A 72,089-nucleotide genomic window follows, 5' to 3' on the forward strand; every position below is an offset into this window, starting at 1 on the left:
TCAAAGCACTAGCAAAGAACCAAACATGCTATGAGTTAAAGCACATATGATTAGAGAGAGGAGGAGATTTCACATCAAATGAATTTGTAGATTTTTTTCATGAACATAGAATAAGGAGACAATATACTACTGCATACACTCCCAACAAAATGGAGTTGTTGAAAGGAAGAACTGGTAAGTACAACAAATGGCTAGAGCTATGATGTAGGAAGGAAACATACCACATACCTATTGAGTTGAATCTATTCACGCAACAATTCACATACTAAACAAAGCATATCTCAGGCCTAATTATGCCAAGACGCCCTATAAGTTATGGCGTGGAGAAACAACATCAATAAACACTTCAAAGTGTTCAACATTAAGTGTTATATTAAAAATAATGACGAGAAATTGGGAAAGTTTGATGTTAGGGTATATGAAGGAATCTTATTAGGGTACTCTAAAGAAGCAAAGGGTACAAGTGTTATAATAAAATACTACACATGGTAGTTGACTACATTGTGAAAGTTGATGAGGATCTACCTATCAAAATAAAGTAGATAGGATTCATCAATCGTTCTAATAAACCAATTATTGAAGAAGAGGAAGAACATGTTGAAGATGTAGAGGAAGCATACACTTAAGATGAAATCGAGTCTCAAGTACAACATTCAAAGAAAATGTTTAGATATTTTGAGGAAGAAATAAGGTTATTAGAGGAATGGATGAAAAAGGATACATGTAGTGAGGACTACATACAATTTGCAAGCTTAGTTGATTTTGAGGAGAAACTCAAAGTGCAATAAAATAGTGGCATAAATGAAGAGGAAATGCAACAAAGTATTGTTGAGATGAAATATGAAATCAAAATGGAGAATTTTGAAGAAGACAACAATGAATCTGTTGTAGAGCAGCAGTGGAGAAGGCATATAAATTTCTTAAGCATTTGTTGGAAGATGTATGTCGAAGCAGAGTGGGATAAGATTTATGATAATCGTATGAAAGAGAAGATCCAACCACAAATGGATGAGTTGGATATCGAAATAAATGAGCTATGGGAACTTATGAAGATGAATCCCAAAAGAAGATATAGTGAAGGAAGCAAACAATCAACAATAACATCCAATTGAATCTAAAATATTTTGAAGTCAAAATGCATGGAAATCTGCAGAACAAGATGTGGGATCCATGAGGATTGTTACTTCAAAGGCTTATGTCTAGGAGGTCATAAATTTTTCTACTTTGGGAATCGGGAGCATTCTCACTCCCAAAACTATCAAATCCTTTTGGAGACAAAGATTCAAAGGGGGTTTGACATGGAGAAGGAATTATAATTCCTTATTATAAATAATTTTAGTTTCTTTAATTATCATAAAAAGCACAAGAGATTTAAGGGTGATTTATGGAGTGATTCTAAGGATAGATTGAGTGATTTTAGGAGTTAGGAAAATACGATTTATGGACTGATTTACGGAGTGATTGAGTGGGATAAGGTTTATGATAATCGTATGAATGAGAAGATCCAACCACAAATGGATGAGTTGGATATCGAAATAAATGAGCTATGGGAACTTATGAAGACGAATCCCAAAAGAAGATATAGTGAAGGAAGCAAACAATCAACAATAACATCCAATTGAATCTAAAATATTTTGAAGTCAAAATGCATGGAAATCTGCAAAACAAGATGTGGGATCCATGAGGATTGTTACTTCAAAGGCTTATGTCTAGGAGGTCATAAATTTTTCTACTTTGGGAATCGGGAGCATTCTCACTCCCAAAACTATCAAATCCTTTTGGAGACAAAGATTCAAAGGGGGTTTGACATGGAGAAGGAATTATAATTCCTTATTATAAATAATTTTAGTTTCTTTAATTATCATAAAAAGCACAAGAGATTTAAGGGTGATTTATGGAGTGATTCTAAGGATAGATTGAGTGATTTTAGGAGTTAGGAAAATACGATTTATGGACTGATTTATGGAGTGATTTTAAAATCTAGAAAAATCTATGATGTTTCTAAATTATATCTATTGTAAGCCTATGGACAATAAAAAATAGAGTAAGTGTGAGGAAAAGAGGATGGCCAAATGAATGTGAAATCAAACTATAGAGAGGAACACATATTTATGAGTAGAAATTTATGTACACATTTGTGAAATGAAATAGAATTTCATGTAATTATGTTCATGAATTACCTTTGTTTGAATATATAAGGATTCTAGTCTTTGTGTAAAATTTAGAATTAATAGAAATTTAGAGTCTATGTGCAATATGATGTTAAACTCGAAGAGTTTCAATATATGTGTGGAGTCTGAAACTAATGATAGATTTGTTGATTAATCTATCATTTTTAAAAGAAATCCAATACAAGGATTAAGACAATTTGAATGAAGTGAACCTGGTGAAGTATTTTGTACATATTGTAGTAGAATCCTGTGAAGAGGATTCAACGCATACATCTAATCACGAATTTCATTTGCAGAAGATTATCAAAGGATGCATATAGAATGACGTAGATGACAATTAACTCTCTCTCTACCTTAAGGGGGAGAGATTTTTGCGCCTTACAAACTAGTGTTTATTTTGAGAAGGTGGAATTTGTAAGTTTATCCTTCGAAGAAACTTCAACAACATTTTATTTGAAACTGGAGAATGAAAATGATTTTGATCTTGCCTTGAATGTGCTAGAAGGCGAGGTTTGAATTTTTGATGTGAGCATTGTAAGTGCCAAGCTAGATGCATGTGTGAAGGCATGTCAGAGTATATTTGCATGAGATGGGAAAAACATTTCGAGTGCATTGGAGTATAACATATCTGTTAATGGTGGAATTGAACTTGAGTAATGAGCATTGGTGATGGTGAGAAATTCCAGCACGATTTTGTGGCAAGCGTGGCCAAAAACTATGTGATTTGGAGTAGTTTGCAAATGCACGAAAAGTAGGATTTTCCTGCATTACCAAAAATTTTTGGGGGAAATTTCTTAGCTAAAGTGAAAATTTGCATTTTTCTCCAACTTTAATGTTTTTATTAAACTATATAATGCTTGTGAGTTACTCATGTTGACTTGACTTTATTAGGATGGAGAAGAAGAGGGAGTCACTCATATTAACTTGATTTTATTAAAATGAGTATATTGAAATTATATAAGAAGAGGGAAAAAAGTGTATTGATTTGACAAAAATAAAATAGAGGGGCCAAAAAATTTCAATAAAGAGAAAATTGGGTTTTTTAAGAACTTTAATATTTTTATTAGACTTAATACTCCAAAGGAATTTATATTGAATTGATTTTATTGAAATAGATATATTCATTTTATATAATGGAGGAAAACAAATAATTAAAAATATTTTATTTTTGTTATACGAATTAATAGTAAAGATTTCATTTTCACCAAAATATTGTTATTATATTTTAAATATTAAGTTTAATTAAGTTATATTTAAGTTTAAATATTACTCATTTAGTGATTATAGAATTTTATTTATTTCACATTAAAAAAAATATAAAAATGTGCCAAATATTTTATATGTATAATAATTTTTTTCAGCCTCTTGTTTTAGTTAATTTTAACGAAAATTTGGTAGATATACTTAGAAACTCAAGTTTAAGTTGTTCAAAGTGTTTTGAGTGCCTCAGGGGTTTTTCATGATATCTTATTGTATTCAAAAATGCATTTTAAACAACAAAAAACCACAAATTTGGTTGAAATTGTATTGTCGGGAAAAAGACCCTTTTGTCTATAAATTAGACTATATATATACATACATACATACATACATACATACATACATACATACATACATACATACATACATACATACATACATACATACATACATACATACATACATACATACATACATACATACATACATACATATATATATATATATATATATATATAGAAAAGGAAGAAATAAATTATTTTAACATTCATGAGGCTAAAGATAGCCCATGGGACAAATTGCTTCTTCATCAAGTGGTCTGAGCTCATCCCATTAGATATTATATGGCTTCACCTGTGGCTTGAGAACCGACTACCTAGGGGCATCTACGCCATCAAAATCTCCCAAGGATCAAGCCTGGCTTGGGCCACACCAACCCTTAACATGATTAGAACACCAACCGTTAACATGACTGGATTTTTGCCCACAGAGTTTCTGTAATGTACCCCGGTAACCTCGCAGGTAAAAGTAATTATCCGAACCTCAACTCCTCAATTCATCAATAACCATTAGATATAACATTCATTAATACATCATGTAAATTGCAGTAAAAGACAATAAGTTTCATAACCATTTTCATAACCATTAACCACCAATGTGGTAGTGTAATAACATAAACTGTCTCATGAACCTTCTGTCGATTCCAGGATTTTCCTTCACCATACAAATTAATCACATACTTTGGACATAATGATTAGCACATCAACTAAAGAATAATCATCATCAAACTGACACAAAAGGCAATCACACCATTGAACACAGATATACCCTGGAAACCCCGTAGGGTGAAAACCAGCAAACGTTTAATCTTATTATTAAACGCTCGTGAGGGTTTTCACCCCTCACTCAATGGCTTATAAGGGATTTCATCCCTTAACCATTGTTATAAAATCATTACAACGATTTATCATTAAGTCGTCACATAACTAGCTAAAAGCTAATACAGTTTCCATGTAATCTTTTACTTACAAACCGCCACATACAACATTCCTTGTGGCATGAGTATTCTGGCCATGCACGATCCTACAACTCGAACTCATCTGAATGGACCATTGATCACTTTCCTGCCACAATGTTAACTTCACTTTTCTTTGGCTCCATTTGTCATCTTTTCCTGTCAATGTAGTTGTCAACAAGCTTGGCAACAAGATTAGATACCATAATAATGAATCAATAATCAACCTCTAACAGAGATCTTTTAACATCTGTTCATATGCATGAGCAAGCATGACATACTATGTAACTAGTGCATATACTCAAGCAAATATTGTTGGACCTCCACACTGTTTATTTACATTAATGCATAATTCTCTTTAAGAATTCTAACCATTAGTTTTACAAGTCCATGTTGTCATTATCAATATTGACATCATGATTCCATTTATAAATAATCATATTATTTAGCATTTTCCCTTCGCTCAAGCACATATTCTTAGAGGACAAAACATTAAGGCATACCCTTGAAGGGACTAACTACAACATCAGTTATAATCTGCTTACATGAAAATTTACATAAACTTTTACCAAAGAGCTAGTCCTTTAGCCATTACTTTTGTTGCTTGCAAACATGTAAAGCAAACTAACACAACTTGTTGTCTCTCCCTGCATGCATATGTATACCCTTTCTAATGAAAACTAACACAAATCTCGTGTGCTTACACATCTCGTTCAACAAGAAACTAAGATAATAGTTACGTTAGCATAAGGTAATCACATATCATTTTCCTAAAGGAATATGACTCAATAGTTCTGTCCATACAAGAACATACCTCTATAACACGATGGCTAATCCTTAGTGCATCCCTTAACTTATCATAATCACCCTTCTTTGATGTGTGCAACACATATCCCCTTTCTTAGTATTCTACCATATAATTTAAGATTAACATGCATTGTGACTAACTAGATAACACTCAATGCACCTAAGTGAGCTGCAGCCACGGTATAACAGATTTCTATGTAAACTTGAGCATTTGATAATATGAATCAAATAGGCTCGCTTCATATATTAATTACCTAGCATTGAACTCAGCTCTCGCTACAAAACAGTAAAACGTGTCTACATGGAAGAATTTGCAGTTTCCATTAGTCAACAACGCACATATATATTTTCCTACTAGAAAAAGAGCAAGATACTTATCTTTTTCAGTTGTACCATTGACTGAAAAACAAACACATTATTCCTTTGGTCGGAGAGAAGCAACTGGGAGCTAGGTTACCACATCTTGACGTTCTGACTTCGTTGGAGCAGTAAACTGCCTGGCTATCAATCCCACGTCGATGGCTTTAACAACGATTCATGTCAATATACGACTCTCTACTGCGGCACTAACGAGCAATCATGGGTTCTTGAGTTTTGACATCTACAATGTCTCCACGGGTTTCCACACAACACGGTGTTCCAACAAACAAGGTTCTGTGGCAAATCTTCCTACAACAACATTGCTTCTTCATGTAGCTGCCTTAACATGTCAACATAGACCAGAACGTCATATTTAGGCGTTAACAAGATGGTTGAAGGAATTTAGTTGAGTCCAAGTTGAAAATCCATCAAAATTCGCTTGAGCAACATATTATCGAAACAGATCATCGAAACACATCAAAGAAATTAACTCTCAAGTCATTTGCAGAATAAACACCGCAAATCAACAAGGAAAATAGTGAACACACAGATGAACAGAGATGCCATTACAATGGATTTATCAATATCTAAACACACATGCAAACGCTCTGGCTGTATAAGATCTGTAATGGTTGTATGATCTTTGCGCATTCTAATTATGAGATCTGTAGCGGCTGTTTTCGATTAATGTCAAATAAACACCGCCGCACAGAATGGAGCTGTATGAGCTCTGCACATTCTAATATAATGGCTCTGAAGGCTTTTGCGGTTTTCGGAATCTTTCCCGTGTTAAGGGCAAGCTCCTCAGCTTGTGTGGTTTCCTGATTTTGTGCTTATCGTTTCCTTCATTCTCGTTCAGTTCCACAACAGCCAAGAATCAGTTAATAACTGATTCGTAATCTTGAATTACTTTTACGCAAGGTTACGGTTATTTATGATAGGGATATTACATACTCCCCCCCTTAACAGGAACACCGTCCTCGGTGTTCATCTTTCATTGAGAACTTGAGATTTTACTCATTGTATAATCATCTAAACCACACAAAATGTGATCCTTCCTCTTTAAAATCAAAGTTTTCATTCCAAGAAATGACAACAAAATAGTAATGATATAGTCATAAGAAATATCATTAGTTATAAGCATCAATAGTCAGAAGCATTCGTAATTGCAAAAATATGCAACTTCTAATCGCCACCACTTGGCCCTTATTCATTCATAATAAACAATTCTCTGTGTCAACTTACCATTACTTACCATCTATTCTTGAAAATCATGAATACTTTCATGTAAGCATTTTAATAGTGGTTGGACAACTCTTCAACCCTCCATGGTAAGCAATCTTGTAATGTTTGACAAATAAATTCAATCGCATTAGTCATAATATTGTGAGTCAAATGAAATACTTTTAACGAGCAATCAGTTGTGCAATGTTAGATGATTTTTAAATCACAGTACTTTTACAAGCACTTAAGAGCTCATCACTGCTCCACATGCACACTGAAGTAACTCTCACTAAAGACATCCACTGAGTACTTCTAAAAGTACCAAAAGAGCACCTAGCTCTCTAATCATCAAAACAGTCAATCACTGCATCAAGCAAAAACTGTCTTAGCTCCCACTAAGATGTTCACAAAATTAATAATACAATAAAGGAATTAAAATTTCCAATTACTCCTTATTGAGCACTAAGCTCATTTCGTGTTAAATGTGCATAACACATTTCACACAACTATATATAGAATTTATTTTCAACATATCATATAGCGGATTCGTTCATTTCTTTAGCTATGAGCACCCTAATAGGCTAAAGAATTCCCAACCCATGGGAACTGGTTTCCACAACCAAATCGAGTCATTTTCACATCTAGACAGTTTCTTTGATAGAGACCTTACCAGGTCTAACATGGGATTCCACTGGCCAACCAGCTCAAGAATTCCAATGTCCACATAAAATCTTTTCCCTCATTGAGATAATTTATCTCTAGGGAGAGGAAATCCGGGCAGACAAGTACCATCAACCCCTCTGGGCAAGTAACTGCCATCAACCCAAGGCATATCCGGGCAGACAAGTACCATCAACCCCTCCGGGCAGGTAACTGCCATCAACCCAAGGCATATCCAGGCAGACAAGTACCGTCAACCCCTCCGGGCAGGTAACTGCCATCAACCCAAGGCATATCCGGGCAGACAAGTACCGTCAACCCCTCCGGGTAGGTAATTGCCATCAACCCAACTATCTGCAACTGTCTGGCATGTTAAATTCCTCTTTATTACTCTTTCTCAAATTAATTTACGTAATGAACCATTTGAACATTATCATTAACAAAGTAAACATGCATGTACACCATGCATTTACACTTATCCCTCATCATGGGTCCACAACATCTAGATTGATGGGAAACATATCTATCATACATGTTGTATGCATGCAAATTTTCCAAATAACATAATTCATGCATATCATATAACATCATTCTTTCTCATTTATGATTGCAATTCACACTGCAGCAATTTACGTGATGAGTTTTCTTGTTGCCATTAAGCTACCACTACTTAATCCCATCAGCAACGTTAGTTATAAATATGCATCAGTTAACACGTATTCAATTTCCAATCATTTTCATGCATACAATATTGTCATGTATAAAAGCATATGCAAATATTCATTAATGTATAAATGTCAACAACAGTTGAGTTAATAATCTAAACATTTCCAATTTTGCCATAGTCTGTTGTCCTAATTCAAATCGTCATTAATGGAGTATTATCTTACATTTACTATGGCTAGCTTTGGTCATGCATCGTTAATATAATTAAACATAATCTCTCTAACATACAAAGAACATAACTCTTTATCACAATGACTAATCTTTGTGCATACCATTGCTTATCATATAAGCCCTTCACTAGAATACTACCATCATTTCATACAACAAACTACATACCTCTTTCTTAAAGGAAGTCATTTTAACCTCATTCTTCTATCTTCCTATATGAGGGTTTCTCAAGATTCCCTTTCAAGGAATTATTAAAGATATGCATCTTTACGTATAAAAATCACGATACAAAAACAAGGTTTACTTACCCTTTATACATCAAAATCAACACAACTCATCTAACCAAGACAATCTCTTCAAGAGATTATTAATTTCAAGAAAGTTAACATGATCACTTCCTCTAAGTTCACGGAGACTCATATTTCCAAAATCACAATAGCTACCCTTATATGCACGCAACATGTGTTTTTCTTAACACAATTATTTTTACTACAATGCACATAGACTTTTCATGGAACAAGTAAGGATTTTGTTCCAAGAAAATGACAAGAGACAAACATTTTTCACACATGTAGTCTCTCTAGGAGGAACTACCTATTTTCCTTACTAAGAAAACATATAAAATAACCAATCTTTTACTGCAAGCATTATCATATTTTCCCTACCAAGAAAAATGTATAAACAATCAATCTTTACTGTAGAAATCAACCCCATGATATTTCCAACGGTTTGGTAAAATGCAACTGATTATTCTCTATAAAAAATAGAGTTACTTATCTTTTCCTTGGTTCAACATGCATAACTAACAAATTAAACCACCCTTACCGGAAGCAATTGCTCTACTTATGCAATTAGAAGCATGATCTCCTAAGTGTCACACATGCAACAGAGTTACCACTTGATGCTAGATGCAACAACTATCATAACCCTACTATGTGACCATTTCAGAATAATGAGTTCAAGGAGACATTACGAAAATCATTAACATCAACACACTATAGTTATCATTTTCCAACTCCTTAAGCTTGGTCAAGGGAATACTCACATGCACATCGAGCGCTATCTAGTCATCCCCAGACTTAGCGTCTTCTGCAAGATTCTGACACTCAAGCTTGCGCTATCTGGTCATCACCAGACTTAGCGATTTCTTTTCCCATCTTCGTCTGTCCCTACAGCACGGTCTTCTTCCTTCTCCTTGCTTCCTTTTCCTTTGGAAGCATCTATAGTTGGGGAAGGTAGTTAGAGTTTAGTGACAAATGTATTAACACAGATAGTCTATTTATGAATAATTATCACATGTAATTCTACCGTGAATGGGTCCTAGAAATGTTACTCACTGAACATGCCTCTACAATTAACTTCACACTGGAATGCAACATGCATAAGAAATCCATCATTCCCATAGTAGAGATAAATTCAACCATCATTAAATCAAGGCTCCAATGGTTTTTATCTCCCAACAAGTAATGATTAACATAAACACATACCATGCTATTGGATTTCAATTAAGTAGAGGGTAACATCATTAAATCTATTAAGACATAAGCATATACTATTCATCATGCATTCTCATGGTGAATAAAATTAAGAACTCTTCTCATAAACAACTGGAACTATAACACAAAGAGAGTAAGAATCTTCATACACACATTCCATGCATGTCACACCAATCGACCTTCACTTGTTTACGAATTGTAACAATCTTAGTCCAATTCAATTAATGCATATAAGTTCTATGGGTTAGTCATACAACACTAACCAATCTCAACTACCAATCATCTTAATGAAACCATGGCAAAACTTAATCAAAAATTAGTTATGACAATCAAGTCTCGCTGCTTGACTCATTGCATGTTTTCAATATCTAAGGGGTTCTTCTAATGTCCTTTTTAAACAATTTTTCATCCTATTCAAGGATGTTCCCCATAATTTATATTCATGCATTGACTCATTAAGTTTCGTTCATTGTAACTTCAATTTTGTTTAATAAATGAATCATTGTTATTGCCATATTTGCAAAGCAAAAGTTGGTAGTTGATTGTCACTTTCCTCAATGAGTGTTCAATATTGTTCTTAAGTGTAATGAGTGTTCAATATTGTTCGTAAGTGCGACAAAAGTTTCATTGTCTTTTATCCTCATCAGGAATCTAACGTTATGAACGTAGTTATGCAACAACTTATTACTTACTACTCAAAGCAGTTATAAACATGAATCACACCTATCATGCCAAAAGTAGTGTACTACATAAATGAATATGTGAATGATTAAACTCATACCTGAGTTAATGCCTACTGATGGCGTACCTCAATATCCTTTCCGCTTACCAATTCCCAAAGGCGCCAGTACTGCAACCTTTAGCTCTGATACCACTTGTAATGTACCCCGGTAACCTCGCAGGTAAAAGTAAGGAGTTAGAATTTTTTATACAAACAACCCATAAGTAATTATCCGAACCTCAACTCCTCAATTCATCAATAACCATTAGATATAACATTCATTAATACATCAAGTAAATTGCAGTAAAAGACAATAAGTTGCATAACCATTTTCGTAACCATTAACCACCAATGTGGTAGTGTAATAACATAAACTGTCTCATGAACCTTCTGTCGATTCCAGGATTTTCCTTCACCATACAAATTAATCACATACTTTGGACATAATGATTAGCACATCAACTAAAGAATAATCATCATCAAACTGACACAAAAGGCAATCACACCATTGAACACACAGATATACCCTGGAAACCTCGCAGGGTGAAAACCAACAAACGTTTAATCTTATTATTAAACGCTCGTGAGGGTTTTCACCCCTCACTCAATGGATTATAAGGGATTTCATCCCTTAACCATTGTTATAAAATCATTACAACGATTTATCATTAGGTCGTCACATAACTAGCTAAAAGCTAATACAGTTTTCCATGTAATCTTTTACTTACAAACCGCCACATACAACATTCCTTGTGGCATGAGTATTCTGGCCATGCACGATCCTACAACTCGAACTCATCTGAATGGACCATTGATCACTTTCCTGCCACAATGTTAACTTCACTTTTCTTTGGCTCCATTTGTCATCTTTTCCTGTCAATGTAGTTGTCAACAAGCTTGGAAACAAGATTAGATACCATAATAATGAATCAATAATCAACCTCTAACAGAGATCTTTTAACATCTGTTCATATGCATGAGCAAGCATGACATACTATGTAACTAGTGCATATACTCGAGCAAATATTGTTGGACCTCCACAATGTTTATTTACATTAATGCATAATTCTCTTTAAGAATTCTAACCATTAGTTTTACAAGTCCATGTTGTCATTATCAATATTGACATCATGATTCCATTTATAAATAATCATATTATTTAGCATTTTCCCTTCGCTCAAGCACATATTCTTAGAGGACAAAACATTAAGGCATACCCTTGAAGGGACTAACTACAACATCAGTTATAATCTGCTTACATGAAAATTTACATAAACTTTTACCCAAGAGCTAGTCCTTTAGCCATTACTTTTGTTGCTTGCAAACATGTAAAGCAAACTAACACAACTTGTTGTCTCTCCTTGCATGCATATGTATACCCTTTCTAATGAAAACTAACACAAATCTCGTGTGCTTACACATCTCGTTCAACAAGAAACTAAGATAATAGTTACGTTAGCATAAGGTAATCACGTATCATTTTCCTAAAGGAATATGACTCAATAGTTCTGTCCATACAAGAACATACCTCTATAACACGATGGCTAATACTTAATGCATCCCTTAACTTATCATAATCACCCTTCTTTAATGTGTGCAACACATATCCCCTTTCTTAGTATTCTACCATATAATTTAAGATCAACATGCATTGTGACTAACTAGATAACACTCAATGCACCTAAGTGAGCTGCAGCCATGGTATAACATATTTCTATGTAAACTTGAGCATTTGATAATATGAATCAAATAGGCTCGCTTCATATATTAATTACCTAGCATTGAACTCAGATCTCGCTACAAAACAGTAAAACATGTCTACATGGAAGAATTTGCAGTTTCCATTAGTCAACAACGCACATATATATTTTCCTACTAGAAAAAGAGCAAGATACTTATCTTTTTCAGTTGTACCATCGACTGAAAAACAAACACATTATTCCTTTGGTCGGAGAGAAGCAACTGGGAGCTAGGTTACCACATCTTGACGTTCTGACTTCGTTGGAGCAGTAAACTGCCTGGCTATCAATCCCACGTCGGTGGCTTTAACAACGATTCATGTCAATATACGACTCTCTACTGCGGCACTAACGAGCAATCATGGGTTCTTGAGTTTTGACATCTACAATGTCTCCACGGGTTTCCACACAACACAGTGTTCCAACAAACAAGGTTCCGTGGCAAATCTTCCTGCAACAACATTGCTTCTTCATGTAGCTGCCTTAACATGTCAACATAGACCAGAACGTCATATTTAGGCGTTAACAAGATGGTTGAAGGAATTGAGTTGAGTCCGAGTTGAAAATCCATCAAAATTCGCTTGAGCAACATATTATCGAAACAGATCATCGAAACACATCAAAGAAATTAACTCTCAAGTCATTTGCGGAATAAACACCGCAAATCAACAAGGAACATAGTGAACACACAGATGCACAGAGATGCCATTACAATGGATTTATCAATATCTAAACACACATGCAAACGCTCTGGCTGTATAAGATCTGTAATGGCTGTACGATCTCTGCGCATTCTAATTATGAGATCTGTAGCGGCTGTTTTCGATTAATGTCAAATAAACACCGCCGCACAGAATGGAGCTGTATGAGCTATGCACATTCTAATATAATGGCTCTGAAGGCTTTTGCGGTTTTCGGAATCTTTCCCGTGTTAAGGGCAAGCTCCTCAGCTTGTGTGGTTTCCTGATTTTGTGCTTATCGTTTCCTTCATTCTCGTTCAGTTCCACAACAACCAAGAATCAGTTAATAAGTGTTTCGTAATCTTGAATTACTTTTACGCAAGGTTACGGTTATTTATGATAGGGATATTACAGTTTCGAATTACCCCATCACTGTTTATTCTACTCTACACCTTGTGGACAAATTTTCATCAAAATTAATGCAAAACATATGAACAAGAAAAAATAAGTGTGAAAAAAAAAATCTTAGTAATGTAAATATGGATTAAAAAAACCTAAATTCTAATATAAAGATAAATATTAAATATTTAAATTATATTAAAAATTAAAAATTATATATTTTTAAATTAAAAATTATATAATTTATATTAAATATTTAAATTATATAAAAAATTAAAAATTATTATTTTTAAATTAAAAATTATATAGTTTTAAATTAATTTTATTTATTTATTTAATAATTAACAATAAAGAAAATTCAATATATTAAAATTTAAACGAATAAAATTTAATGATAAAATTTTACATTGAATTTGTTAATGGGAAATCTAAACATGTAGGAAAAGTAATCCAAAATATTACGGCAAGAAAATCTAAATCTTAAAATACTATAAATCGTCCCAAAAGGTACAAAGAGAGGCCGATAGGATTATTAAATTATAATTGTTGAATTTCACTAAAAGAAATGTTGGTTCAAGTCTACAAAGAGCAAAGAGATTTGATGTTTGGAGTTCTATGCTTTTTGGTCACTTCTTTAAATACAAAATAGTTACGACTCTAGAAAGTAAATTTGCTTGCAAATCCAATACATCAAGATTATGTAACCGATAAAGCGCATCTGGTATACTTCCTAAAAATTTATTATTGCTAGCATTGAAAACAGATAAAAGCCCTACCTTGGCAATCTCAGATGGAAGCTTACCTTAAAATCTATTACAGTCAATTTGTAGGTTAGATAAATTTCTAGCATTGCCAATATCTTTAGAAATGCTTCCTTCAAAGTTGTTAGAACCGAGATGTAGCAGCAAAACTCTTGGCAATCCCCATTCCAAAATAAGAAATATCAATTTTTTACCTCAATCATTTCTATTCCAAAATATTTCAGAAATCAAAATAAACCCTGCAAATAAAAATGCAAACAAATTAACCTACCTAGAAGTATGTTCTCTTTTGCATTGCATTTATGCTAAAAGGAAATGAAATGCGAAAAAGCAAGGTGATATTGCATATGAAAATAAATGGATAAAAAACAGGGTGATATTGTATATGAGAATAAAAGGATTTGGACTTTTCTGTATATGGTGTTTCAGTTTCAATGCCAAAAATCTGCTAGAGCGGTTAAGAGGAAAGCGCTTAATGTTTGTTGGATACTCAATAAGTCAAAACCAATGGGAATCCATGGTCTGCATGCTTCAAGCAGTGTTTCCTAGCAATAAGAAAACTGTTAGTCAACAAGCTTCAATATTCAAGGCCCCGGTACGCTGATAAATGCATGCTTCAAGCAGTGTTTCCTAGCAATAAGAAAACTGTTAGTCAACAAGCTTCAATATTCAAGGCCCCGGTAAGCTGATAAATGTAGTTTCCATGGATAGTTGTGCATTTGATTATATGGTGAGTAATGAAGTCTTCCAATCTTCTTTCTCTTAATAGGATTATGATGCTTCTGTGGAGTTTTTCTGGGCTCCACTTCTGGAAACAAGTTTAAGAGTTTGACACAAGGTACACCATAGTTATTATGATTAAGTTGGATGCAAAGTTGAGTAGAGTTGATATGTAAATATAGGAAATAAATATATAGTATATGGCAATGCCCACCACACTCATCATCAATGATTCAGTGCAGACAATGCCATGATTTTGAAACAGGGAAGGTAGAATAATTTGATACATTCTCTTGGATTCATAAGATTTCTTGTAAACCTTCTGTGTGCCATTTCAGTAGCATCCAAGAATAGCATAATATGCAATTTTAAATATAGCTTCTAATCTTGCAGCCTGCTATTATTTTATTTATATATGTTGCAATGTTTGTTTTTCTTGCTATGTCATCTCATTTTGAACTAAAGGAACATGTGCTTACGACATTTTCAGGCTATACAACTCACAGGAGGCTTACAATTAAGGCCCGAGTCATAAGAGATGGAAATCTAAGCACTTCATCAAGTTGGAGGAAACCACATGTTTGAGAGATCCAGAGTCTGCAATGAATTCACAGGATCGAGCAAAAGTATGCTAAATTTAAATGTAAGTACTTGTTGGTTGTCAGAATATATTTTCTCACTACAAGAGGGGTAGTTGACAGCAAAAATTGTCAATTTTGATACAGATTGGATTGCCATGCAGTACCATATTCTTCTACAGTTCGTTACAGTAAGGTTGGAAAATTGTAAAAGGAAGGTGACTTAGCAAAGGTTTTGATGATGTCAACATCATAAGAAGGCCAACATTTCGCTTTGATGTCTTGGAATAGCCAACCATCAAACATGACCTGTAACAGATTTCGAGTCGAGTTGTTTGATCTGCCTTCATTAGATGCCAGATAGTGGTAGGGCCATTGAATTATGAATATTTTTCCCATATGCACCAAACATAATTTACAGGCTAATATAAGAAAAGAATGCACAAGTGCCAGTGTAGGATGTAAAAAAGCTTATCGCATAATTTTTCCAGATTGTCCAAACTAACCACTAGCACCTTTCTTATTGATGTTTACCATTTTATAGAGTATCATTCAAAAACATTATTGGCCATCACAAACTTCCAACATACAATTTTATGATAGAGTATGAATGTTTACATAGGAACCATTTGTATCAGCCTAGAGGTCTTACTTCGCTGCCATGGCCATTTGTTGTCGCTTCAGAAAATATAGCACTTTCATCAGGGTCATAGCAGCAACTTCATTATTCATGTTATGATGATCTCTTTCCAAGACATCCTTTTCTTGCTCAAAATCTCTGTGTAATCAGTCAGAAAAGAAAGTATCTAGAGCTCTTTAAAGGAAGCAGTTTTCCCAGATGATTATCAGAGAAAAAAATTGTTTGTATTTCAGGTCCATATCAACCAAACTACAGATCAAATCTTTACCTGCATCCATTTTTTTCGCTGATCCGCTGATTCCTAACCTACCAACAAACAAGGTAATAAGACTATTTATTTTGTATAAATAGCTGAATTCAAAATTTTCTTTTAACTTTTTTTACTTTCATTAAAATATAAAACAACAACAAATAGCTATTGTTAAAACTCTGATGAGAGAAAAACTTTAGGTATACCCCCGGATGCCTTACATGTAAAATAGTACCAGTGATAGGGCTTTTAAGGGGCAGAGAAACAAATAATGGAGTGATGGCTCCTATAGAATCTGCAAGGTTGATGGTTGTTTCACCAAGGAAACCAAATCGAGAAGAGCCCTGACAAGTTGCAGAAATTATATTTAAGCAAAAGAAAAACAAATCAGAATTGCTTTAATGTTTTTGTGTTCAAGTCAATATAATGGTAAATATTCAATTATTTAAAAAGAATTAAAATGTATGTAAAAGATGAGAAATAGGCAGTACTGTTGATACAACAAGGTTGTACATTTTTTCATGATAATTCCCAGTTTTTGCATCTTGCTCGAGTCTTGTAGTTACAAAAATTGCATCAGACCATTGACAAGTTCCGTTATTGATGGAAACTCTTCCTGTATTGCTTACGAATTTACCTGTCTCTAATTATATCAGGGATATACTCAAACTTGTCATATCTCGGTTGTGGTACCTGAAATGAGAAGGACAATATATGTTCATTGTAGTTTTCAACTATGAAGAGACTGTAGAAGGATGATCAACACAATGCTAGTTCAAAGTTAATAGAAGTTAACATAGATGCATCCATTCCTCTAGGTATCCTGAATAATCAAGATAATGTAGCAAAACGATCTTGATGACTTGGGTCATGCTCCAAATTGCCTTATTACAAGAAGACAGACGTTAATTAGTTCACCTGTGCTCTAAGAATAGGGTAAACTCAGATTGTACATGATTGTGCTCTAAGGATAGGGTAAACCCTAATTTTACAAGATTGGCACCATTGCAATCAAAGGTCAGCTATTCTGCTATATTTTCATCTAACATGGTTTTCTGAGGCATGTTCCTGACTTTGTAAATTACTGTTAGTTCTTTTAAATGAATCTATGAAACCAACACGTACAACCCGTTGCAAGCCAGCTATTTAGTGCTAGATAATTCCAGTTGCCTACACTTGTGTAGAGCAACTCCACCATTTCAACCAAGTGAAATTCCTGTTGTAATTGAAGGGATTTGCAATTTGTTTCGGCCTTTTTATTTGCTCTAACAAATCCAAATGTCATAGTAATATGACTTGCAATCACATAAGAGCGTGAGATTCCTCTGAAATGTGTCATGAGATTATATCTAAGAATTTTTAACTGTTAACCCAATCTAGGTGCAAGACAATATGATACAACTACATCTACATTTGCACATAAGCCTTTCCACGATGATCCCCACACTCATCCAGAAATGCTACCACTGTTTTGTAGTGCGCAAGCATAAAGTCACGTTTGTGTTGAGCAATGAGCAGCATGGGGCTATATGCCACTCAACTCACTTGAGGGTGGGAAGGCCAGCTTTCTCTTCGGATAATAGTACAAACATTTTTCAATTGACATGAACATTATCCAATGGATACCCCATCTAAATTGAACTCATTTTCTGAAATCCCCATCCCGTCCTGTTGCTGCACAATTACATAGCCCGAAAGATATATTTGTTAGAAAGAAAGTGAATAGGACAGAACATAGACCTAGAATGTTTAAGTGATAAAACCATCAATCACCAGCAGAAGCATCAGCAACATACTCTTCTTGTTTTTAGCATGTACCACATTCATTCACAACAAGGTCATTAAAAATATTCTTACAACACAATTCATTCTGATAAGTGAACAAATGTATGCATGTTATAATTGTAGCCGCACAAATTAGGAGGTGCGCATACAAAAATGTATGCCGGTGCATAATTTTGTGTCCAATAAACTTCAATTTATTGTTTTCACAAAAGAAAACAGCTTGACCCAATGCATTCATAGCATACGTTTGCTTCCCATAAACTTGATGTTTAATGATAATTATTCATAGCATACCTTTGCTTCCCAGAAATAAAGGTCTGTATGACACAAGGCAGTATAATGCACTTTGATTCTCACTTCCATTTCCTGTGGAGGAGCCACTTCCACTTCTTCAATCTTCAGAAGCTCCCCTGCACCCCATGCAACAACAGCTGTAACAAAAGTACAAATCAAAATATATCAGATTTCAAGAAGCATAAATTGCACACATACAGTTTGCATAAATCCAGCTTAACCCTGAAAATAAATTTTTCCATGAAATGATATACATGAAATAAAAAGAATGTGGCAATGACTCCTTGCACTGAACTGAACTGAACTGAAGTAGTTACCTTTGCATTTGATAACCTGGCCTGCAGTACAGCTCGCCATTTTCCTTTCTGCCCAAACAAACAAACTTACTTTTGCCTTTCGCGTTGGTGTTGCAGGAGGCAGAGATGGATCCTTAATTTATATTCTACTTCCTTTGAAATTGCCTTGAGTGAATGATGTTGAATTGCTTGGTGATGTAGAATCGTTTTTGATATCTTGACACAGGGTTTGATATCTTGAAAATCTTCTCCTCAGAGTTTGGGATTGCCTATAAATGCCTCTCTGAATTTACTCAAGCTACTGGGGACTGTTCCAGACAGTTGATTGTTTGATAGATTTAGGAAACTAAACATAAGGTTGGCTAAAGATGCAGGGACTTTCCCCTTGAGTTGACTGCTGGATAGATCAAGGTATCTGAGGTTTTGGAGATCACCCATTTGCATAGGTATTTCACCAGAAATATCATTTCCTTTCAAGTTAAGCTCTGTAAGCTGTTTCAGAGACCCAATACTCGATGAAATGTTACTAGAAAGTAAATTTACTTGCAAAATAGTTAATATTCATCTAGATTATATCCCGTCCTATCTTCATATTCCAAAATAGTTACGACTGCAGTACCTTCAATAAGCTTAATCGAAAGGCAGCTCTGAACGCCAAAAGAAAAACCAGAATTCACTTATAATTTCTTTCATACAGGGAATTTACGCATCATATAATGGCGTGAAGCCACAACTATGCATACTGAAGAAGAAGAGAGACTCTTAGAAATTTGAATTAATGCAAGAAACGTACATAATTTTGAGGAAAACAAGAGCGAAAGCGCAACAGATTGAGGGCAACAAAGTTGCAAGCTGACGGTGCCAAGTTTCGATCATAGGTCAATAACCTCTACTCATTACAAATTTTCCCAGAAGCATGTGAGAAGAACCCCACCTCTTCTAATTATCCAACTCCAAATACAATGACGAACGAGCACCTTTCCAGCATATAGACTCAATACGATCATGAATATTTCTGTAATGGAACCTACAATTTTCTCGCCGGCAGCTGTGGCAGATCTAACTGAAATGCCACTCAATACGATCATGGCAGCACCAGCTGTTGAAATTGCCACTGCATCCGGAGAATGGGGTCATAGCGGCAATCTAACCCACTGCCAGAAGGGAGAGAAGCTCACTGTTTTGGTTCTCCTTTCCGCAAAAACCTCGTCCTCCTGTTATGAAAAATCGGTGGCCATAGTTGTTTTCAAATTGGCGCCATCTAATGCGGGTTACGCGGACCACAATAATTTAATTTTCCCGTAAGAAACCATGCCAGAGTTCAACAGGAAATCGAAACAGGAAACGGAAATCCGGAAGTTCTCGGCACTGAGAATAAACAGAAGCCCGCCGAATATGGATGCCAGGTGTCAACCTGAGATTGAAAAGGACGACGAAAGTCTGTTTCAATAGGAAGGCCTATCGGCCTAAAAATGAAATGAAATGTTGTAATATTTACGTATATAGTTTTAGTTTAATTTAAATATATTATTAATTTTTTTAGGTGTTAAATTTATATATAGTTAAAAACCATTTTAAACAACAATAAAATTTAATTAAAAAATATTTTTTCTTTGAAAATTTTGAAAATGTATAATAATTAAACCACACTAAATAAAATATTATTATTTAAAAAGATAATTATAATAATTTAAAATTATATATTTTTTAATTAAATATAATTTAAAGTTTAAAATAAATAAATAAATAAATAAAAAATTTAAAAACACAATTATGATAGTTTGAAATTATGACTTTTAAACTAAATAATATATGAGATAAAAAATAAAATGAATGATATTTTTTATTTTTTAAATTTATATATAATATTTTGAAATAAAATAAAAAATATAAATAATTTATTTGAAGTATAAATAAATTAAAAAATAAAACAAATATTTAAAAACACAATTATGATAGTTTGAAATTATGACTTTTAAACTAAATAATATATGAGATAAAAAAATAAAATGAACAATATTTTTTATTTTTTAAATTTGTATATAATATTTTGAAATAAAATAAAAAATATAAATAATTTATATTAAGTATAAATATAATAGTCTGAAATGATAAATTTTATTTAAATAACATATGATATGAGGAAACAAACGATTCATAATATTTTTTTTAAATATATAATTAATAAAATGTAGATTGCGTTAAAAGCGATATCCTTTTGCTTTGGACGTATCTAATGACATAAACGAATTATAGCCTTACATAACATTTTATTTTTATTTTAAAATTCATCTAAATCATTTACCAAATAAATAAATATACTATAATTTATTGTTCTATAATAAAAACGAATTTGCAAACTTTGATATAATAAAAAAATTATATTTCAGATCACAAGAAATTTTCTCATAAATTAATTTGATCATCATATATTTAGGCCGATAGGCCTTCCTTTGAGTCAGACTTTCGTCGTTCTTTTCCTTGTGAGATTGACACCTGGCATCCTTCAGACGAGAATGTACATCTGACATCTGTGGACATTTTTTTAGGGCCACTATTGTGCTCTCTACTGACATCTGTGGACAGTTTTTTAGGGCCACTACTGTGCTCTCTACTGACATCTGTGCACATTTCGTGATATTCGTCACGGTTTTCCTCCTTCAGTTACTCGTCACGGCCTTCATCCTTCAGTTACGGGCGGAACATGGCCTTCATTGCTGTTATGGGCGGAGGGTTGTTATCGGCGGAGACCTCGAGAACCATCGTCTTCATTGTTACAAGTAAACGAGTCTATGTTGTTACAGGTAAACGCTTTGCTCATATCTCCTTCACTATCAGAAAATATGTTAATCTATTTTGTATAGATTTATGGTGAGTAATATGTTGCAGACTTGCTGCATAAATATAAACTCTCAAAAAACATCACCAGAAGGGGTGCACGTCAATGTTGTGTAGAAACTCAATTGAACAAACATTAAAAAGTATGACTAGGATTGTTTAGTGGTAATCTACCTAACTGTTCACCACATTTTTATTACAGGTTTTCACTTATTCCAAGGTTTCGAGTCTTGGCCACAATATATTGCAAATTTGCAATTATTTCTTTATCAGGCACCGAAATTGTTCATCAATAGCAGCTTCATGCAGGTCCTTTTTCATAAAAAATGTTAACAGGTATAAACACAAGCGCAGGGTTTAGAGATGGGAAACATGGATCCAAGACTCTGATGAAATTGCAGAATATTTAGACAAGCACTATGCCGAAAACACCCTAAAAACCCCTATGGAATTCAGGGAGGTTGCGTGTAAAATCTTTCCAATATTTACAAATTGGCTCCAAAGCAAGGATCTCGGCAGCTCCTGTAGAGATGAATTTGTGGGAGAGCTCGTAGGGTTTGATCACCAACGTTCTGCAATCTCGTTTTCTTCCGGAATGAGCATTGGAATTTTTTGGCTTCTTTTTTGTGTCAGAGCCCCTTGCAATTCCTTTTCTTTAGTGCTCTTATTCCTTTTCCAATTTTCTTTCCTATTTGTCTTCTTTCTTCTTTCCTATTACGCATTTCTTGTTTAATATTGAAAAAATGATTATAAATTGTTTTTTATCTCAGGTTTGCCTGTGTCTCCTCTGTAATTTCCTGCTCGGATTTTTCCAGGGACAATATGGCCACGTGTTGAGCAGGATTAACTAATGGATTTTTGTGGTTTCTTGCTAGAATTTTCATAAATTGCAGAGGAAAATAAGTGTATTGTGCCATCAAAGAAAGGTGAACCACAGAAATGACATTCAAGACAGGAGGCTTGAGAGTAAGTAAATATTTTCACGGCCCTGAAGTTAAATCGTTCACAGGAATTCTCATTTAGAAGATCAATTTAAGGGCCGCGAGATCATTCCCTCTATTTACTATTGTATATTTTCAGTTGTATGGAGGTTTAAACACTTGCTCATATAAATCTCAGACTCCACTGTACCAATTTAAACCTTTTTCTTTAGTCAGATTTCTCTGGATTACCTCAATTAAACCCCGAAGGTCAAGTAGAAAACATATGTCAAATAACTTTGGTGGAAACTCTGCTACAGAGTAGATGTAATCAATCACCAATTCTCTGCTACCATTTTTAATGTTTTATAAGCCCAAAATAATATATTTTATTCTGAATATGATAAAAATAAATGTGAATCAGGAATTCCAAGCATAATGATGATAATGGGTTTTTTTTCCAAGGAAAAACCTGTAAGGTAACCCAAGGGATGCATGGCATATCCAGTAAACTTCTTGGTGTAGATTAGTGCATCTAGCTCGGAGATTTGAACTTGGTACCTACTGACAGGAAACTAGAATAATGACGACGCATCACACTGCAAATTATAATAAACAGGAGAGTATCTCCTATATATTATAATCTCACAATCAACCCACGTACCATTTACTTCCACAAATGATCCTTTACATTGGCTAAAGGGTCGTAACAGTTGATCAATGTTTACTCATTCAAGACTTTAACAAATGATAACATTGAACTACCATTATACATTGTGCATTCTAATTAGTGTATACATTTCAAGGTGTTGCTTTAGACTCCCTTGATTGATCCCTTAAACATTTCTTTTCCAAAATTTGAAGCAGGATGTTTAGGGCAACAAAATGGAGGGTTGAAAGGAACAAGACCAAAGATGAGTTCAAACTCCAGTTTCAAGTCACTCAAGTATGTGTCCTGACCAAGTTGCTTATCTATTTGCAAAACATTGTAAACAAAACCATTCAAGGACAAGTTCTCACCAACTGTTATGATTAGGTGAATTTCAATTGTAGCTTCTGAGATGGATAATTGCATATAAATTGTGTTACAAAATGGAGGTTCACTCGCCTTACCAATCTATTAAACGTAGCATCAAGTCTCAACATTTATCACGTATGGATTTTTTTTCCATTAGTGTCTGAAAGGATAAACTCATGCATTGCATTTTTGATAGTGCTACAAATTATGCAAAAACCTTTGCAGTAAGGTTAGGAATTCTCATTTTGAGTAACTGTGCAAATAATATATAGTTTTTCCTTACCTATTATATATCACATCCAGACCAGAGAACAATTTACAAAGTCAGGAACATGCCTGAGAAAACCATGTTAGATGAAAATATAGCATAACAGCTGACCTTTGATTGCAATGGTGCCAATCTTGTAAAATTAGGGTTTACCCTATCCTTAGAGCACAATCCTGTATAATCTGAGTTTACCCTATTCTTAGAGCACAGGTGAACTAATTAACGTCTGTCTTCTTGTAATAAGGCAATTTGGAGCATGACCCAAGTCATCAAGATCGTTTTGCTACATTATCTTGATTATTCAGGATACCTAGAGGAATGGATGCATCTATGTTAACTTCTATTAACTTTGAACTAGCATTGTGTTGATCAGCCTTCTACAGTTTCTTCATAGTTGAAAACTACAATGGACATATATTGTCCTGCTCATTTCAGGTACCACAACCGGGATATGACAAGTTGAGTATATCCCTGATATCATTAGAGACAGGTAAAATCGTAAGCAATACAGGAAGAGCTTCCATCAATAACGGAACTTGTCAATGGTCTGATGCAATTTTTGTAACTACAAGACTCGAGCAAGATGCAAAAACTGGGAATTATCATGAAAAAATGTACAACCTTGTTGTATCAACGGTACTGCCTATTTCTCATCTTTTACATACATTTTAATCCTTTTTAAATAATTGAATATTTACCATTATATTGACTTGAACACAAAAACATTAAAGCAATTCTGATTTGTTTTTCTTTTGTTTAAATATAATTTCTGCAACTTGCCAGGGCTCTTCTCAATTTGGTTTCCTTGGTGAAACAACCATCAACCTCGCAGATTCTGTAGGAGCCATCACTCCATTATCTGTTTCTATGCCCCTTAAAAGCCCTATCACTGGTACTATTTTACATGTAAGGCATCCGGAGGTATACCTAGAGTTTTTCTCTCATCAGAGTTTTAACAATAGCTATTTGTTGTTGTTTTATATTTTAATGAAAGTAAAAGAAGTTAAAAGAAAATTTTGAATTCAGCTATCTATACAAAATAAATAGTCTTGTTACCTTGTTTGTTGGCAGGTTAGGATTCAACTCTAGATACTTTCTTTTCTAACTGATTACACAGAGATTTTGAGTGAGAAAAGGATGTCTTGGAAAGAGAGCATCATAACATGAATAATGAAGTTGCTGCTATGACCCTGATGAAAGTGCTATATTTTTTGAAGTGACAACAAATGGCCATGGCAGCGAAGTAAGACCTCTAGGCTGATACAAATGGTTCCTATGTAAACATTCATACTCTATCATAAAATTGTATGTTGGAAGTTTGTGATGGCCAATAATGCTTTTGAATGATACTCTATAAAGTGGTAAACATCAATAAGAAGGGTGTTAATGGTTAGTTTGGACAATCTGGAAAAATTATGCGATAAGCTTTTTTACATCCTACACTGGCACTTGTGCATTCTTTTCTTATATCAGCCTGTAAATTATGTTTGGTGCATATGGGCAAAATATTCATAATTCAATGGCCCTGCCCATCCTAAAGTACACAGCCAATGTTTCTCATTGCAGTTCGCATTTTTTAGATTTGTGAGAGTGATTTGGAGCAAAATAGATTAAAGAAATATGAATTCTCTATGTTTCTAGTCCAAGTGTCTATTTTTCTTAATTTTTAGGTTTCTCATAAATTGTTTCCCCATATTAAGATCCAAACTTGTCAAAAAATTTGGTGCATCCATCTCTGTTTGCATTCAACTTAGGACCAAAATAAATCAATAGGATTGAGATGATTTTACTGTCTGTTTCTGCCATTTAGGTTCTTGAGCCATGGTTCAAAAGGCTCGAGCCATGTATCTTAATGTGTTCTGAAGTAATGGGCGGGCAAGATTGAGGCGAGCTCCCAGGCGTTGGCCTGGACGAGAAAGGTCCTTCCTTTAGCTATGTTCTTGGTAACGCCATAACCATCCTGCAGGCAACGGTCGAGCTCTCGCAAGGCGTTCACGTGGCCAAGAAATGCTGACCTGGTGCACAGGGCTTCCCCGGCTTTGAAATCCTCGTCTTTCTTTGTGCCTCCATTTCCGTTGAATTGAATGATGGCTAAGGAGTATAGGGCTATGGCGTGTGATGAAATGTGATGAAATGGCGGCCTTGGCCATCAATGACACTTCGCCGCCTCGGCTTTCAAGACAGTAGAATCGGATCTGCACATGAAGGGGAGTAAATTAAGGCGGCTCTCTGGAATCGTAAACGTTTAAATAAAGTAATATCATGGGCTACTACGCGGACTCTTATTAAAGAATCGGTGCACTTACCATGCCCAGAGTGCAGTAGGCTTCGATGTTTCCTGCTTCGGCGCATCGTTTCATAAAAGTGTGCGCACCGCTTAACCAGCTGGAAGCTTTGACGGCCTAGAGTATTGAATCTCTTACATCTACGTAAAGAAAACAAAATCTGTAAATATCAAATTTAGTTTACTTTCGAGAATCAAAATGAAATCGGCAGATCTAAAAAAATTATGAACGATATCCATTGTTCTTTAAAGATTTAAGACACTATATTGAAATATGTATCTGAAATTTTTTCTCAAAATCGGCGGAAAATAATGAAGATAAACTATAGTTCACCAAATTTAATATTGCTCTGGAGCTGAAAATATTCTTAAATAATAATGATCCAGCTACAGTGGGCAAACCCTTGAGAACGCTCCCTGATTGAAGACTCTCAGAAAAAGAAGAAGAAAGCTACGAAATATCAGAGTTGACTGATAAGACATTTTTTTTTCTCAGATCAAATTTGTTCAACCTATCAAAAGAGGATGCTTCTTCCAAAAGAAAAGGAGGAAAAAGAGGATTATCTTCTAAAACTACAAAAAGTTATTTACACCAGGAAAATTAGTAGAGTTCAAGCAATCCACTGGCAAGGAATTTCCTTCCAAAGGAAAACATAATTATTTACGGTAGAAAACCCGAGAGTTTAATCAATCTACCAACCAAAAAAAAGAAAATTTCCATTCTAAAGCGAATGAGGGTTATTTACAGTGGCTTTAACAACGGGTCTGTTTCCTTTTCCAGATTGTGAAAAATTTATGTCATTTGCATTTGAGTGGCAAATACAGGCATTGATTTATTTCCTCGCCCACCGATTTTGTGGCTTAAGTCTTGCTTGAATTTGACTAAAAATCTCCCAGGATCTGTATTAAGTTTCCCTAAACGAAATTTCCGGAGATTAAAGCTTTGCAAAAGAAACAGATTACCCGCTATTCTCGGCACTAGGATATCATTTTAAAGCGATCCTGTTATTTTCTTGACCAAGAAGAACTCAAAGGAAAAACTAACTCTATAATGAATTCAAACTGATTCTTCTGTAAGTCCGACGTGATATTCGTCACGGTTTTCCTCCTTCAGTTACTCGTCATGGCCTTCATCCTTCAGTTACGGGCGGAACATGGCCTTCATTGCTGTTATGGGCGGAGGGTTGTTATCGGCGGAGAGCTCGAGAACCATCGTCTTCGTTGTTACAAGTAAACGAGTCTATGTTGTTACAGGTAAACGCTTTGCTCATATCTGCTTCACTATCAGAAGATATGTTAATCTATTTTGTATAGATTTATGGTGAGTAATATGTTGCAGACTTGCTGCATAAATATAAACTCTCAAAAAAACATCACCAGAAGGGGTGCACGTCAATGTTGTGTAGAAACTCAATTGAACAAACATTAAAAAGTATGACTAGGATTGTTTAGTGGTAATCTGCCTAACTGTTCACCACATTTTTATTACAGGTTTTCACTTATTCTAAGGTTTCGAGTCTTGTCCACAATATATTGCAAATTTGCAATTATTTCTTTTCAGGCACCAAAATTGTTCATCAATAGCAGCTTCATGCAGGTCCTTTTTCATAAAAAATGTTAACAGGTATAAACACAAGCGCAGGATTTAGAGATGGGAAACATGGATCCAAGACTCTGATGAAATTGCAGAATATTTAGACAAGCACTATGCCGAAAACACCCTAAAAACCCCTATGGAATTCAGGGAGGTTGGGTGTAAAATCTTTCCAATATTTACAAATTGGCTCCAAAGCAAGGATCTCGGCAGCTCCTGTAGAGATGAATTTGTGGGAGAGCTCGTAGGGTTTGATCACCAGCGTTCTGCAATCTCGTTTTCTTCCGGAATGAGCATTGGAATTTTTTGGCTTCTTTTTTGTGTCGGAGCCCCTTGCAATTCCTTTTCTTTAGTGCTCTTATTCCTTTTCCAATTTTCTTTCCTATTTGTCTTCTTCTTTCTTCTTTCCTATTACGCATTTCTTGTTTAATATTGAAAAAATGATTATAAATTGTTTTTTTATCTCAGGTTTGCCTGTGTCTCCTCTGTAATTTCCTGCCCGGATTTTTCCAGGGACAGTATGGCCACGTGTTGAGCAGGATTAAATAATGGATTTTTGTGGTTTCTTGCTAGAATTTTCATAAATTGCAGAGGAAAATAAGTGTATTGTGCCGTCAAAGAAATATGAACCGCAGAAATGACATTCAAGACAGGAGGCTTGAGAGTAAGTAAATATTTTGACGGCCCTGAAGTTAAATCGTTCACAGGAATGCTCATTTAGAAGATCAATTTAAGGGCCGCGAGATCATTCCCTCTATTTACTGTTGTATATTTTCAGTTGTATGGAGGTTTAAACACTTGCTCATATAAATCTCAGACTCCACTGTACCAATTTAAACCTTTTTCTTTAGTCAGATTTCTCCGAATTACCTCAATTAAACCCCGAAGGTCAAGTAGAAAACATATGTCAAATAACTTTGGTGGAAACTCTGCTACAGAGTAGATGTAATCAATCACCAATTCTCTGCTACCATTTCTAATGCTTTATAAGCCCAAAATAATATATTCCCCTTGTGTTTTCCAATCTATCCACTTTGACTTACTTAGATATGGCAACGAACAATCTCAGGGGTAGTATTCCACAGGAATTAGGGCTGCTCATCAACTTACAAATGCTTATCCTATATGAAATTAATTTGGTAGGATCTATTCCTTCATCTTTTTCAAATATGTTTAATTTGAGTATGCTTTATTTGTGGGGAAATCAACTTAGTGGAAATATTCCAGATTCTGTTGGAAATTGTTCCAAACTCATAGAACTAGATTTAAGTTATAACAATTTGAGTGGGAGTGTCCCTATAGAGTTCGGTAAGTTATCCCTCTTGGAAAAATTATACTTGCACTCTAATCAACTTGATAGTGGAAACACTACAAACATACTCTTTCTTGTATTTCTTACCAATTGCTCTCACCTACAGTCACTAAAATTGCATAACAATAAACTAGGTGGTGTTTTGCCCCTTGACATAGGAAGACTTTCTACCAATTTGTCTCACTTGTCATTATCAAACAATGGCATACAAGGAAACATCCCTCCACATATAGGCAATCTTAGTAGCCTATCCTTTCTAAATTTAAGTGAAAATCTTTTAAATGGTACCATTCCACATATAGGAAAGCTTGAAAAAATAGAAAGATTGTGTTTAAGTAACAACAGATTAGAAGGAAACATCCCTGATGACTTTGAAAGTTTACAAAACCTTGGTCTCTTGGACATTAGTGGAAATATTCTCTCTGGAAATATTCCAAATTCCCTTGCACCCCTTAAACAACTAAGAAGACTCCATCTTCATCATAACAATTTATCGGGAACCATACCTTCCAACTTACTAGATTGTACAAATTTGGAATTGCTCGATTTGTCTCACAATAGGCTCACAGGAAGTATACCACATGAAATTGAAAAACTTTCTCATCTCCAATTCTATTTGAATTTGTCATGGAATTTATTAGAAGGTTCCTTACCCATGGAGATTGGTAAAATTACAATGGCTCAAGCTATAGACATTTCTGTCAATCAACTAACCGGGACAATTCCCCTTGCAATTGGAGGTTGTAGTGAACTACAATTATTGAACTTATCTCAAAATGCCATCCAAGGGCCTATTCCAGACTCACTCGGAAATTTACAGAGTCTTGCAAACCTCGATCTCTCTTCCAACTCCTTATCAGGTCCAATACCATTTGTCACTCTCCAAAACTTAAAAATGCTTCAAAGTTTGAATTTGTCTTTCAACAATCTCACAGGGGAAGTTCCAAAAGGAGGGATTTTTGCAAACATAAACATTGTTGTGTCTTTAATTGGAAATCCTAGCCTTTGTGGACCAAAAGCATTCCACTTACTTGCATGTAAAACTCCAAGCGGTCATTCTGCACTTGTGGAAAAAGTACTATTTCCAATGAGTGGAGCAATTGTTTTTATATTATGTTGTCTACTTTTGAGATTCCTTTGGAAAGGGAATATCTCTATGCAAGGCTTTGATTCCTCACATTCCATTTTACAAAAGCTAGAGCACAAAGGGATCTCGTATCAAGAGCTTCAAATAGCAACTAATGGATTTTCTGAAGAAAACTTGTTGGGAGCAGGGAATTTTGGTTTGGTTTATAAAGGGATTTTGCAAGATGGCACACTTGTTGCTGTGAAGGTTTTCCATTTGCAAAAATACATGGTTGAAAATAGTTTTTGTGCAGAATGTAGTGTCTTGCAAAAGATTCGACATCAAAATCTAGTGAGGATCATAACCTCATGTTCCAACCCTCATTTCAAAGCATTGGTGTTTGAATTTATGTCTAATGGAAGCTTGGAGGAGCATTTGTATCCTAATAAAGATGATAAAAATGGTGAATATGTGTGTCAGATGGGACTAAAAACACGATTGAACATTGCAATAGATGTGGCCCATGCATTCGAATATCTTCATCATGATTCTATTGTGCAAGTAGTGCATTGTGATTTAAACCCCAACAATGTGCTTCTAGATGAAAACATGTCAGGGCATGTAGCTGATTTTGGTATTGCAAGATTGATCAATGAAGCCGCTACCAAGCCACTTACTTCAACACTTGCTTTAAAAGGCACTGTGGGCTATGTTGCACCAGGTATGTCATTTTAGAATGCTAGATTTGTACTTGTCTTTTCTCATCAACAATTTTGTATGGATTGGTTGAGTAAAATTTGATGAAGGTTATCTTTAATGCAGAGTCTGGATTAGGTGAGTCAATGTCTACCAAAGGAGATATTTACAGCTATGGCATTTTGTTATTGGAAATACTTACAAGGAAACGACCAACCAGTGACATGTTTTCTGGAGACCTTAACATTCACAAGTGGGTGAACCTAGCCTTTCCAAACAGAGTGAAGGAGGTAATTGACCACCAACTTTTAAACGAGGTGGATGGAGATGAATTTGAGAAAAATAGCGCATACAAATGCCTACTTTCTTTGCTACAAGTTGGTTTGATTTGTTCAAAAGATTCACCTAATGAACGACCAACTATGAGAGATGTGGTAATGGTATTGGAAAGCCTCAAAAATGATTTGGGGGGAAATGCGTTCACTTCTAGGAGGATGAGACAAAGCATGCTCAATTTGCTTAGCAATGCAAATGAAACATGGAATGATATGCTTGCATCAAATGCCCATGGTTCTTCTACATTTTAGTTTGTGAAAATTGCAATACTAGAAGATTTCAATGTTGCCTAGTATAATCATAGTTTTTTTCACTTATAGTTGTTGGGCCAAGATTCTATTAATGTTTGTCTACTTGTAATTATTGTCAAAATAAAAGGTAGATGTTTTTATAACACAATATTATGTGAAACCATAACTCTATGTTAGATTTGATTTATTATCCACTCACACTAGCAATGTTTTTAATTGTCTAAAAATCATATTCATTCTTTATGTTTCTATAAAAAAATCACCTATCACTTATAAACACTTATTTTAGCTTGTTTATTATAATTTTTAATAACTTTGAATTTTTAGATATATACAAATAATTAAAATTTTAGAGGAAAAACAAAAATAAAATTATATTTTGATTAAAATCAATGGAAAAAATAAAATTATATACAAATTTACTATGTACACTCCCTTAAACCATTGTCTAGATTCTTCCATTCTCGAGAAAATTAGGACTGCTCCATCTCCTTTGTTCTTCTCCATGCAATGAAAATAATACTGTAATGCCCCAGGATAAAATGTAAATATTTTATTTACTGTGGTAAAAATAAACTGAACCTGTTATTATTATTTGTTTAAAATTTAAATATAATTGATTTTCATGTGTATGTTTCCAAAAAAAAAGGTAATCCTCAAGAAAGAAGTTGTCCTCTTGAGGTGAAAAGACGGTTGTTGTGTAAGCAACCCTAACTACCTCCCCTAACTGGAAAAATTTCCCGAGAGAAAAAGGGGAGAGAGGAAAAAATCTGCGCTGTAGTGACAGGCAGAGAAAAGAGGCAGATTTCCAAGAAGGAAAAGCAAGGAGGCTAAGTCTGGTGATAACCAGATGGCTCTGCTCGCTGTACGAGAAACTTGAGGAAGACTGCGGTCTAGCAAGAAACGGGGGGAGGTTCTGGTCTTCAAGGACGAACCTCATAGTCGGGAGGATTGAATTGAAGAAGACCCAGGTTTGGGTGACTATCTGAAAGATCCTAACTAGTCAGCAAAACTAGGTATGTACAGAATTCTCTTAGAACCAAATAGCTGGTAAAGTTCTGTTTTAGAAATACATTTGTATTGCAGGAGGATTTCTTTTCCCTACAACATCTGTAAAATGATATCATAGTCTGCCTGTAGAAATTAGTAAATACTGTGGTATAAATTAGTGGAAAAACCGAGCTTTGGTTGCCCTTAAAATGAACTGAAAGGTAACTGTGAGAAGAGACAGTAGGGATTAAATAAAAAAAAAGAAACGTATTATTATACGGTGGAGATTCAAGTACGAACAGTGGAAATCATAGGGCAAAAGGCCGACCCTGGGATGGACTATTAAAAAACTTATCTGGTAGACAATTGTTGGACATATTAGAGACTGCCACCTAAGCTCAAATAGGTCATGAGAACGTAGAAAACTCAAGGAATAGAGCATGGAGGTTCCAGCGTGGACGGCAGGACCATGTACCACAAGAACCCGAGTGAAATAGTTGAAATGGTAGAGGGAGTATTAGAAAGGGATTACAGTTAACTTTTAAGAAAAAAAACATTCAGAACTATTGTCTACCTCACAGTGTGTGGTAAGGGGTTTTAGTTAATAAAATAATACAGAATTCCCGTCTTTTATTCTACTGTAGATAACCCATAGTGAAATTGAAAGCAAAGTCGATATATATCCATGGAAATAAATAACAGAATAAAGAACTTGTAAATAACCAAACACACGACGAAAGCCATTCATGCCACAGCAACAGAAAGCTTATTTTTCCGACATCTGTGTAGTGATATTAAGATTTAGTAAAAGAAAATATAAAGAAAAGCGTGGTACTAAACATATGATGGGCTGGCCAGATGCTAGGGTTAGTTCCGCAGGGGAACGCCCTTATGCATCGCAGGATTGCCAGACAGCCATCCTGTTTCCATACGGGTGTGGCTTAACCAGAACGCCACCAGAACAATCTAGCAGGTGAAATTAAGCATAAACAAACAATACCATGAGACATCCATAGAACCGAAATAATATTTATGCACCGTCGCCATCATTCTAAAACCCTGGAGGGCGACGTTAAACAGAAATGTTATAACATTTAATGCAACGCACAGCAGAGAATAATCCAACCCCATTGAAGGTAGCATATGGAAAGGCCGCGAAGGCTATAACTATAACTTTATAAATGGAAAAATTAATAGCTGTGCACTGTAACAATAACTTGGAAAACCACAAGAGTCAACCACCAGGGTAAAACCCTGTACTGTGCCCATACAACAGAATTTAATTACAAAAGAAATTTCAAATATAGCCGAAGGCGTAACCATATTATAACACTGAGAAAACTCAGGCCACGAATTGGCATAGCTACACCAAGAATAGGCTACCCTGAAACCTGAAGAGTGCAGGGCATGCTGGTGAGGTGTGAGATACTCGCCATTTCCCTGTGTCAACAAGGAGGAGGGGACGTAAGGTCACGGGCCGCGTGGCCTTCTTCCAAAGAATTTACAGGAGAGACCCTCTGCTCACCATTCAAGAATAACCACTGGCATTCAAAACTGAAAGTAACCCTACCAGAGATCTGTCAATAGGTACATACCTGTGGGCGATTTGGAACCCGAAAGAACTCGACAGAGCGAACAGCACCGAGTAGACCTGATGAGCGGTTGCTGGAGGTTGACAGCTTCATCCTCGACCATAGAGCAAACAAAACAAGAGAACCCATTAGTTGGAACGAGTAATAATTCAAACTCAAAAACAAACAAAACTGTGAGCAGCAAGCTAAGGAAAAGAAAAAGAAAAAAACCATAACAGAAAAAGATTTACAGTATGGGCAACAAGTACCAGTAACTCGAGCTGAACGAATTATGGCGGGTTCCCGGATTCAGTTCGGCAAGATGTAGCCGGTGGCCTCCATGAAGGGCAGAAGAGTCTGGCGGGGCTAGCTGGAGCTGAGGCAGAGCCTTGGGCAAATGATCCTTGGGTTACCTTTCGTCTCCGCATAAACCATGGAAAAGCCTTTCGACGCAGCACAACCCTCGGATGCGCTGCAACACATCCAAGCCGTCGATGGGGGTGGTGAATTCGAGGGTGCACATCCCTGCAGTACCGGACCTCATCCCTTCACGTGACTGAGACGGCGTTATTGAATGCCATTGCCAAGTGTTAGAAGCTGGCAGAGCCAGCGGAGAACCCGTCTTATCCACAACCACCGGAAAATATTTTTCCGATGACATTAAAGTGAGCATGTTACACTCCAACCTTCAGGTTGAAATACGGAGACCGGAACATTTAGTATCAAACATATGTGTTCTTATCCATACACGCGCGATTATTGCAGGAACCAACCTTGGGTAAAAACAAAAAAATTACGACTCTGTTGCTGCCAAAATCTGTTTTTGAATGGACATATTGAATAAGGACAAATAATTGATTAGATTGCACGATTCATGTATTTTTTTTGGTCTAATATTTTTATATTTTATAAAAGACAAATATTTGGTTAACAATATAAAATTCATAAAAATTTTACATTTTAATTTTAAGAAGAATTTTGTAAAAAATTATTAAAGTTTTTGAATGGTCTAACATTTTCGCATATTATAAAAAGCAAATAATTAATTAGAATATAAAATTTATATATTTTTTCCTTTTCAATCTTGATAGGAAGGTTGATATTTTTCTTCAATATTAACTTATTAGGAAGAACAAATAATTAATTAAAATATAAATTTATATATTTTTCCCTTTTCAATTTTAATAAATAGATTGATATTTTTCTTCTCAATTTAAGAGATATTTTGTAAAACATTATTGAGGTTTTTAATTTTAATAAGTAGGTTGATATTTTTCTTCTCAATTTAAGAGATATTTTGTAAAACATTATTGAGGATTTGAATGTTCAAATATTTTCACCTATCATGAAGGACATATAGGACGAATACCCCATTAAAATATAAATGTCATAATTTTTTCTTCGAATATTGATATTTTTCTTCTCAACTTTATGAGAAATTTTGTAAGAAATTATTGAGGTTTTGAATTGCCTTGACATTTTCATTTATTATAAAATAAAAATAATTAATTGCAGGATTGAGATTATCGGAATGATTAAATGATCGAAATTTGAATTTGAACTTTTTAATTCTATTTAATAAAAAAAATTACGGAATTTCAAAAATAAACTAATTAACTGCAATGTAAAATTCACAGTTCATAATTGATTCAGAAGTGAAAATACTTTTCGAAAAGGTGTCGTAATTTTTATTATTAAAAAAAAATCAGATTAATCTCATCTTATCAAATAATAATTTTCTATGCGTGATGATTGATGATGTCGCTCATTCTCTTTTTCAAGGCAAGTCTCAACTCCGGTGATGTATTCTCTGTTTCAAGGCAAGTCTCAACTCCGTCTTCTTCGCCGAAAAACACACAGAGCCTCTTTGACCAGATGAAAGCTTTGCATTTTGATGATCATGTCAATGAAATAAGAAATCCTCACAAAAAAAGTTAATTACATTTTCTTTACAACATTTTAGTGAGCGGAATTAGTTTATATTAGCAATACAAGTTTAAAGGTTGAGATTTCATTAAATATATTTTTAAATTTTTAATACTAATAATTGTATTGGATGTTGCAAAGACTATGTTGCAATATCAAGAAGAGGCAAGGACTATGCTACAATGAAATGCTACAAGATAAAGGAATTTAGATACTCAATTTGGTATATATCACAATGCTGTTATTATTAGGCGTAAAATACTATTAAGGTAGGAGGATATGCTAAATAACATTATAGAAGCATGAACCCACAAGAGACAGTTCATTTGGATTTGTTAAAACTGAGCATATTGAACATGCTTCTCAAGGTAGTTGATTGATTCCAAGTTGCATGATTGCTACTTAGTCACAAAAGCAAAGCTGCGTGGTCATTCTCTAAGGTCGAGTCCAGATGTTCAGGAGAAGGGAACTCCTATAATATGGAGACATTCTCTTTCCACAACTCCTAATGGGAAACCCAATTCTGTATCACCAAGGACTCAAAGATTGTTGCCGCAAGTTCAATCAACCAAGCGACACATAAAAAGCGATCGATCTCTTGGCACTAGTAGGAAGTCAATTCTCTCATGATTTGGAGATTTATCTTTGCTCATATTTCTTTGGAGAAATTTGTTTAAATGTTGACATTTTGTCTTTTTTATTTCAGAAAAAGCAATCCTTGTTTAAGTTGATGGGCGAAGGTGATCGATATTTGAGCTTCTCTTGATATTTTGAGCATTTGGAGTGTCTTCTCAGTTAGTAATGAATGTGAATCTCTAGAGAGACCTTTTATATATTATAAGTTTAGAATAAGTGTGTTGGTCTTGATGTTCACTCTAAATGTCTTGGGAGCCCTAAAATGCACCAAATTATGTTGTATATACAAAGAATATACGACGTTGCATATTCATGACATGCATATTATTGAGCTTAACTTGAAAGGAAATGATATTTCTGGTAAAATACCTATGCAAATGGGTGATCTCCAAAACCTCAGATACCTTGATCTATCCAGCAACCAACTCAAGGGGAAAGTCGTTACATCTTTAACCAACCTTACGTTTAGTTTCCTAAATCTATCAAAACAATCAACTGTCTAGAACAGTGCTCGGTAGCTTGAGTAAATTCAAAGAGGCATTTATAGGCAATCCCAAACTCTGTGGAGACGATTTTCAAGATATCAAACCCTGTGTCAAGATATCAAAAACGATTCTACATCACCAAGCAATTCAACATCATTCACTCAAGGCAATTTCAAAGGAAGTAGAATATAAATTAAAGGATCCATCTCTGCCTCCTGCAACACCAACTCGAAAGGCAAAAGTAAGTTTGTTTGTTTGGGCAGAAGGGAAAATGGCGAGATGTACTGCAGGCCAGGTTATCAAATGCAAAGGTAACTACTTCAGTTCAGCTCAGTTCAGTGCAAGGAGTCATTGCCACATTCTTTTTATTTCATGTATATCATTTCATGGCAAAATTGATTTGCAGGGTTAAGCTGGATTTATGCAAACTGTATGTGTGCAATGTATGCTTCTTGAAATCTGATATATTTTGATTTGTACTTTTGTTACACCTGCTGTTGCATGGGGTGCAGGGGAGTTTCTGAAGATTGAAGAAGTGGAAGTGGCTCCTCTATAGGCAATGAAAGTGAGAACCAAAGGTATGCTATGAATAATTTTCATTAAACATCAAGTTTCTGGGAAGCAAATGTATGCTATGAATAATTATCATTAAACATCAAGAAAATTTTAAGGAAGGATATTAATTACACATCTCCAATTGCACTGTACTGTATAACACATACAAATTTTGCTTTTAGCAGTGAAATGGAATGACTGATACTGATACTGCTTTGGTTGCAGGGCCAAACTCCTCTCTTTCCCTGCATTTTGGGACATGAAGCAGCTGGGTATGCACTCTGCTCTTGCCAATGAGTTCTATGTATTCAAAAAAATTAGTTAGTCATATTAGTAGGCGCGTGGGATTTCAAAAAAGTTAATTAGTCATGCTAGCAGGCATTCAGGATTTCAAAGAAATTAATTAGTCATACTAGCAAACATGTAGGATTTCAAAAAAATTAATTAGTCATACTAGCAGGCATCATGTAGAATTTCGAAAGGGAAAAGAGAGTAATTTTCTTGGAGAAGGGGTGACTGACCTCAAGGATAAGGATGATTTTAGGGGCGAATGTTCGCCCTTTGGCGAAATTAAGGGGTTTTAAATTTTTAGTGGGCGAATATTTTGTATCATAGTACATTTTTACAAATCACCTCAAATAGCCCACCTTATTTTAAGGGAGAGGGTAAAAAAGGTAAATTTAGCCCTTGAAATTAGGACTTACAACCTTCCATTCTCCCATTTTCAAGAATGGGTTTTATTTAAGTGAATCCATTCGCCCATTTTCAAGAATAGGTTTTATTTAAGTGAATCCTATGGGCCAAATACCATATTTATAAAAGAGGCATGGTAAATTAATAAAAATATAAATAAATGAGAGGTATGGTAAATAAATAAAACATTTTTTATATTTACTCCATAAGTCACCTTATATACATGTAAGGGTGTAAACAAATAAAAATATAAGTAAAGTGGAGGTATGGTAAATAAATAAAACGTCTTTTTATACTTACTCAAAAGGTATGGTAAATAAATAAAAATATAAATAAACTAGACGTATCGTAAATAAATAAAACCTCTTTTTATATTTAGTCCATAACCCTCGTTCTATTTATGAAGGCTCAAGAAAGAGGTTTTATTTAAGTGAATCCTATGGGCCAAATACCATATTTGTAAAAGAGGTGTGGTAAATTAATAAAAATATAAATAAACGAGAGTTATGGTAAACAAATAAAACATTTTTTACATTTACTCCATAAGTCACCTTATATTTACGAACACTCAAAAAATGGGTTATATTTAGGTTAAACCTATGGCCAAAATACTATGGGACAAATACCATGGACTAGATTGTTATTAATACCATGCAAAAAACCATTATTAACCTTAATATTAGAATTAATAAAAATAAAAATGGCACATGGTATTGACCCATGGTATTCACCAAAATGGCACATGGTATTGACCCATGGTATTCACCTGGAATGTAGCCTATTTAAATGGGGGAATTAAACCAGCATGTAGCCTATGCTAAGATTCACTAGGACTTTACAAAGTTTTATTATTTAGTGAAAGACTCGCCAAGATCTTACAAGATTTTATAATTGAGTAAAATATTCGCCATGCCTGGTGAGAGATTCGCCAAAAAATTATATATACATATTATATTATTGATAAAATAGCCTTCCATTTTCCCTATATACCATGGAGATTCGCCCATTTATTATATTTATAAATTTGGGGGGGTTCTTAAAATTTTCCCTGCTCAAGGAGGGTGACAGTGTGCTTCCCTTATTTACTGGAGAATGTGGAGAATGCAGACACTGCAAGTCAGACAAAAGCAACATGTGTGATCTTCTAAGAATTAACACTGACAGGGGGGTTATGATAAATGATGGGAAGTCGAGGTTTTCAATCAACGGGAAACCCATTTACCACTTCCTTGGCACATCCACTTTCAGCCAGTATACAGTTGTGCATGTCGGTTGTGTTGCCCAAATTAATCCAGAGGCTCCTCTTAACAAAGTCTATATTCTCAATTGTGGGGTTTCAACAAGTAAATCATTTTCTGGACTTTTTCAGGGTAATTTGTTGATGATTGTGAAAAAGAGATCATTAAAAGGATATAATTGACTATGTATATTGTTTTATCCAATTCCTAAAGTTATGGTTTCCTCGAAGTGTTAATAATAAAATCATCCATGATCGTTCCCTTGATTGAAATTCTTATTCACAATTTATTTTGTTGTGGGATCAGGCATGGGTGCGACTTTGAATGTAGAAAAACCCAAGAAGGGTTCTCTTTATATTTTGTCATTTCAATTATTATTATTAATGTTTAAATAAAAATAGTTACAAAATTATTTATAGATCACAAAATTAATTGTATTTTATTAAACATCACATATGAATACAATAAGTATTGGTTTAATAATATTATAATTTGACTTTCTAATTGCACTATACAATTACGGGGCCTACCTTATTTCCATCTGGTTATGGTTACCTTCCGGATTTTATTTCTATGTTTACCTATAAAATAAATAAAAAATAATCTCTTTTAATTCGAAATACACGCAATGGTAAATGTTGACATAATCTAAGTAAATAATGTTGATATTGCGGAATGGTTTATGTTTATATAATCTATTTAAATAATGGTTTTTCAATTCTCATGGTTCAAGTAAATAATGTTTTTTCTTATTTGAAATTAACCATTGTTGATCTGACCTTCACTTGAGGGGTTATCATTATTAATTAAGGTGGTTTTATGTATGGTATAAGTGGACAGCAATTTTAGAAATAATTAATGAGTTTACGAGTTGAAGATAGAAATAGATTAGATAACGCGTGGTTATTTTAAAATATTAAATTACAATGTGGAAAAGCATATTACAATTACTTAATGTCTTCGTCGTATGTAAGTGGTTTGTTTTAATATTTGCAAATCACAAATTTCTCCGCTTTTCATTTATCATGTAAAACAGTGTAATTTATTTTTTATTTAAAAAAATAAAGTGTGTTGCCAATAATCTATTGAGTTTTTAGTATGAAGGCGTTTTAATATATTGATATGAATGGTTTGGTTTTGGTTTTGTTGTTTTAGTATGAAATCTGCTGGTACGGGATGGTCATGGTGGTTATTGTCTTGGTCACTAGCAAGCTTTGTATATGCTTGACTATCTGTAGAGGTTTCTTGCTTTTAATAATCGGCCTCTCTTTGTACCCTTTGGGACAATTGCTAGTATAGAAGTTTTAAAGGTATAACCAGTAAAAACACACCGTTATACCGATAAAAGAGTTTTTTTTTTTTTAACTTTTCCTGCTCGTGAAACACCGCCCCCCACCAAAGTGATAACGCTGAAGGGGCTAACTGCTCAATAAAGTTGCTCAAGTAAGTATGTTAATCTCACATAAATGAAGCATAAGGGCCAATAAATTTGGGATAAATTTCTTTAACAAAGTCAAAATTTTAATTTTCACTAATTTTAATGTTTTTATTACATTTCAGCCATGTTTATGGATTCATATTGACTTGATTTTATTGAAATGAATGTATTTATTTGACATAAGTGAAAGAAAATAAATATATTAACTTAATATATGTGGAACATAGGGACCAAGAAATTTATGATAAAGTTTTGTAACAAAATGAAAATTGTATTTTTCTCCAGCTTTAATGTTTTTATTTGACTATATTGATGCTTGTGAGTTACTCATATAGACTTGACTTATTAGGATGGAGAAAGGGAGGGAGTTGCTCATATTAACTTATTAAAATGAGTGTATTGAGTTGATGTAAGTGGAGGGAAATAAGTGTATTGGTTTGATATAAATAAAGCATAGGGGTAAGAAATTTGGAGGAACTTTCTTCAGTAAAGAGAAAATTATATTATTTTGGGACTCTAATATTTTTATTAGACTTTATCAATTCTTGTGGAGCCTTATATTGACTTGACTTTATTGAAATGAATGTATTGACTGGACATAAATGGAGGAAAATAAATATATTAAATTGACATAAGTGGAGGAAAATAAATATATTAACTTGACATAAGTGGAGGAAAATAAATCTATTAATTTCACATAGGTGGAGAAAAATAAATATATTAACTTGACATAAGTGAAGTATAGGGTCCAAGAAATTCATAGGAAATTTCTTCAATTGAGTGAAAAATGCATTTTTCTCCAACTTTAATGTTTTTATTAGACTTTATCATTGCTTGTGAGGGACTCATATTGACCTAATTTTATTGCAATGAGGTTATTTACTTGACATAAGTGGAGTAAAATAAATATATTAACTTGACATAAGTGGAGGAAAATACATATATTAATTTGATATAAGTGGAGCGTGGAGACCAAAAAAATTGAGAGAAATTTTTTCAACAAAGTGAAAATTGTATTTTTCTCTAGCTTTAATGTTTTTATTAGACTTTATCAGTGCTTGTGAGGGAATCACATTGACTAAATTTTATTCAAATGAGTGTATTGACTTGACATAAGTGGAGGAAATTAAATATATTAGCTTGACATAAGTGGAGGAAAATAAATATATTAACTTGACATAAGTGGAGCATAGAGACCAAAATATTTTAGAGATTTTTTTAAACAAAGTGAAAATTGTATTTTTCTCCAACTTTAATGCTTTTATTAGACTTTATCAATGATGATGAAGGACTCATATTGACTTAATTTTATTCAAATGAGTGTATTGACTTGACATTAGTGGAGGAAATTAAATATATTAACTTGACATAAGTGGATGAAAATAAATATATTAACTTGACATAAGTAGGGCATAGGGACAAAAAAAAATGGGAGAAATTTTCTTAACAAAGTGAAAATTATATTTTTCTCCAACTTTAATGTTTTTATTAGACTATATCAATGCTTGTGAATTACTCATATTGACTTGACTTTATTAGAATGGAGAGGGAGAGGGAGTTGCTCATATTAGCTTGAATTTATTAAATAAGTGCATTGAATTGACATAAATGGAGAGAAATAAGTGTATTGATTTAACAAAATTAAAGCATAGGAACCAAATTTCTTCAATAAAGAAAAAAATGGACTTTTTATTAGACTTTATCAATATATATGAGTGACTCATATTAAATTACCTTTATTGAAATGAATATATTTATTTATTTATTTATTGTCTAGAGGGATCGGCAATGGCGGTGGTATCGTACTCGCGTTACACGGGGTTATATCCCATCGGCTGCCACTATAACCTCTAGGAGGAACTGCCAAGCCCGCAAGGACAACCCTGAGGTTGAGATGAGACTCGAACTCGTGACCGTGGTATTGTACTCGTGTTACACGGGGATGAGACTCGAACTCGTGACCGTGGTATTGTACTCGTGTTACACGGGGTTATATCCCACCGGGGGCCACTATAACCTCTAGGAGGAACTGCCAAGCCCACAAGGACAACCCTGAGGTTGAGATGAGACTCGAACTTGTGACCTGCACAACGACATGAATGACTTAACAGACCATCCGCTGGCCATGAGATCAAACCCCTACGGGCTATTGAAATGAATATATTAACTAAGTGAGAGAAAATAACATAAAATAAAATTTATATATCTTTTTAAATTTTACCTCTCATATATATATATATTATAAATTTTATCATAAAAATAAATATTAGAGATTTCATTTTTAACTAAATTATTGTTATTGTTTTTTAAATATTAAGTTTAATTAATTTATATTAAAGATTAATTATTTTAATTAATTAATTTATATTAAGTTTAATTTACATAATTGGAGGGAAATAAGCGTATTGATTAAACATAAATAAAGTATAAGGGTAAGAAATTTGGAAGAAATTTCTTTAATAAAAAGAAAATTGGTTTTTTATGGGACTCTAATATTTTTATTAGACTTTATTAATTCTTGTGAGGGATCTATATTAAGTTGATCTTATTAAAATAAATGTATTGACTTGATATAAGTGGAGGAAAATATATATATTAATTTGACATAAGTGGGGCATAGAGACCAGAAAAAATTTGGGGAAATTTCTTCAACAAAGTGAAAATTGTATTTTTCTAGAGCTTTATTGTTTTTATTCAATTATATTGGTTTCATATTGAATTCAACTTTATTAGAATGGAGAAAGGTAGGGAATTGATTATATTAATTTGATTTTATTAAAATGAGTGTATTGAATTGACATAAGTGGAGGGAAACAAGTGTATTGATTTGACACAAATAAGGTATGGGGTAAGAAATTAGGAGGAAACTTCTTCAATAAAGAGAAAATTGGATTTTTATAGACTAATATTTTTATTAGACTTTATCAATGCTTGTGAGGGGGTAATATTAACTTGACTTTATTGAAAATGGAGTAAAATAAATACATTAATGTGACATAAGTAGAGTATAGGGACCAAGAAATTTGGAGGAAATTTCTTAACAAAGGGAAAATTGCATTTTTCTCCAACTTTAATGTTTTTATTAGACTATATCATTACTTGTTAGTTACTCATATTGACTTGACTATATTGGGATGAAGAAAGGGAGGGTGTTTCTCATATTAACTTGACTTTATTAAAATGAGTATATTGATTTTAAGGATAAGAAATTTTGGGATATTTCTTCAATAAAAAGAAAACTGATTTTGTTTGGGACTAAAATATTTTTATTAGACTTGTGAAGAACCCATATTAACTTGACTTTATTGAAATGAATGTATTGACTTGACATAAGTAGAGGAAAATAAATACATTAACTTGACATAAATGGAGTGTAGGGGCCAAGAAATTTTGGGGAAATTTCTTTAGCAAAGTGAAAATTGCATTTTTCTCCAACTTTCATGTTTTTATTAGACTATAAGGATAAAAAATTTGGGGATGATTTGTTCAACAAAATGAAAATTAGTTTTTTTGGTACTTTAATATTTTTATTAACCTTTATCAATGCTTGTGAGAGGCTCAAGCAATTTGATCCCTCTAGGGGCTTAGTAGATCGAAGTTAAGATGGATCTACGTTGATTTAATTTTCCACTTTAAATAAGCTATATTCCACATGAATGCCATGGGTTGTCATAAACCTAGAGCTCAAAAACCACTGGTAACTTGACCAAGTCAAGTCTACCTTAACTACTCAACAAAAATTAAGAAATGTAATTAATAAAATAATGTAGAAATTTATTATTATTATTTTATTTTGGAGTTATTTTTATTTTAACGTAAGGTTATTTTTATTTTTATTTTATTTTATTTTGACAAAATCAAAATGTTTATGGGACATTACATTACAACATCTCTACCATAATGGGCTACTCATTTTTTTTTTTTATATTTGTTATAAAAATCAATATTAGAGATTTCATTTCTACTCAATTATTATTGTTAATTTTTAAATATTAAACTTAGTTAACTTATATTAAAGATCAAATATTACATATTTAATGATTACACCAATCCAAGGAGGAATCAAATCTATGGAGATACAAACCTAGAGATTTGATCCCTCTCGGCACTTGGTAAATCTAGAATTAAGATGGATCTATATACACACATATTTTAAAATGAAAAATATTTGGTAAATTGGAAATTAATATGGATCTAGGTTGGTCTTCATATATATATATATATATATATATATATATATATATATATATATTACTTTTATAATGTATAAAATATTTTTAGGAAGAATTCACATTGACCAAATTTTCAATATGACTTCTTCTGAAAAATATTTTATACATTATGATATGGATCACATAAGCTTGAATTCGAATATTACTTTTATATTTTATATTTTTTTATTTTTATGTAATTGCACCTAATTAATTTTTTATTGATAATTATAATTATTAATTATTAATTATTTTCTTTTCTTTTCTTTTTCTTTTATTTTTCAAACTTAAGGTTTATAAGATATTGCATTATAACATTTTTATCATTATGGACTAAAGAGAAACACAAAAAAAATATTTATTTCATATTAAAAAATTAAAATATAAGAAATGATGTATTTTAATTATATATATTATTTTTCACATATTTATTAATATACAAACTTTTAAAAAATAAAAATTATTTGTTTGATAGTAAAAAATTAAAATATAAAAAATGATGTATTTTAATTATATATATTATTTTTCACATATTTATTAATATATAAACTTCCCCCCCGGATGCGGGTGGTTGTTAGATACACAAGGCTCATGGCTTGTCAGCAGGGCATGTGTCCGCTCGGACAAGCCACGTACACCAGGAGGACTCGCCCTAACTATTCCAGCATGCAGCATTTAAGGGGGGAGTTATGGTTCACTGCAGAGACGTCCCTTCGACATTCACTGCTCGCCTTGAGAAACGGAACATGGCGCTTCATAGCTGGAAGTTCTCGGACATTCTCCCGCATTTCTCGTCCGCTCCTGTTCTTGTCTTGAGGGAAGTGGCGGAGGCTCATTGTTTCGGCTCTCATTCAGGCTCTGAGAGCGACTGTGATGGTTTAGAGGCCATAGACTTGGGCAATTGGAGGGCATACGTGCAGTCTGGTTGCGAACCTGGGAGATTGGCGGTGTTGCAAACCTGCCATCCGCAGTCTGGTTGGGGGATTGGGCGTCTAGTTCAGAGGGACAATCCGCGTGTGCACACTCGCCACCCGCTCATTTTCAGCATGCAGCGTGAACGCCAAAGGGGAACCAGTCGGCGTGGCAGCGACAGTGGAAGAGCCCCTTCTCCCTCTTCCTCAATTGAAGAATCTTCTGAACGCAGAAGACTGAGGGGAAGGCCCCCGGGCAGAGGAAGAGTGGCGGAACCTCCAGAGAGAATGGAATGTGGGCACACTGAGCACCCAATGGTAAGATACCGCCTTCCATGTACTTTGTCCAATTCCACTTTCTTCGTAACTGTTTCAGTGGAGCATTGCAGCAATCCATGGGGTGAAGATGAAGCTCCTCGTGCCAACCCTCCGCGTATTCCTGGGATTGTACCCACAGTGGACATGGAATTTCCCGCCATTGATATGCTGAGGCCTGTACATGATCCTGGAGCAGGCCCGAGTGAACCTGTGCAGCGCAATGCTGGTAAGGCTATCCTCCAGCCTCCCTGCTGCAAGATGGAGGATGAACCGCAGACTACGGAAGAAGATTAGCATGCCCAGCTCGCGCTCCAGGTTTCACTGCACGAATTTTTCTCTCTGTCAGCTCCCTTCGCGATCATATATGTGTCTGCACTTTGTTACTATGTACCTCTGTCCATCTCTGTTATGGTGTCGGTTATCTGTTATCTCTGTTATGGTGTCGGTGTCCTCCATGTGTTTCTGTTGTTTCAGTCTCCTAGTGCTTCAGTCCATGTGTCGGCTACATGAGTGTCGCTCTGGTTTCCATCTTTTGTAATCCTGGAATGAATACTCCCGAGTTTACTGTCTGTCCCAGGACAAGTTTTACAGGGCCTCGGCCCTGTTGTAATATTGCTGATGTAATTTTGCTCTTGCTATAATATAATAGCTCAGTCTTATTTAGAAAAAAAATATATATATAAACTTTAAAAAAAATTATTGTTTAATTTTGAATCTATGTTTACTTATAAAAGTATAAATGAAAAATATTTATTTACTTGTATTTATAAAATAAAAACTTAAAGCTATACAAAGGCGGAAATTTAAATTTTCATTGTGGTAAATTTCATCAACAAAAAATTTCTCTAATTTTAATGTATTTATATATTGCAAATTTCTCTAATTTTAATGTATTTATTAGATTATATCGATGTTGGTGAGTTATTATTCCTGCCGCCACAGGATAGCAGTTGTCTATAATGAGACTTTTTGAAAGTTTTTCCGGTGGGTTTTTCCGGTCAAAATTCAGCAGCAATTTATTGGAATCACACCTTTGGTCGCTAGTTTCTGCACAATCAAAGCGTCCCAGGGGTTTTTCAGGGTGCTGAATCCAAATATGCAGTTAAAAAATCATTTTAACTGCAACAAATCAAGATTTAACCTCAATTTCTTTCGCCTCTCCAAAAAATCGCATTATAGACAACTCCCACAGGATATAACGCAATGGCAAATGCATTGAACGTTAAATAGTTATCTTTGATAAAAAATCAAATGTTTTTTTTTTTTTTTTTCCTCTAAGGTGGTAAAACCTATCCAACTCAGGGGTCAAACCAACAGTGAGGACAACCATCTCTGGTTCTTATTCGCAAATGTCGGTGTGACTCATCACTGTTATAAAAAAAACCACGCCACCTGTAATAACCCGTTGGTGGTCTGTAAGCTCAAGATAGCTCAGGTCTTATTAATGTCGTAGTCTAACTAGCCGAAGGAATTGTCCGGAAAGTCATGGAAATTCCAATCATATTTGGAGAAAATCCGGCAAAGATTTTTGTAAATCCAAGTTATAGTTGTTTAAACTTCAAAATTTTAGGTGTCCGAGAAGTTTTTGATGGTGCTGAATCCATTTCCACCATTCAAACACTATCTCTACAAGATTTTTTGAAATTTTTCTATCCGGATTCCAGCCATTTTTGACCGTCCGAGCAATTCCCCTAGACTACTCCTTTCGTAATCATGGTGCCTCCGCTGAAGCTGAATCATGTGGTTGCCGCTGTACATCAAATCTTTAATGCACCTCAGTGATTGCACACGACAGAGTCTTGTTTGTGTTGCCGCTGTATGTCAAATCTTCAATGCACCTCAGTGATTGCACACCACAAGTCTGGTTTGGTTTGTTTTTCATACGTGGTTCTACTATTTATTTCTCTGCTCCAACCCATTACTCTGCACCAACCTCAGTGATTGCACATAATTAAATGGCAGCCAATACCTCCAAAATTGGCACTTTGACTAAATAAACGACTGTTGCAGGATAAGTTCACCCACCAAATTCAGTGGCACCGAATCTAAACATTTCAAGTAATGATGTTTATTTTGTTGGGCGTAGAATTTGTAATTGTAATTTTCTATTCTTTAAATAATATTTTTAATATAAAATAGATTTAATTCTTTCAAAAATGCAAGATATTTTTGTAAATTTAATAATTTAAAATTATTTTATTTTTTAATTAAAAATTATTTCTTTATAAAATCTTAATATTGTATTCTTTAAATTATGTTTTTAAATTTAAAAATGAAATTTTTTGTTATAAAAATACAAAAGCTTAAAATTACATTTTTTCAAAAATAGGAAATCATAGTTTTGGGTTGTTGATGCAACATAGTCTAAATATTTCATGTATTTTCAATGACATTTTTCTGCCTATAATAATACAATTTAAAACATAAAATATTTGAGACATTTTTCTACGTTTAATAATACAATTTAAAACATAAAATATTTGAGATCTTATTAAAAATTAGATCATTGAATTATAATGAAATAATTAAACAATTATTCATTATTACACAATTGAAATATTTTAAAGATTTTTTTAGAAGATTGAATTTATTTATATAATCAAAAATACATTTTAAATGACTAAAAATCACAATTTCACTTAAAATCATTAAATTTTTAAAATAAACTTAAAATTGTTAAATTAAAACAAAAAATTACAAAAAAATTACCAAAAAAATAATTTCAAACTTAATAAAAATCCTCCTATAAAATTCAATAAAAAAAGGTATATTCCACTCACAATACTTTCACTACTCATCCACTTTTTAGGTGTTGAAGTTCATGAGTTTACCACTACTAACCTAGCTTGATTTTGACAGTGTGGCTCAACTAGAGAGCTCTTTGCCAACAATTTTGTATCTTGGTTTTTTCCTCTCAATTTTTTACTAACATATTTTTGGCTCTAACTAGCTATAGTATAGTTGCCTCTCCATGTGCACTCTCTCCCCCATTAGCAAATTTATTTTCTTGTAGTTAACAATTTGCCATCAAACAACTTAAACAATTTAAATACATATAAAGCATAGAACATCTGAATTTATTATATTTTATTTGTTAAATAAGGTTTCTAGTCTATATTTTAATTTTAATTCTATTTTTATTTTGAATGAACAAAAATATCTTTTTAATTTTTAATGATTAGGAAAATATTTCCACATTCTTGTTTATAAAAATATTATAAATAAAAATATTTACTGTACTAATTAAATTGTTTTTTTCAAAAACAATTATATTCTTGATTCAAAAATTAAAATATTGTTCAAAACATTATTCTAACCATTATACTATGTATTATTAATTCATACATATATAGAGAAAAAAATTTCAATATAAAGAATCCAAAACTTTTTTGCTTAATTGGTGTGTCTAAGTAATGACATATAAATTTTATGAATTAAGAATGTTGATTTTCTTTTGGGAATGACCGGCAAGGCTTTGAATTTTATAGTTTACATAGAAAAGATAATCACCAATTGAGCTATCATATTTTGTAGCCCTTCTTCAAATATAAATATAAGAGTTGGTTCATAGCTTTCAAAATTCAATAATTAAACTATGTGGTAGGAAACACTAGCTATGCGGCCTTGTTAATTTCAACTTTATTAAGATGGAGAAAAGGAGAGAGTTGCTCGTATTAACATGACTTTATTAAAATATGTAGATTGAATTGACATAAGTGGAGGGAATACATGTATTTATTTGACATAAATAAAATATATGGGTAAGAAATTTGGAGGAAATTTCTTCAATAAAGAGAAAATTGAATTTTTATGGGATTGAAATATTTTTATTAGACTTTATCAATTCTTGTGAGGGGTCCATATTAACTTGAATTTATTGAAATGAATGTATTGACGAGACATAAGTGGAGCATAGGGGCCAAGAAATTTGGGGGAAATTTCTTTAGCAAAGTGAAAATTGCATTTTCCTCCAACTTTCATGGTTTTATTAGACTACATCAATACTTATTAGTTACTCATATTGACTTGACCATATTAGGATGGAGAAAGGAAAAGAGTCTCTCATATTGACTTGTCTTTACTAAAATGAGTGTATTAAATTGACATAAGTGATGAGAAATAAGTATATTGATTTGACATAAATGAAGCATAAAGATAAGAAATTTGGGGATAATTTATTTAATAAAATGAAAATTGGATTTTTTGAGACTTTAATCTTTGTATTAATCTTTATCAATGCTTTTGAGGGACTCATATTGGCTTGTTTTTATTAAAATAAATATATTGACTTGACATGAGTAGAAGAAAACAAATAAGTATAGATATTTTATTTTTTATTTTTGTTATAAGAATAAATATTAGAGATTTCATTTCCTCTAAATTATTTTTATTACTTTTTAAATATTGATCTCGATTAACTTATATTAAAGATGAAATATTACACGTTTAATGATTACAAAATTTTGTTTATTTGATATTAAAGAATAAAAATATCAAAATCATTCCATTTTAGTTATATATATTTAATTATGTCCACGGGGTCTTGGATAGATGGTGATCGGGTGTTGTGTTAAGGCACTTCCTAATGTGAAGTCATCGATTTCCCACATCGGGGTGATGTATTGAACATAATGAAGATATAATCTTGCCAAGCTTACCAAACTCGGGTGCTTTGTTAAGTCACTCCTTGATGTGAAGTCACTGATTTCCCACATTGAGGTGATATATTGAACATAATGAAGATATAATCCTGCCAAGCTTACCACACACACACACACACATAAAGTTGTTGTTTAATTTTAAATCTCTGTTTACTTATTAAAAAAATATTTATTTTTATTATTGATGTAAACTTTTGTAGAACTGTGTATTGCAATTATTGAATGTCCTTTAATAAGATAATTTTTTTTTTTTTTTTTTTCGCGTAAAGGATACTTCTATTAAAAAAGAGAAAAATATATGTACAGAGAGGTCAAGACCTCAGAGGGGGCTAAAGCCATCCCTCAACCAGATATCCTGATAAACATAAACCCCTGTGACAACCATCCCGGGATTGAGAAAACTTAAGACATATTTTTCAAATCCCTTACAGACAAAAGTGTGAACCAGAGCTGTGATCATCACTGCAAAACTATCGAAGACTATGGCTTTACTGATAATCATTCTGCCTTGATAGCCATATACAAAATTTGACAAAAACAATAGCTTTCTGAGCCATGACCTGATACAATTCATAATACTATAATGGCGAGTATCGTTACCAAACCAGGAGTTGAAACAAAACAGAATTACCATTATCCGGAGAAGCATAACAGAAAGATAAAAAGACCAGAAGAGAGACTGCCAGCAGTGTGCATTGTACCGAATACATCAAACATGTTTCTGAGAGTCCAAAGCGTCCCTTTCCACCTGGCTAGGAGAGCCCATCCACGTGACGACAGCGTTGTCTTCATCTCCCATGTCGCCGCCACCTGGAGGAGTTTCCAAATTCAGAATGCCACCGGGAGGGTGCTCCGGCTCGACCGCAGGAAAATTGCGCTGTGTAGAGTCCACTGGAGGCTGAGGAGCTTCAGGCGCATTCCCCTCTTCCTGCATATTGTCACCATTGAACACGACACCAGCCACATCTCCCTAAAGAACACTATCGTCCTGAGACTGAGACGTAGTGGTATGAACAGAGCTGTTGGGCTTATCCTCCTCCTCAGCTAGGATCACTGTAATGCTGGCTGACAGAACGGGTTTATTGAGCCTACTGTGAAATTTGAAACGGGTGGTTTGGAAGGAATTGTGCGGGAAGGGCCTGCCATGATCAGAAGGCGGAGAGGATGGGGAGGCTGAGGCCAGTGGAACTATATTCTGGGGGGCAGACTGAGAAGCGCGGCCACGATTGCCACTGGTGCCTCCACGACGAGAAACACCACGACGTCGCACCATTTTCAAACTAACAGAGAGACCTGGGAAGGGTATTAAGCAGGACCAGATAGAATAGGGCCGAGAGTGGGCAAACCAGGCCGAAACCAGATTCCGGATGAACCCCCAAGCGGCCAGAACGAAACAGGGGTGCGGGAAAAAAAGCAGACGGACATGGAAGGAGCCGAGGAGAGCGATAGCAGAAACCAGAAGCCGAGCCATGGATAAAACAACCTGCGCGGGCTCTCGAACTGGGCGCGCATTCATTGTCGAATGCTTAACCATCATTCTGTACCCCTTGGCATTCATATCAATCGCGGTGGGTTTGTGGGAGCTGCGCCAGATTGCCAGGTGCAGGGACAGCTGCCGGCGGAGAGTTAATCCGCCTTAAATGAACCTCGAGGACACCCGCATCTGGGTCCTTTAATAAGATAAATTCATGACAATAGACACATTGATTTTATTAGCTTTAAGATTGAGAATATTGGGGTTGGATTGAATTGTCCTTTAATAAGAGGAATTCATAACAATAGACACATTGATTTTATCAACTTTAAGATTGATTATATTGGGGTTGGAGTCAAATTGATGAAAGACATTAAAAAAAAAGAGTTGAGGAAGGGCATTATATTCATCTCTGGAAAGGTTGGGCTTAGGAAGCTTGGAATTCCAGAGAGTGACCACATTCTTAGCCATAGTTCTTCTGCTACATGGGAGGGAAGGCACGAAGAAATGGATTCGATGGAGCAAATAATATCATCAAATGGAACGACCTAGGAACAGGAGCAAAGTTAAGGTGGAACATCAAGTTCAATTAAGGAAATATCCATGCTAAAATTATTTATTTTTAATTAAAATTTAAAAACTTAAATATCTACATTGTATTTGGAAAGTGAAACTTTAAATTTCAATGGAAACTAATGCAAAATTCTTGGATTTGTAAGGTAGATTATTTTTGTAAGCTTGGTGGGACTACATCTTCATCATGTCCAAAATATGGTGAGACTACAACTTCATCATGTCCAAAATATCAACCTGACTTGAGGAATTAAACAGATGACTTCACATCAAAGAGTGCCTTAAAATAAAATATAATTAGTTAATTATAAAAATAAATGTTAGATATTTTATCTTTATGACACTGCTATTATTATTATTATTGTTTAAGAACTAAGTTCAATTAAAATTTATTAAAAATGATATATTTTTAGATTATATTTATTTAATATTAAATAACAAAATAAAAATAAAAATGTTTTTAATACATATAAATAGAATATTTTTCTTTTACATTAATATATACAAATAAAAAATAAAATTTAATGACAAAGCTTCATGTTGAATTTCTTTAATGAAAATTTAAACCATGAAAGGTAGTGTAAAATATTAAAATAAAATAAAAAGTATTAGAAGCTATATAGTTTAGAGTGTTTTAGGTATATTTTCTTATCAAAGTTGATCATAATTTCACAAGGATTTGTTGGAATTATAAGTTTGTGACGCAGGACAACCCGCGTGTACCCACAATATGCATTTAAAATGCATATATCTATTTTCCCCAGGAATTTAACTCTCTACCGAGTCAAATCTTCAATAATGCATAATGGTTTAAGGCCCCTTACTTAAGTCTTATGCAGAATGATTTCATAAATTAAACACAGTCTAATTCTTTGTTCAAATCCTTCATTGGGACTTTACACTCTACCTCATTAAGTATTGATTAATCCTTAACCTTTATGCCACACACATTAACCAAACCCCATAAACCCTTTATGCTTTGCTTATTCATGGACTTAACCTGCAAACCATCTATCAACACTTTAATCCCATTATAATTTCTTTTATAATAGAATACACACAAAACATATGCAAACCATACCTTTTCATAATTCCTCGCCTATGCACATTTCTCAATGCATGCCTTATCGCAATCGCAATCGGAGGGTTTCAAAGACTTAAGAACTTGCATTAGAAATCCCCGATCTGTGGGATGCGATCAACTATCCATCATACCATGAATTTTATATATTTGTTTCCCGATCATTGGTTTACTCCATCAATTCATCACTATCACAATTCTCCTTTCACATCTCACTAACACACGACTCTTTATCGCATCCAATATGCGATAACCCTCCGGACTTCAATATAATATAAACCGCATTCATTACTTTCTCGGGTCCACTCTTCTATCACACATCGCAAATCCTTTCAGCCTGTTTAACATCACATACCGCATTATTTATCGGATTGCTCCACATCGCATGTCGCATTGGTTAAGGCTCGGTACATTACAATGGAATATTTGTGATGCAAACAAACCTCCGATCACATCAGACATTGTAATCGCATATCGCAATTGCTTGTGGCCGAGGTTAAATCACTCACCATTGGACTATTGCGATGCGGGATTCCATAATGATCCTCCACCGTTGATCCAATCACTCGATCCAACGGTCAGCGATGCTATCGCTTATCGCAAATCGCAATCGTATAAGGCTGGTTCATTTACCCCTAAATTATGTTGCGATGTGATATTGATCATCTCGTTCTCTGTGACTTAATCCCATCCGTTGATCTGTTAGATCCAACGTCCCCTGAGCATTAATGCTTCGCTTCTTCGTTCTTCCTTTTTAGTTAGGTTTTATGATATTTCTTCAATGGTTATTTGTGGCTTGGGTTACTTCATGGTTCTTCATCCTTACACTGTTCCGCTGCGCGACTCCCTCCTGAGATTAATGTTGCATATTATTTAATCACTATCATTCTTGGATATTACTTTGGTCTTGTAATCGGTTCATTCTCCATTGCGATCCTCCGTCTCATTCTTCTTCACTGTGTATTCTGCCAAACTCTGCCTGCATACATATATTGTACAAAATCACTGATTCACATGTAACTCATCATTCAATACTCAAATCACACATCTATATAGTTTTGAATTAATCTTTGTATATATAAATACACATTTACACAATTTCTCTCTCAGGCCTGATCTTCTAATGTCAGTGGCCTTTGTTTTACAATCTGCCCATAGGCTTACAACCACACTCTACTTGCCTAACCAGCTATCTATCCAACCTATCTCCTCTGATTTTTCCTTTTAGGCTTACGTTTATACAAAGGGATTCTAAAACCAATTCCTGTTTTAGATCCATAAACTCCTCAACAAAATCCTAGAATCTCTTCCTTATCTCTAAGGATCCTCTTCAATCCCCAAAATCATGAACTAACTCCTAATATGATTTTTACAATTAATTCTCAAATCCCTCAATCTCTCAACTATCCTAAATCTCTCATATTCTCCTACATTCGAGAATATTTACAAATATGTCTCACAATATTCAATTAATTCCTATTCTCATTAAAATCACTCAAAAGCCTAAATAATTACATTAATTCACATTTAAGAAACCAACTTCCTTGAAAACACAAGACCCCTATGTCTTACTAAAATACAATGATATTGTTGAACTGATTGCTCCTGCATAAGTTTGAGTTGTGAAATCTATACAATCTGAGTACCTCAAGAAATTTTTAGAGTACTTGAATCTATATATAATCAAAAACACATTCAGAGCTCTTGGTATGGCATTTGCTGTCGACACAAAACTCGCAGAGTCATCCAAATTGACCTCTCTTTGTATGCATTGCCCACTGCTACCCAACTGTTAGAAGGTACCCTTTCTGTGTCTCTCGAAAATCTATCTCTATTGCGCACTTTAAATGTTTCTGGTCATCTTTTAGAGGGAAGAATTCCTCCCCAGATTGGGCAGCTTAAATCATTGCAAGTATTTGACCTCAGCTTAAATGAGTTCAAGGGGTCTATTCCAGTCGAATTGGGCCTGCTGCACAAACTCCACACCTTGGATCTTTCCGGAAATTATGAATTGGAAGGACAAATTCCATGTGAGTTTGGCCAGCTTAAAGCATTGCAAGTACTTGACCTGAGCAGTCAGAGGATAAAGGGTCCTATTCCAGTTGAGTTGGGCCACCTTAAAGCTTTGCAAGTTCTTGACCTCTCTGAAAATAGGATCAAGGGTCCTATTCTAGCTGAGTTGGGCCAGCTTAGAGCATTGCGAGTACTTGACCTCAGTTACAATGCATTCAATGGTTCTATTCCAGCCGACTTGGGCCTGCTGCAGAAACTAGAGCAACTGCTTCTGGAAGGCAATGAATTTTCAGGCAGTGTACCACATCAGTTGGGTAATTTGACAAAACTTAAACAACTATCGATTTATGGCTTGAATATTTCTGGTTCTATTCCTCCTGGAATATTCAGGCTTCCCCTCTCTTATCTATCTCTTAGTCTTAACCTCACAACAAGCCTACCTAAATCCATTGGCAACTTGACCACGCTGACCGACTTAGCACTTTACGAAAGTGGACTCACTCACATCCCTCTAGAAATTGCCAATTTGACCAAATTGACCTCTTTAGATCTCTCCGGCAATGAACTCACTCACATCCCTGAATGCATTGCCAAATTGACCAGATTGACCTCTTTAGATATCTCTTTCAATAGGCTCACTAACAATACACCTAAAGCTATTTTCAATTTGACTAAGTTAGAAATGCGAGATCTTTCTTTAAACATGCGTATTGGTGGCATTCCTATAATTTTTACCAATTTGAGTCATTTAGGTCAACTAGATCTTAGTAATAATATATTAAGTGGTAATATTCCTTCAACTATTAATAATTTGAGTCAATTAGTTCAATTAGATCTTAGTCATAATACACTCAATGGTAGCATCCCTAAAGCCATTACTAATTTAAAGAACCTTCAATTTCTTGACCTCTCAAACAATAATTTGACAGGCACAATTCCAAGAGCCATAGGAAAGCTTTATTTGTTGGAATCCTTAATGTTGCATTCAAACAAGTTAACTGGACATATCCCATATAGCATAGGTCATGTGAGTTATCTCTCTATACTAACCATATATAATAAAAATATTTCAGGGAGTATACATGAAAGTATTAATGGTTTGATTTCATTAGACACATTAGATTTATCAGAAAACAACTTGGAGGGACTGATTCCTAATGGCATTGGCAATTGTACTAGTATGAAAATATTCTCTGCTCACTCTAATAACTTCATTGGGACATTGCCTGCATCTTTGGCCAATTGTATGCAGCTTTGGCTCCTGGATTTAAGGAAAAATGGATTGATGGGGGAGCTTCCTCAATACTTCACATCCTTTCAGTACTTGGAAGCTTTAATCCTTGGTTATAATAATCTGCATGGTTGAATTCCTCAACACATCACAAATCTTACTAGGTTGCATGTGTTCGATTTATCTAACAACAAATTCAGTGGAAGGATACCAACACATCTTGATAGGCTCACTGGCTTTGCAAATGTGTCAAATAATGATGAGTTATATGAGGAAATTATTACTGGCATGAAAGGAAATGATTATACTCTGTCATATCTATTACCTACAAATACTATGTTGGATTTGTCTTGTAATAATCTTACAGGACAAATCCCTAAAAATATAGGAAGCATGAGTAGCTTACGCCTACTAAATTTATCAGGAAATCAATTGGAAGGACAGATCCCTGCATCTCTCAGCGAGATACCTTCTTTGGAGCAATTGGACTTGTCAAAAAATAAATTGAGTGGAGTTGCCATAAAAATTCTGAACCTTGGGATTCTTCGACACTGGGGTCGCCAGGTGAATGATTTCAGTCTTTTGGTGTCTTATCATTGTCCACCATCAACAATCAGATCTAACTTGATACATTTTGCTGAGGAACATAACACTACATTCCCCAATATGGTCACCACTATGTTAGTGCCTGGATCTAACTTAGGTTGAAGGAAGGTAGGTCTAGGGTAACATCAAACCACGCTTAACCTCGTTGTCACACGGAATGAGTCGTTCTTGCGGACAAGATCGACCTCCATAGTATCTAAAGATATCTAGTGACAAGCAAGCCAATCAAATCCTATCTTTCTCTAAATATGAAATTCATAAACAAAGGAAAACAAGTGTTTTAGGCCTACCTTGGGTCCAATGCAAGTTTGTGGAAGCCTCACTCCTTTGATCCAAATGAGCTCCCTTATAGCAAATCTGCAAACAAAAACAAGCACACAAATTAAATAGCACCTGAAAATCCAATATCATAAAGCATACTTATCATGATGATCAAGGAATTCATGAAACAAATGACATAAGACAATTTGTTGAGAAAAATGAATCTGATTGTATTAATTCAAATCAAAGAAGAACTTCACAACCTGTGCCTTGATGTTGTACAAGCTCCTCCCAGGGTCCAACAAGAAGTCTCCTCTACTTTGACAAGTTTCACTCTCTTCCCAATGAAGCCAACAGTTATGTGATCTCTCCTCTCAAGCTTAACTAGGAAGTCTCAATTCCACCAGCATTTACCCTAAAAAATGTTCAGCTTCTAACCTCTCTAGCAACCAGCCCAATGCCTTAATTTATAGTGTAATTGAGGGAAGTTACTAGTTCCTCCTTCAAAGGGATAAAGCCCTCCTTCAAAGGGATAGCTCCTCTCATCAAGGGATTAGATCCTTCTCTTTTGGGATGCATGAACCACCTAAGAGCGAACCATCCACGTCAAAATTCCTTCTAGAATAATCTAGAATTAACCCAAAGTGAGTTTTTAAGAATAAACTTGCACCTTTTTGACTTTCACAGGGGTCCGCACCCACTCCTTTAGAGACAGAGTGGGCAGGTCCACAGGTAATGTGAACAGGGGGTGAGGGTCCACAGGCAATAGTGAGAGAAAGTGCGGAACCAGGGCTTTATTGATTTTCAAAGGTCTTTCTCTCATTTTCAATGCTTGACATGAAGAGCTGAGGTTTGAGACTTGCTTAGGAGGACAATATGAATGATGATAAACCCATACTGACTGCAAATAGTCATGGTGACAATATTTTGTGTAACAGATTGCCCCATAAAGTGCGAAGTCTGTAGTAGATGAGGATTTCATTTATTATCTAGGAAGAGTGAAGTACTTTATCATTTTGAGGATCATCTTGTGGAGAGCTCGATTGGAACCTATAAAAACATTCAATGCAATATATATATATGAGATCATATCATCGCTGAGGTAGGCATTCCCATACTCAGATCAAAACTGACTAGAAACTAACTACTGCTCTGATATAGGAATGATCTTGTAATACATCACAAGTATAGACAAATGTAGACACAGTATGGATGCAGCCATCTGTTTATGTATAGTCCACTGTATAATGAATACAAAATTCCTCGCAACCTGGATGGCAGAAACTAGATCCAGGGTCTTCATTTCTACTTCCAGAAATAGTACGATTCTATCCATGCGAATGAATGTGTCGAAGTCGAACATAGTAGAAACCACTTGATTACCAGTCAATGATGTAAACTGTTAACAAGTGTGAGAGAAACCACTAGTAATGTCAATGGCTCTCAAAGTACTCAGTACGATCCATGAGATGTGAATAGATGTGCTGATGTCGAACATGTTACAGAATCCTTTGATCGAAGGTCAATGATGCAACCTATCGTCGAAGGCAAGAAACCTGCCATTGAGGCATGCAGATCCCAAGGTACTGACGATTTCTAGATCATCTTTCTAGATAATGAGCTGAAGTCGATAGAAAGCGATCCGTCGTAGGCAAGCCCACAACACGAAATCATAGATCAAGTTTGAAGAAATTTAGTTGCAAGGACTGACTCAGGGATGGTCAAGATGGATGACAGATATTTTGCAGATGAATGGATTATTTGCAGTGACCTCTTGAGCACATAACGACACAGCAGATGGTTTGGTGACAATTGACCCAAAGTTAATACCCAGAAATCGGCTGAAGACTTTCAATATGGTTTGATCAACTGTTAGGCAAAGGATTTCCCAACCCAGGTGAATAAAAGTGTCGTGTTCAAGAGTGGTTACAAAGTATGACAAACAGGCTCATTTTTCTCTCTTTTCCCCCACCATTTCTGGCAAGTACCTCTTTATTTTTGACAAGATTGAGGAGGATAACATTTGCTTGATTATAAGCTCATCCTTCGGATGAGTCCAACTTAGTTTAAATTCGAAACCTAAGAAGGAGTGGTCTGTTCTTGTTTGTAATTGAACAGGTCCTTTACTATTAAATTTTAACGAGTCCAGTATAGGAGAAACTCGGCGTTTTTCAATCTTAGAGAGTCTGAAAAAACTTAAGAAGACTCCATGGTTGTCCTTTTTCGTAAATTTGTATCTCCCAAGCCTGAAAAAGTATAAAATAATACTTGAGAGAACCGCTTGATCATTACGACCAAGGAGTACTTTTCGTAATTAGTGCCTTTGATCCGAAAAAGTAAAAAAGCGATCAAAGACACGTCGTTTTAAAACCAATATCGAATTTGAAACAACAAAAATCCGGCAATATTTTCATGTTTTTACGGTCAGAAAAGCACTGTAAGTGGACCATCTTTTTGGTTCCGTTTTAACGAGCTTAAAAAGAAAAACTCGACAATCTTTTCATGTTTTAGGAGTCAGAAAAGAGCTTAAAGGTGACTCTAAGGGTTCACTTTTTTGTAAGTTTTAACGAGTTTGAAAAAATGATAAAAATGTACTCATATGGCCGACTTTCAATTTAATTTACGAGCAAGAAAAGACGAAAAGAACTAGGCATTTTCATTTGTTTACGAGAATGAAAGATAGCAAAATAATCTCGGGATTTTCATGAGTTTAACGAGTCTTGAAAATAACTGAAATTGACTTGAGATAGGTTTCATTTTTACAAAAGCTTGAAACAGAGAAAAACTATGCTTCAAAGTAGTTTCATTTTTACACAAGCTTCAAACCGAGAGAAAACGGTGCTTGAAAGTAGTTTCATTTTTACACAAGCTTGAAACAGAGAGAAAACTGTGCTTGATGCCCCCTAAGCATAACTGCTAGAGCGCATGCCCCCCAACTTCATTTCATTCAACCAGTTGGATGAAATGAAGGTTCAGTTATGAGATCATTTGAAAGACTCGACCTAAAACTATAAGAAAATTATGCAAAAACTGAAATAACTAACCTAAATATACAACTTAACATTTATGAGACCTAGTAAAACTCTCGACTCAAGTAGAGGAGGATTTGTTTCATTTTTTAACGAGCTTGACACAGGAAAAGAACTATGCTCGGATTCAGTTTCATGTTTACGCAAGCTTGAAACGAAAAACTATGCTTGTTATAAGTTCGCATGCCCCCCAAGCTTCATTGCATTCAACTAGATGGATGAAATGAAGGTTTACTTTCGAAATCTTGGAAAGACTCGTGGGAGTTGTTTCATTTTTTAGTGAGGTTGACACAGGAAAAGAACTATCCTCAAAACCCTTGTTTCATTTTTTAAACGAGCTTGACACAAGATAAGAAACTATGCTCATAACTACTCTCTACAATTTACCTAACAAGGAACTATACTCTAAAAACCTTGATTCATTTTTAAACGAGCTTGACAGAAGAAAACGAACTATGCTCTAAAATCCTTGATTCATTTTTTAACGAGCTTGACACAAGACAAGGAACTATGCTCATGACTACTCTCTACAATCTACCTATATAACCTATCCTTGTTTCATTTTTTAACAAGGTTGACACAAGACAAGAAACTATCCTCGAACCTGATTCATTTTTTAACGAGGTTGACTCAGTAACAGGAACTTTCCTCGAGACTAACTGATTCATTTTTAACGAGGTTGACACAGGAAAAGAACTGTCCTCACACCTGATTCATTTTTTAACGAGGTTGACTCAGTAACAGGAAGTATCCTCTAACCAACTGATTCATTTTTTAATGAGGTTGACTCAGTAACAAGAACTTTCCTTGAACAACTGATTCATTTTTAATGAGGTTGACACAGGAAAAGAACTGTCCTCATACCTGATTCATTTTTTAACGAGGTTGACTCAGTAATAGGAACTATCTTCTGACCAACTGATTCATTTTTTAATGAGGTTGACACAGGAAAAGAACTATCCTCATGACAGCCTGTTTCATTTTTTAACGAGGTTGATACAGGAAAAAACTATCCTCGCGCTCATTGATCATGGCTTCCAACTGGAAGAAAAACATGTCAATGGACACACCTTGATCATGGCTTCCAAGAGGTCTTCATCAGAAGGAAGAATAGTTCTCTGGAAGGAACACATGTCAAGGGACTCAAAAGGGATAAGAACATCATGTTCAAGTAATCCCATAGAGTTTTCCATGTCAATTATCGAATCTAAATCAAAGGAAGATGAGAAAATAGTGAGAGGCTCACATGCATTAGTAACTGAAAACATGGGACCAGTTGCCACATAATTAATCCGTGGCGGGGTAGATATTACTTTAGAATCAAGAAAATTTAGGGGTGTCATATTATTGGTAGTTGAAACAAGACTAGGGAACGAAAGCTGGTCTACAGTCACAATATTTCCATTGTGAGGGAAAGACATCACGCAAAAGAGTTTCGATATGACAGCTTTCATTGCATAAACATAGTCTCGCCCAAGGAGTAAATTGAAATCCAAGGGACCTCGAACTACCATAAGATCAATACAGACAGTTTTACCTTCCAAGGTAATAGAAAACTTAGGAAGGATCCCTAAAGGTTCACTAATGGTTCTGTTAAAAGCTTTCAGATTCTGCGTAATAGGCGCAAGCTGAGGGGAACCCAAAGCTTTCCAAGCAGTTGAGGATAAAATACTAACAGAATCACCTTCATCTACCTGTGTGCGGTGCATGTCCCTACCACCAACCTTGACAATGATTTGGAAAGGGATGGAGGAAGGAAGACGAGGTCCTGTCAGTCTATTCCAATCAAAGGAAAATACCTCAGTACTTGGAGGGGGTTCTGTAGAATCAGGTGAAATTCCCCCTGGCATAGAAGAATATGATGTAACAAGAAGAACTTGAGCGGTATGAAGTTCACTCTCTAAAGGGAGAGTGGGATCGACCGAATGTGAAATTGAATCGACCACTTGATCAACTAATGGACCATCAACCTGAGTGATATGAGTTTCACTCTACTATGGCAGAGTGGGATTGACTGTACTTGAAATTAGATCAATCACTCCGTCAGTTGACGGTAGGTTGGGAGAAAGTTTACGGTAACTAGTTGGAAATTCTTGCTGTGGAACAATAAGGTTTTCCAACAATTTCGAGGCTTCATCCATGTGAGGGAAAATGTGAGTTTGATGACTCCCTTTGCATAACTTACAAGGAAACCTAGCTTTACCCTTTTTCCTAGGAACCTTACTATCACTGGTTGATGGATCAATGGAAAGTTGATGAGATTTTTCTGACCATACTTCCAAGACCTTTGGAATACCAGGACAATTGATAAGGAAGTGGTCACCCTTACAAAGCTTGCAAGGGTATTTGGGTTTACGATGCATATCAGAGTTTTCCTCAACACAACTAACACTTACAATCGTGGTTGGTTGGTTGACTTCTTTCTTATCTTGCTTCTTCTTCTTCTTCTTCTTCCCTTTCTTCTTCTTCTTAGCCACCTGGTTAGTAGCATCATGGCTTTTACCAAGCGAAGAGGAAGAAATGGAGGAAGAAAAATTAGGCGAAGAAGGTAAAGGGTCAATAGAAGGTTGGTGATGTTGAGATGGTGAACTCTGTTGAGGTGAAGCATTCGGTTGAGGTGGAACAATTGGAGTATTTGGGGCCAACGAAGTTGAAAATAACCATATCGGTAAACCTATTGTAAATCCAGGTAATGACAAAGTAGCCATATAAGGAGGACCAACATTTCCAAAGTAAGGAAAAGTACTAGGATTCTCGTTAAGAGGGGTTCCTTGGTTGGTAAATTCCAGAACATTTGCCATTATATTCAACTTCAGTGAATTTTATTAACAATTTAAAACTAAAATTAACAATTCAAAATTCACACCTAACAATTAAAATTCACATTCACACCTATGGTCTCTAAAAGTAAAAACAAATAAATTAACACGCACTATCAAATCTAGGAGTCAAACCACACACAAACAGTAACTTTCCGTACCGAAAACACTAGTTGGTGATGAAATCCAACGTCGCAGAACTCAATACAGAAATGGCGGTTGGAACAGTTACCCCGACAACTTGCTTAATGAATAGACTGGCACAAGTTTCTCCACTAAACCGTCTCAAGTGAAGAGAACCCCCCAAAAAATCCAAGTGAGTCTAGCTGATGTTTGCTCTAGGTACAGTGGGATATTCCCTACACCATCACCTTAGGAAAGAATCCTATAGAATATGGTCACTAAGGTTACCAACGGAAACAAATATACCTAGGGGAATAGTCTACGATCCGATACGCACGCAAGGGCAGAGTAACAAGCTCAATCCCCTTGAAGGCTCCTTGACATAATCCAAGGTTTACTGTTTTTAATACGTGAATATCTTCTATCGTTCCCAATGAGGAAAGATTGATTCCCACACTGGTTCAGATATGATCTCGTGCTTCTCCTTTAAGAGGAGCTTTCCCAGAGCATAGATGTAACAATTGGAATTTATCTCCTACCGCAAGATATAACTACTTGTTTGTTTTACTGTCTTGGAGAGTTAACTAAAACCTATTCCAAGACACTAGCCTAAGCTAGATTGGTGGAAAGAGCCCTAAAAATGTAAAAATCACTAGATGAATTTTAATTAAGTGCTGTGTTATTTAGGCTGTTATTACTCAAAAGGGGAAATGGATACGAAACCAATGGTGTTATGACCCGACTCAAAACTAAATGCAATCGAATATGATAATGTAATCCTTTCAATTCAATGAATCCTAACTAAAGTAAGGAGAGAGTTTCCATTCACTTCCAACATTGCAAAAAATTGATCACTAAGAGAACATATAACAAATTCTCTAATGCACTAATTTCATCAAGAAAAATTAATGCAAATCAATTCCCAAACAGTTTTTATTTTTATTTTTATTTTTGTATGTTAAAAACAAGCATAAAAATATGTAAATTCAGATCAAAGAAAACTAATATAAATCTACGATTGATTTTTCAGAATGTAAACTATGCAATTGTAATCTATGCACATTTCATTTGAAAAGTATGCAAATGTAATCTATGCACATTTTTCATTCATATTCCGAAAATGAGAATTCTAATTATGCAAATGTGATCTATGCAAGAGAATTCTCAAACACAAGATGATTCTAATGTAATCTAAGAACCAATCAAGTGAAAGTCAAGAAAATTGGGTGAGAGTTCCAAAGATCAAAAAATAAAAACACTCAAAGGTGATTAACACTCATACACAATTTAGGCCCCCCCCCCAGCGAATGAGGGGGAAATTTTTTTGCAAAAACAAAAATAAAAAGATGAAAAATTGTGAAAAGACTGAGACAAACCTCCAAGTAATGACCAAAGGAAATCAAATTAAGAATTTCTCAAAAAAGAGACTCAAAACACCCAATTGATAAAAGCTTAAAACATGAATGCCAATGGAATTAACCTAATAAAAGTTCCTGACAAGTCACGTGAAGATCTGGGCAGAGGCTAAAAACACCTAAACAAATCCTAAGCTGACTGAAAGAGAAATATTAAGTTTTTCAAATTTTTGACAGGGTCCGCAGGCTCCCAGTTTACCCAGGTGCGGTACCGCTCTGTGTGTAAAGCAAAAGTGCAGGTATGTACGCACTGTGTTACAAGCAGAGGGTGCGGTCCTCTCCCAAAAGTATTGAAAACAAAAAATAATTCAAGGTCTACTAAACCTACCCAATCCCACACACATCAAGCCAAAAACAGAAACAAAACACAGTTTCTCAAGTCAAAGTAAAAGCAAAGGAAAAATAAAAAATTCAAGTCCCCAGTGGAGTCGCCATTTTGTCACACGGAATGAGTCGTTCTTGCAGACAAGATCGACCTCCATAGTATCTAAAGATATCTAGTGACAAGCAAGCCAATCAAATCCTGTCTTTCTCTAAATATGCAATTCATAAGCAAAGGCAAACAAGTGTTTTAGGCCTACCTTGAATCCAATGCAAGTTTTTGGAAGCCTCGCTCCTTTGATCCAAATGAGCTCCCTTATAGCAAATCTGCAAACACAAACAAGCACACAATTAAATAGCACCTGAAAAGCCAATATCATAAAGCATACTTATCATGATGATCAAGGAATTCATGAAACAAATGACATAAGACAATTTGTTGAGAAAAATGAATCTGATTATATTAATTCAAATCAAAGAAGAACTTCACAACCTGTGCCTTGATGCTGTACAAGCTCCTCCCAGGGTCCAACAAGAAGTCTCCTCTACTTTGACAAGTTTCACTCTCTTCCCAATGAAGCCAAAAGGTATGTGATCTCTCCTCTCAAGCTTAACTAGGAAGTCTCAATTCCACCAGCATTTACCCTAAAAAATGTTCAGCTTCTAACCTCTCTAGCAACCAGCCCAATGCCTTAATTTATAGTGCAATGGAGGGAAGTTACTAGGTCCTCCTTCAAAGGGATAAAGCCCTCCTTCAAAGGGATAGCTCCTCTCATCAAGGGATTAGCTCCTTCTCTTTTGGGATGCATGAACCACCTAAGAGTGAACCATCCATGTCAAAATTCCTTCTAGAATCATCTAGAATTAACCCAAAGTGTTTTTTAGAATAAACTTACGCCTTTTTGACTTTCACAGGGGTCCGCACCCACTCCTTTAGAGACAGAGCGGGCAGGTCCGCAGGTAATGTGAACAGGGGGTGCGGGTCCGCAGGCAATAGTGAGAGAAAGTGCGGAACCAGAGCTTTATTGATTTTCAAAGTTCTTTCTCTCATTTTCAAAGCTTGACATGAAGAGCTGAGGTCTGAGACTTGCTTAGGAGGACAGTATGAATGATGATAGACCCATACTGACTGCAAATAGTCATGGTGACAATATTTTGTGTAATAGATTGCCCCTTAAAGTGCGAAGTCTATAGTAGATGAGAATTTCATTTATTATCTAGGAAGAGTGAAGTACTTTATCATTTCGAGGATCATCTTGTGGAGAGCCCGGTTGGAACCTGTAAAAACATTCAATGCAAAATATATATATGAGATCATATCATCGCTGAGGTAGACATTCCCATACTCAGATCAAAACTGACTAGAAACTAACTATTGCTCTGATATAGGAATGATATTGTAACACATCACAAGTATAGACAGATGTAGACACAGTATGGACGCAACCATCTATTTATGAATAGTCCACTGTATAATGAATACAAAATTCCTCGCAGCCTGGATGGCGGAAACTAGATCTAGGGTCTTCATTTCTACTTCCCGAAATAGTATGATTCTATCCATGCGAATGAATGTGTCCAAGTCGAACATGGTAGAAACCACTTGATTACTAGTCAATGATGTAAACTGTTAACAAGTGTGAGAGAAACCACCAGTAATGTCAATGGCTCTCAAAGTACTCAGTACAATCCATGAGATGTGAATAGATGTGCTGATGTCGAACATGTCACAGAATACTTTGATCGAAGGTCAATGATGCAACCTATCGTCGAAGGCGAGAAACCTGCCATTGAGGCATGCAGATCCCAAGGTACTGACGATTTCTAGATCATATTTCTAGATAATGAGTTGAAGTCAATAGAAAGCGATCCGTCGTAGGCAAGCCCACAACACAAAATCATAGATCAAGTTTGAAGAAATTTAGTTGCAAATACTGACTCAGGGATGGTCAAGATGGATGACAGATATTTTGCAGATGAATGGCTTATTTTCACTGACCTCTTGAACACATAACGACACAACAGATGGTTTGGTGACAATTGACCCAAAGTTAATACCCAGAAACCGGCTGAAGACTTTCAATATGGTTTGATCAACTGTTAGGCAAAGAATTTCCCAACCCAGGTGAATAAAAGCTCCTCCTAGGGTCCAACAAGAAGCCTCCTCTACTTTGACAAGTTTCACTCTATTCCCAATGAAGCCAAAAGGTATGTGATCTCTCCTTTCAAGCTTAACTAGGAAGTCTCAATTCCACCAGCATTTACCCTAAAAAATGTTCAGCTTCTAACCTCTCTAGCAACCAGCCCAATGCCTTAATTTATAGTGCAATGGAGGGAAGTTACTAGGTCCTCCTTCAAAGGGATAAAGCCCTCCTTCAAAGGGATAGCTCCTCTCATCAAGGGATTAGCTCCTTCTCTTTTGGGATGCATGAACCACCTAAGAGCGAACCATCCACGTCAAAATTCCTTCTAGAATCATCTAGAATTAACCCAAAGTGAGTTTCTTAGAATAAACTTGCACCTTTTTGACTTTCACAGGGGTCCGCACCCACTCCTTTAGAGACAGAGCGGGCAGGTCCGCAGGTAACGTGAACAGGGGGTGCGGGTCCGCAGGCAATAGTGAGAGAAAGTGCGGAACCAGAGCTTTATTGATTTTCAAAGGTCTTTCTCTCATTTTCAAAGCTTGACATGAAGAGCTGAGGTCTGAGACTTGCTTAGGAGGACAATATGAATGATGATAGACCCATACTGACTACAAATAGTCACGGTGACAATATTTTGTGTAACACTGGTAGCTAGCCCTACCAGGTCGGGAGAGGGCTCTCTCCTTGTCCATCTCAATTAGGATATTGGCAATTAGTTCTTGAGATGACTCAATTTAATGTAGATTTTAGGCTAGGTATAGTAGCTCAGGGTTTCGGGTTTGATTTTTAGGTTTTGTTTGCTGGATCAACTGGAGAAGTCAGATTGGGTCCCGGAAATCAACTCAGGGATACAGTTATGTTCTGTGGGGCGAGGTAGACAAGGGTTTATGTACTAGAAATGGATTAAGATGGTAGATTAAGACCGTTGAGGAGTTGAGGAGGGCATAAAGAAACTATGAATCGTCTTCAAACAGTTGAAAACATTGAAAACCAAATGCATTCCCAAGACAAAGCACAACAATGTATTTTGTCCATTCACCTTGATTCATTTAGTTTTAGAAGAGAAAGATGGATTTGGATACATATAAAACATGAGAATATCTCATTACAAAGAAGAAACAATACATAAACTCACTGTCACAAGAATCCCACAAAAATAATTGTGAAGCCTGGTTTTATTCCTTGCCAAACTACTGATACAATTGTTCAATGAGTGCCAACACTTCCACCAAAGTCCAACCTTTACAAATGACTAAGAAATTACATAATATAGGCAAGGAAACCAATCATGATAGCTGTTAGGGTTGAATCCATGAGAAAAGGGGTGGTTTCAACCATATCTAAACTAGGAACACAAAAGTATGTAGTGGAACAACTTGCCTCTAAAACTTAGGAAACCAATTCATTACAGCTCAAAACCACTTGGAACTTGATGTATCTACCCTTATGAGGTGATTTTCATCTATACTTACATCAAATACATCATTTACCATGCATACATTTACCTAAACAAGAAGAAAATTCAACCACTGAAGAAACTGGGCGAAATTGTGAGTTTTAGGCAAAATTGACAAAAATTTGCTTGATGCGCAGCGCCCTGAGCCTGATGCGCAACGCCGCTTCAAGGCTACTTTTGGAGGCCTTCCACTCATCCAAATCAGGCCCAAGATAGCTTGTTGGAAAGCCCTTCCTGTCTAGTTTCTGGAACACATTTTCTGAATTGGAGGTCATTTACCTCCTCAAAAGTGGATTCTCCTAAGACTGGTTCCTGTGTGTCCAAAAAGTGGCAGAGAGGGCACTTTTTGAGTGTTTTTTGCCCTTTTGGTGGCCAAGATCTTCCCCAAAATGGATGAAACTTTCTGGGTTTGCTTATTTTTTGATTCCGAATCCAAATATATAAGCCATTTTTCAGGAAGATGCACCAATTCAATGCGCAGCATCAGTGGCGCTGCACATCAGCCGGAATTTCCTGTTTTGCAAAATTTCTATGCGCAACGCCACTAATTATATGCGCAATTCCGCTTTCAGACCAAGGTTTGGAGGCCTTACCAGTGTCCAAATTGGGTACAGGATAGCTTGTTGGAAAGCTTGTTGAGTCTATTTTCCAGAACATCTTGAATTTATCAACTTATAGTTCATTTTCCCTGTCAAACAGTCAAATCTCCCAAGACTGGTCAAAATGTGCAAAATGGGGCTACCGAAATGGAGAGTGTTGTTGCAGTTAACTGTTGAAGGTCTTCCTCAACTCCAAATTGAGCTCATGATAGCTCATTGGAAATATCGTTGTCTCTAGTTATCATTTCACTCATCAAGCAAGTCATTTGGCCAACCAAGCTAGGAGAAATCTTGATTTTCCCAAGGTCACTTCAGAGGTGCAACAATTCTCCCGAGGAAACTATCTTTTTGACATTTCTATAAAACTATGAAACTTGTGTAAAAAGTGAATGAGGTTTTTCTTCCTTGGAATAATTTTAACAAAAACCTCTCTCACTTTTTCCAAATTCATTTTTTCTTGCTTAGAAACATCATTTGAGTAAAACCTATCCCGATGTGTGGAACAGGGGATTTGTCGAAATGAAGTGAAATGAAGGGGATAAGGGGCTTCTAAATTCTTGAGAAAGTTTTGGGAAGTAGGGAGAGATGTTAAGAAATAAGGGAAAGTGGAATTTCAAAGATTGAGTGAGGGGAAGGGGTCCGAAAGGGAAAAACATAGGGCTAGCCTAGAAAATTGTCAAATTGTAGCAAGGGGCTAGGGTTTGTGGCAAAATGATGAATTTGAGGGATATCAGTGATGGGAAGTGTTTAATAAGGTACATTAAGGATAGGGGAAGGTGTTCATTAGGGGAAGGTGTATGAACATCAGGATACAAGTTTTGTTAATGATTTGACCATCCAAGAGAAATTACCTTCAAAATCCTAGGAGAGGGAAATGAGCCTTACCCAAGTACAACTGAAGCACGAACAAGGTGTAAAATGACCCATGGGAACCTGAAATGATGATGAAAACTCTCTAAATGATGGTACACTCAGCTGAATGGTGACATGGACCGACATTTGGACAACTTTGAAAGGAGTGAAAACAAACCCTAGACCTAATACCTAGTGACCAAATTTTACTTGAAGACTCACTGAAATGACAAAATTTGACTTTGACATCCTAAAACCACTTTGTAAGAGCATATTTGATCACTGATGGAAGGCTTCAAAGACTGACACTAACACATGCAAGCATCATTTCAGAAACCTCCCACTAAGTGTCACCTTTCCTAGATTTGTGGCATGTGCGTCACAACCTCGATTTTATCAAAACTCATCAACTAGATGCTACAGAGCTCATTCCTCAAATCAACCTTGCAACATTTCCATCCTACATTCCATCTAGGAGTCATCGACACATTTAGCTCAAATGTTTCGGGGTAAGACCGCTTCGCATGTCTTGTGATAAGCCCCAAATTTGGTAACATTTTGGGCTCATTTGGCCTCACTACCTTTGCTTAACCCTTCATTTTTCATAGCTTTTGCATCATTCTTTAGTATATTTATGTTATTTGCACGAATGAAGGGCAGACACTATTCCTAGGTAGCTGACACACGTTTATTTCAGGTTTTTTGACAATTAATGGAGCAAACCACGCAAATGAAGGCTAGGAGACAGCCAAGGTGGCATTGAGGTTTTGTAGGAAGGCTGTCCATGGCATTGAATGGCCTTCCTCGTGCTCTCCACCCACAACTCCGAGCTCCAACAGCTGTCACCACCGAGCTAGAAGGCAGCCAAACGAAGTATTGAAGGAACAACAGTTTTCTTTTAGTTTGG

General features: G+C 35.0%; 1 protein-coding gene and 1 long non-coding RNA gene across 3 annotated transcripts; both read left to right on the forward strand.

The window, feature by feature from the left end:
- Positions 1 to 23,645: 23,645 nt before the first annotated feature.
- Positions 23,646 to 24,860, forward strand: LOC149203577 (uncharacterized). Of its 2 annotated transcripts, XR_016253964.1 has the most exons (3): positions 23,646 to 23,673; positions 24,449 to 24,649; positions 24,797 to 24,860. It is a non-coding gene; the product is annotated as an uncharacterized LOC149203577 (long non-coding RNA). The 2 variants fall into 2 exon arrangements; XR_016253963.1 differs by lacking the exon at positions 23,646 to 23,673 and having other exon boundaries at positions 24,173 to 24,649.
- A 2,591-nt stretch (positions 24,861 to 27,451) lies between these two features.
- Positions 27,452 to 31,552, forward strand: LOC149203578 (receptor kinase-like protein Xa21). The gene is made up of 4 exons (XM_089401924.1): positions 27,452 to 27,551; positions 30,478 to 30,536; positions 30,750 to 30,990; positions 31,092 to 31,552. The coding sequence occupies exons 1-4, from the start codon at positions 27,452 to 27,454 to the stop codon at positions 31,550 to 31,552; spliced, it is 861 nt and encodes a 286-aa protein (XP_089258050.1).
- Positions 31,553 to 72,089: the final 40,537 nt, after the last annotated feature.

This window comes from Pinus tabuliformis, chromosome 2_1 (genome assembly GCF_031772625.1).
Source record: "Pinus tabuliformis cultivar Carrire ecotype Pingquan chromosome 2_1, CPIR1, whole genome shotgun sequence".
Classification (NCBI taxonomy): domain Eukaryota; kingdom Viridiplantae; phylum Streptophyta; class Pinopsida; order Pinales; family Pinaceae; genus Pinus; species Pinus tabuliformis.

What these genes read in the sequence shown, in the direction of transcription:
- LOC149203578 (XM_089401924.1), top strand. Translation starts at nt 27,452, where the DNA reads ATGGCCTTCATTGCTGTTATGGGCGGAGGGTTGTTATCGGCGGAGAGC. An exon ending in ACGAGTCTATGTTGTTACAG is followed by an intron (nt 27,552 to 30,477) that starts GTAAACGCTTTG and finishes TGTTGGGAGCAG; the next exon opens with GGAATTTTGGTTTGGTTTAT. An exon ending in TGTGGGCTATGTTGCACCAG is followed by an intron (nt 30,991 to 31,091) that starts GTATGTCATTTT and finishes TCTTTAATGCAG; the next exon opens with AGTCTGGATTAGGTGAGTCA.